General features: G+C 35.5%; 1 non-coding gene and 1 pseudogene across 1 annotated transcript; one reads left to right on the forward strand and one right to left on the reverse strand.

Annotated features, from left to right (window-relative positions):
- Positions 1 to 16,695: 16,695 nt before the first annotated feature.
- On the reverse strand, positions 16,696 to 39,569 carry LOC131181348 (uncharacterized; annotated as a pseudogene).
- Positions 21,402 to 21,509, forward strand: LOC131181855 (small nucleolar RNA R71). Its single transcript, XR_009150330.1, has one exon. It is a non-coding gene; the product is annotated as a small nucleolar RNA R71 (small nucleolar RNA).
- Positions 39,570 to 72,089: the final 32,520 nt, after the last annotated feature.

Below are 72,089 nucleotides of genomic sequence, written 5' to 3' on the forward strand. Positions count from 1 at the left end.
AGCCCAAGTTATGGCAGTGCAAAGGGACTGAATTTTCAGTCCCTATGCTGTTGTCATAGGGCAGTTTATACCTTGACTTTGCCCCACCATTTTTCAGTCCCATTTATGGTCAACATATCCAAAATGGTCACTTATTGACCATTATAGTGTTCTTTAATAGGTTGGTCAGCCAAGTCACTTTTTCATGCTTCAAAACCCTAGTATCCAAGGCAATTTACCCATAACCCTCCATTAGCACCCTAGTTCAACATCTATGTAAATATATAACTTAAATACAATCTCCAACTCATGCTAAGTCCATTAAAAAAACATTTAAAACACTCCCTTATTGTTTCTTCTTAGGGCTGCCAAAACTGAAGTGTTCATACCCATAGGTTTTTTGTTCATTTAAACTACAAATCTTACTAAGTTCAAGTCCAAAATCATGGAAATAAAGTGTTTAATGGGTATAAATGCACTAACCTTGTTTGGGCAGAATTTCCAAAGCCCTAAACCTCACTTTTCTTCCTTTCCTTGGCTGCCAAAAGCTTCTCCAAGTGATATGGTCAAGGTTTAATGAAAGGGGTTAGGGTTTAGTGGTGGAAACTCATGGGAAATGGAGGTAATGAAAGAAAATTTTCATGGAGGGAGGAAGAAGAGAGGATCATGTTTTTAAGGAAGAAGAAGAAGAAAAAAGTAGTTGGTTTTTTAATTGTTTAGGTCTTCTTTTATCTCTTTATTAGTTAGTCAAATAATGGCTAAATTTTGATTGGTCATAGTTTTTCTTAATGACATCATAATTCCCATTTACTTACTTTTCTTCTTACTTTTGTTTTCTTATTTTCATTTCTCATTTTTAATAAATTTTTCATCAACATTAATTCATATTTTATGTCATATTAATTATTTACTCAACTGGACAAGTCGGCCAAAAATCACCTCTGAAGGCGAAATGACCAAAATGCCCTCCGTTTGGCTTAACGGGTCAAAATTGTCTGTACCGATTGAAAAATTTTTTTAGGTATTTTCTTGGCATTCTAATGCCATGGGAACCTCAATTACCCTTCTCTGGAGTCCCAAAAATTATTTTATAATTTTTCCCCCGGGTCTAGGGCTCCTCGTTGCGAGAACCGCAACTTCCCTCCGGTTACCCATCGCTAGAGCACCGACTCGTTTAACTTGATTGTATTTTATTTCTAAAATTTTTACTAAATTTTTCTTGTTAATATTTGAGTTAATTATGGTTCCTGACTTTAGTTTGAATATTTTTCCGGACGTTCTAGCTGTCCGGACCGACACCGGTCACCGGAACAGTAGGATGTACGGAGTGGTTACCGGGAGGGTGTTACAACTCTTCCCCTCTAATTTAAATTTCGTCCTCGAAATTTACCTGATGCAAACAGTTGAGGGAACTGTTGCCTTATCGACTCTTCACTTTCCCAAGTTGCCTCCTCAGTGTTGTGGTGCCTCCAAAGCACTTTCACCATTGGAATTTGCTTGTTTCTCAACTCTTTCACTTCCCGAGCCAAGATCTGTAGAGGTTCTTCTTCGTATGTCAAATCCGGCTGTATTTCAATTTCTTCTCTGGAGATGACATGTGAAGAATCTGAGCGGTATCTTCTGGGCATGGATACATGGAACACATTGTGGATCTTGTCCAGCTCTGGTGGTAAAGCTAGCCTATAGGCCACTGGACCCACACGTTCAATAACTTCATATGGGCCAATGAACCTAGGGCTTAACTTACCTTTCCTTCCAAACCTCAATACCTTCTTCCATGGTGACACCTTGAGGAACACTTTGTCACCAGCCACATATTCTATTTCTTTCCTCTTCAGGTCGGCATAAGATTTCTGTTTGTCTGAGGCAACCTTTAAGTTGGCTTTGATTGATTTCACCTTCTCCTCGGCTGTTTCACAGTGCAGCCCTACTGATTTGTCTTCGCCCAATTCAGTCCAGCACACCGGAGTTCTACATTTTCTCCCATACAGTGCTTCATATGGGGCCATTTGAATGCTAGCTTGGTAGCTATTGTTGTATGCAAACTCTGCCAGTGGGAGGTATTTATCCCAACTTCCCTCAAACTCAATGACACAACTCCTCATCATATCCTCAAGGACCTGAAAAATATTTCATGTTATTATTATCATTTCAGTTCTATATTTGTATCAATTTCATGGGTTTCAATTGTTTACCTGGATTACTCTTTCTGATTGCCCATCCGTCTGAGGATGGAAAGCTGTGTTGAAATGGAGTTGTGTACCCAAGGACTCATGTAACTTCTTCCAAAATCTCGATGTAAACCTTGGGTCTCGATCAGATATGATGGAAAGTGGAATTCCATGCAGTCTAACTATCTCACTAATATACAATTCTGCTAACCTCTCTAGTGAGTAGTCAGTCCTAACTGGCAGAAAGTGTGCTGACTTTGTCCATCTATCAACTATCACCCATGCTGCATCATGTTTCTTCCGGGTGAGAGGTAGACCACTTACAAAATCCATGGTGACCGGATCCCATTTCCATTCAGGTATGCGTATAGGCTGTAGCAAACCTGATGGAACTTGATGTTCTGCCTTGACTTGCTGACATGTCAAGCATTTAGTCACATAGTCAGCTATATCCCTCTTCATACCAGGCCACTAATACTGAAGCTTCAGATCATGATACATCTTTGTACTTCCTGGGTGCATAGCATATACACTGGTGTGTGCCTCTTTTAGAATACTGGTCTTCAATTCCCCATCATCTGGTACACACAGTCTTCCTTTGTAATACAGACACCCATCTGCTTTCACCTCATAGTCAGTTGCTTTTCCCTCTGGGATTTTGCTCATAATAGCCATTAGCTTCTCATCTGCCTTTTGCCCATCTAAAATCTGCTGTAGTAGGTTTGGCCTCACTTGTAACTCAGCCAAAATAGCTCCATCTCGAATCAAAGTTAGACGGGCATTCAATGATCTCAAGGCTGTCATGGATTTTCTGCTCAAAGCATCAACAGCTACATTTGCCTTCCCAGGATGGTAGTCAATTACACAATCATAGTCCTTCAAGAACTCAATCCATCGCCTCTGTCGAAGGTTGAGCTCCTTCTGGGTTGGCAAGTATTTCAGGCTTTTGTGGTCTGTGTAAATGTAGCACTTTTCCCCATACAAGTAATGCCTCCATATCTTCAGTGCGAAGATAATTGCTGCAAGCTCTAGATCATGGGTAGGGTAGTTTTGTTCATGTGGCCTTAGCTGTCTGGAAGCATAGGCGATCACTTTCCCCTCTTGCATCAATACACACCTAACCCATTATGTGAGGCATCACTATAGACCACAAAGTCCTTTCGACATCTGTGTGTTAACACCGTGCCTCTGTCAACATAGCCTTCAACTTCTCAAAGCTGTGCGAAACTTGTCATTCGGTCAAATCTGACATTCTTGTGTAATAACTTGGTCATTGGAGCAGCTATTAGGGAAAATCCCTTCACAAATCTTCTGTAATACCCAGCTAGCCCCAAGAAGCTTCTGACCTCAGTTGTGTTTCTGGGAGGCTTCCATTCCATCACTGCTTCTATTTTCTTGGGATCTACCCTAATCCCATCAGCTGACACTATGTGTCCAAGGAATGCAATCTCATTCAGCAAAACGTCACATTTGGACAACTTAGCATACAGCTTCTTTTCTCTCAGGGTTTGCAGAATAATCCTCAAATGCTCATCATGTTCTTCACTGGTCTTGGAATACACCAAAATATCATCAATAAAGACCACTACGAACCGATCTAAGTGTGGATGGAAGATACAGTTCATAAGGTCCATGAATGCCGCTAGTGCATTTGTTAGGCCAAAGGGCATCACCAGGAACTCATAATGCCCATACCGGGTCCTGAATGCAGTCTTGGGCACATCTACATCTTTCACCCTCAGCTGATGATACCCTGATCTGAGATCAATCTTAGAAAATACTCCTGCTCCCTTCAACTGATCAAACAGATCATCAATCCTGGGCAACGGATATTTGTTCTTCACAGTCACTTTATTCAACTGCCGGTAATCAATACAAAGCCTCAAAGTCCCATCCTTCTTTTTCACAAACAACCTTTGGAGCTCCCCATGGGGACACACTGGGGCGTATGAACCCCTTATCAAGCAACTCTTGCAACTGAGTTTTCAACTCCCTCAATTCAGTAGGTGCCATCCTATAAGGAGCAATGGAAATGGGTGTTGTACCCGGCAGTGTCTCAATAGCAAATTCGACTTCCCTTTCTGGTGGCAAACCAGGGCAACTCTTCAGAAATACTTAGGAAGTCTCTCACGTGGGTATGTCACTCAAGTTTGGCTTAGCACGCTAGTATCCACCACATGTGCTAGGTAGGCTTCACGACTTTTCTCATCATTCTTCTTGCAAGCGTGGTGAGATGACATTAGACAAGAAATCGTCCTTTCCCCACAATCGTGATCTCATTACCCTCGGGGTTTTCAAAGAAATTCTCTTCAATTTGCAATCAACTATTGCACGATGGCGTGACAACCAGTCCATTCCCAAAATCACGTCAAACTCATGGAAAGGCAACTCAATTAGGTGCGCCAAGAATTCATACCCTGAATCCTTAACGGCAACCCTTGTATACCTTGTTCACCACTACTGTGGCCCAATGGATTAGTGACGAGAATGTCTTGGTCACTCTCCCTACTAGTATCCCCCTTTCTACGGGTAGGTTGATGCAAATGTAGGAATGAGTGGATCTGGATCCACCAATGCATGCACAGGAGTATTGTAGAGGAGAACGTGCCTCGATGACGTCCGGGCATCTTGCTCCTCCCGAGCTCTCAAGGCATAATTTACGGCGGGTGGTGCATTATCGGCCTCTCTGGCTCGGATGCGGGCCTCGAGATGGTCCCACGGCCAGATTTACGGACCTTCTACCTCTACGTAGTGCGGGCGGTGCATGCGCTTGTGTCGGAGCGGTGTAGTAGTTCTGCGTGGGTAGTTCCTCGATTGATGTTACGCCGACCAACATCTCAAGCAAGCACCAGTCACTCTCAACACTCCCCCTTATGCCATTTCGGCGGTGTGGACACGCGAGAAGATCTTTGGCTGGTCCTCTGAACCCCATCCTGGAGAGCTGCCACCGATGGTGTGGGTGACCTCTCCTAGGGGTGAGCGTGGTCCAGGCCCCGAGACTGACCACGACCACGTGGTGAGCTGAACTTTTTGCAGGAGGACCCTTGAACTTCTTCCCTGATGCAGGAGCTGAACTCGACTGACCCGGTCCCCTCTTCTGCTGTCTCTCTCTTCTAGTCTACTCACTAATTCTTACTTTTTTAACCTTTATTACCGCTTCCACTAACTTGGTAAATTCTGTGATTCCCAAGGCAGTGAGCTAGATCTTGATGTTATCATTTAGTCCCTCTTCAAATCTCTTGCACCTTTCTGCTTCATTAGGGACTATCTCCCTTCCATAACGGCTTAATCTTATGAATTCCTTCTCATATTCAGCCACTGACAACTGTCTCTGCCTCAGGTTAATGAATTCCCTTCTTCTCTCTTCCAAATATACAGTACCCACATACTTCTTCTTGAATTCAGAGAGAAAGAAATCCCAAGTTACAGCTTCTGGCTGCACTTCACTGGACACAGTGTCCCACCACTCATATGCATCATCTTGCAGCAAAGAGATGTCAGCTTCTAGGTTTTGCTCTGGAGTGCAGTGGAGTTGTTTTAGGACTCTGCCTGTTCTGTTCAACCAATTCTCGGCTGCAACAAAGTCATCTTCTCTCTTGCCATAGAAGTCCACAGCTCCAAACTTTCTTAGCCTCTCCAAGTGTGATTTCTGCTGTGGAGCTGGTGGTGGTGGTGGTGCTGGCATTACCCCAGCCATCTGTCTAAAGAAGTCGGCCATTTGTTGGAACATGGCCTGTGGAGGCTGAGCAGGCTCTGCTTGAGCTGGCGGAGCAGATTCTCTCATGCCCTCAGTCTCAGCTACTGCAGGTGGAGCATGACTCTCCACTTCCTCCTCAACAGCTCTCTGAGTTGAAGGATCCATATCCTATTCAAAATAAGAAAGATAAACAGATCTGCGTTAGTGTCACCTCGACTCTTATAAATGCAATGCATGGTATGGACTCAATCTAGGACCAGAAACGCCTAAATCGTGCTCTGATACCACTAAATGTGACACCCCTTACCCGTGTACAGTATACTCGAGTAAGTAATGCCACACGGTGTACTGGCACACTCTAATATACCTTACTTAATTTGTGTCATGCTTTTGAAGTTAATTTATGAAATTTGATTTATTTTAACCATTTATCAAAAGTATTATTCATTTGAGGTTCCGAAGATTTTAAAGAAAATCCGGCGGAGTACCGGCTAAAAATGGAGAAAACAGTTCTTGAACTGTTAAAAACACTTCAATATACAATTTCATTCATTCTCAACTCCAATATCATCAATAAAACTCAATATCAATATCTCAATAATTTGTCAATTTCAGGTCTCAACAACCTTTTCATTTCTCAAAACATCCCTTTCTCAGGGTTCTCATATATAAACAACCAATAAATACTCAAATTAATACCATCCATGACCATAAATCTTTATTATTTACATGAACCTCAAAATACATTACATAAATCCCAAATACATATGAGAAAATAAAAAGTTAATTACAAAATGACAAAATGACATCTAGTGTCCTACCAATGCACTGCAGGTGACGAGGTGACACGGACAGCGTGAAGCTGCGGATGGACTCACCCGATCTGTGGTCTCACGGGCTCGCGATCGGGATCTCCGGTACCTCTGGCGTGGCAAAAGCAACGCGCTAAGCAATAATGCTTAGTGGTGCAATAATATAATAAAAGAAAATAGCAAGAAAATAAATGTGTATGGAATGTGTATGCTTTCTTTGTTTGGTATTGATATATTCATTGTTTCATTAACGTTGTTCACTTTTATTCATTTGGTTGCCCCAAGTAACCTACACTAGACGACTGGACTAGATAACGGGTAAGCGCCTTTGGGTACCTAGTACCTCGGGCGTCACACCATCGGTCACATATGCATCTCCGTGTGCAGCAAGCGGCTAACAAGTGTAAATAATATCGAGCACAAGGCCAAGTCTCAATGCAAAGTCGAATGGCTAAAAGCCATGAAATCACGAGAATGGCATTTTTTCCATGTGCGATCGCTATCTGAACCCTATTGTCATGCAAAACTATCCAAACAAAACTTGTTAGGTATACTAGGGCATTTGAAACTCTTAAATTTGTCAATTTGTGAATTTCAACTTTTTTGGTGTCACTATTCATCATTGGTCAACAAAAATGTTGACTTTTGGAATAAAAATGTGTACATTGCCTTTGGCACTCCCAACATACCACATTTGGTGTTTAAAACTTGTTGGCATTAAGTGTTAATACCATTTCAAAGTGTAACCCACATAAGCAGAAAATTTCAGTTTTGGTGAGTCAACTTTACTGTTCCATTGGACACTGTTACTGTTGGAATTTGAAGAAATGTAAAACATGAAAGTTGTTCCTTATTTTGTCTAGTTGAATTTCCTTTTTTGAATCACTCCATTTGTAGTTTTGTAGCTCCAGATATGGCTCAAAAACCCAAGCTGTCCGGATATGCATTCTACAGAAATTTACCATATCTACAGTGCATGAACAGTAACTTGAGTCACTTGGTTGAATGGGTTCTGGCCATAATTTGGGGTAGGTTCCTTCATTAAAGTTGTTTGTCTATGTCTTAACTTGTCGCTGTAAAAATTTTAGGCCAATTGACCAAATCTACAGTGAGTTATGGCCAAATGAGTTCATTTGGTCAATTCTGCAGAGGCAGTTTCAGGGTTCCGGATTGGGGCCAAGTTTTGATCCTCTTGCTTTGGTCTTTTGGGCATGGTTTCTTCAGCAAAAATGTGCCATTATAAGCCTAGTTTCATGTCCAATTGGCCAAACATCAATTGGACTAACACAGCCCAAGTTATGGCAGTGCAAAGGGACTGAATTTTCAGTCCCTATGCTGCTGTCATAAGGCAGTTTATACCTTGACTTTGCCCCACCATTTTTCAGTCCCATTTATGGTCAACATATCCAAAATGGTCACTTATTGACCATTAGAGTGTTCTTTAATAGGTTGGTCAGCCAAGTCACTTTTTCATGCTTCAAAACCCTAGTATCCAAGGCAATTTACCCATAACCCTCCATTAGCACCCTAGTTCAACATCTATGTAAATATATAACTTAAATACAATCTCCAACTCATGCTAAGTCCATTAAAAAAACATTTAAAACACTCCCTTATTGTTTCTTCTTAGGGCTGCCAAAACTGAAGTGTTCATACCCATAGGTTTTTTGTTCATTTAAACTACAAATCTTACTAAGTTCAAGTCCAAAATCATGGAAATAAAGTGTTTAATGGGTATAAATGCACTAACCTTGTTTGGGCAGAATTTCCAAAGCCCTAAACCTCACTTTTCTTCCTTTCCTTGGCTGCCAAAAGCTTCTCCAAGTGATATGGTCAAGGTTTAATGAAAGGGGTTAGGGTTTAGTGGTGGAAACTCATGGGAAATGGAGGTAATGAAAGAAAATTTTCATGGAGGGAGGAAGAAGAGAGGATCACGTTTTTAAGGAAGAAGAAGAAGAAGAAGAAAGCAGCTGGTTTTTTAATTGTTTAGGTCTTCTTTTATCTCTTTATTAGTTAGTCAAATAATGGCTAAATTTTGATTGGTCATAGTTTTTCTTAATGACATCATAATTCCCATTTACTTACTTTTCTTCTTACTTTTGTTTTCTTATTTTCATTTCTCATTTTTAATAAATTTTTCATCAACATTAATTCATATTTTATGTCATATTAATTATTTACTCAACTGGACAAGTCGGCCAAAAATCACCTCTGAAGGCGAAATGACCAAAATGCCCTCCGTTTGGCTTAACGGGTCAAAATTGTCTGTACCGATTGAAAAATTTTTTTAGGTATTTTCTTGGCATTCTAATGCCATGGGAACCTCAATTACCCTTCTCTGGAGTCCCAAAAATTATTTTATAATTTTTCCCCCGGGTCTAGGGCTCCTCGTTGCGAGAACCGCAACTTCCCTCCGGTTACCCATCGCTAGGGCACCGGCTCGTTTAACTTGATTGTATTTTATTTCTAAAATTTTTACTAAATTTTTCTTGTTAATATTTGAGTTAATTATGGTTCCTGACTTTAGTTTGAATATTTTTCCAGATATTCTAGCTGTCCGGACCGACACCGGTCACCGGAACAGTAGGATGTACGGAGTGGTTACCGGGAGGGTGTTACATGATGCGTCCCTACCGCAAGTGCACGGGTCGTACAAGTAGTATAGAAAAGATATCGATCCCACGAGGAGTCGTGTTAATGATTGAATTTTTGATATAAAAGTTGACTAAATCGAAGTATTTATGAAATTAAAGTAATGAATTGATGGGTAATGGAGTGTGAAATCTATATGTGCAAAATCAATATTCTATTCAACAATGTATTAATTAAACTAAAATTGCATCAAATTGAAATAAGCAAGTTCAAATATGGCAATATTCAAAATGGCAAGTGATTAAATTCGATTAGAAATTAACAATGGTAAAAAGGCGATTCCGGAGTTCGGGATTTCATATTTGAGCTATTTTGGGATTTTAAATTGGTTATCCAATCTTATGAAACTTATGGGTTTTAAGGAGATTAATTCTTAAATCCTTTGAGTTCCCTTTCGAGTGAGACAAAGAGTGCCTTAATCAAACTAATCCTACTTTCGTGGAGTTAGAATTAATTAAGACCCGTTAAGTTCTTTAATTAATCTGTGATTCCTCTTAATCCTTAGCCTATTTCTAGGTTTAAGTTAATTAAGTCCAATTTCTTGATTATCTATCACAAGGCCTTCTCCTTTCGGTGCTTCAACCATGGATTATGAACATCACTTAATGGGATCCTACACTAAGCATGTCATTAAGCATACAAGAAATGAATAAAACTCACTAAGACCTCAAAATATGGATTACCCAATCAAAATCCACAAAATATCTCAAATATTGCAATCCTTACTCCAGAATCAAAAGTAAACTACTCACTATCCATAATGCTTACAAGATATGATGAGTTTAAATGGAAATAAAGCTTTAATCTAAGCTAAGAAGTAAGAAATTAAACACTAGAAATGTAAAAAAATGTAAGGAAAGAAAGAAATCTGCAAATCTTGGTTGAAAATGGTGTGGAAGGTGAAGGTGACTCTTCAAATTCTGCTCAGCCCCTCCTTTCCTTTTCTGCTCCTTGTCCCCTTTTAAAATGGGATAATGAGACTATTTATAGCATTTTTCTGACATGGAGCTCTAAAATGGTATGTTCTATGAGGAATTATTTGAAGGAATCTTCTGCCAGCTCATTAATGAACTCTTTATGAGACTGCATAAGTGGACTGCATAAGTTATCTGATCCCTTAGGCGATTTTACTGATTACGAATCACTTATGCGAAACTGCATGACTTGGTGCATAGGTTATGCACAATTTCGTGAAGGTGCATAAGGGAGGAGAGAATGTGCATAAGTTATGCAGTCTCCTTATGCACATTTCGGCTGGTTCTGAAACAGTGATCTTTCTCCTTATGCAGATCTGCATAGCTTATGCGGCAAGTTATGCACAGTTTGGTCAATGCATATTTCAGCTTAAAAACTTGTTTTTGACATCTTTGGCTGTAGAAGACACTCCTCAATGGCAAAATTCTCTTCAGTCCTTCAAAAACACCATTTTTCCTACAAAACAAAGTAAAAATCAAAAATTGATCCAAAATCGACAATTGTGAAAAACTAACTAATTAACTAATGAAATTAGCTAAAAATGACTAATAATCAAATAAAATAGTTATGAAATTAGACCTAAATGACTATGCAAAATATGTGCATCAAATACCCCCAAACTCAAGTTTTGCTTGTCCTCAAGCAAACTTCAAAATGTAATGCAAAATTTTTAGGGGTGCCTTATCCAAAGAGCTCTGAAAATTACCTATTAAAGTAACTAAACACACCTTTAGCCATACCAACAATCCATATACCCATCCTTCAAAATGCAAAGAATCTAATGCTTATCCAAGCTTTCATCGCTTAGCCATCAAGTCAATTATCATTCAAAATCCCCAAACCAACCAATTAAAAGAGAGAGAGTCATGCTCAAAAGGAATTCTAGAACAATCAATTATCAAAGTGTCTCTATATAGAATGATGGAATTAAATGAATGAATGGATAATTTTCCAATCCCATAGGCAAATTCCCTATTCCTATCTCCACTAATGTAGCAAATACTATCAAGAGATGAAAGGTCTTTTTAGGGATGTAATGGGGCTATGGGGTTCAAAAAAAATGAGGCTAAGAAGAAAGATGGGTAAAAAGTATTCAAAGCATGAGAATATTTTCAATTTTGAAACATAAGGTACACTTTATTATATCTTTTCTCTCTTTTTTATACATAGGAGAAAGAAATACACAATGAGGATTGTCAAGTGCTAGCATATCTTACAAGACACGTAAAATGGAGGGACATTTTGATACTTTAGACTTGTATTTTGCATTTTCTTTTGATGCTTGTCCCTAGAATTTGCCACCCCCAAACTCATTTCTTTTAATACTTTGGGTGGATTTCTTTCATTTTGAATGACAATGGTGAAAAGCACATATACTAGCACTTTTACAAGATGACAAGCACTTCTTCTCCCTTTTATTGTATATTTTTTTCTTTTTCTCTTTTTTCTATTTTTTTAGAAAGTGTACCTAATATTCAATATTATTCTCATGAAAAGGGTTGGAGTGTTTGGTTCATTGGCTAGGTAGTAAATAGGATTTCAAGAAAAATTAGGGATAAAAAAAAAAGGCTCAAAGGGGTTTGCAAGGGTCAATTTTAATTAATAAAAAGGGCCAAAGGTTTAAAATGAGAAGGTTTGAATCAAAGAATGCCTAATCATTTCTCTTTTCAAGTATAAGCTGGTATTTCGCCTTGAAAGGTTTAGAAAATTTGTTCTAGGATTGGTGAGACATCATTTGACTACCTTATATCCAATAACTCCCTCTAAACACTTCCATCTCCAAATGACTAGTTGGGTGGCTTTGTGGCTAAGAAGATATAGGCAAGGGATAACACTTCAAAACTTTGCACCTCTTAGGAAACTTTCAATCCACAAACCCAACTAAAGGTAAGTCAAATCACTCTCATAGGCAACTTTTCAATACTCAAGGGATTTGGCAAAAGAATTTAATGCATGATGCATGATTCCTAAAAATGAGTAATGCATTAACTAAATGGAGGAAGTCTATTTGTATGCAATGTGTACAATTTCTAAGTGATGTATAATGTGTGTGTAAATGTGTTATGTATATGTATGTATGGATGTATATGTAAAATATTTACAATATATGTAAATGAAATGGGATGAGATGTTCCTATACTCAAAATGTGAAAAATGAAGCAAAAATAAAGCAAAAATCAGAATGTGCACCCCCAAACTCAAAATTGGACATTGTCCTCAATGTCTCATGCAATGTGTTATCAAAAGTCAAAGCAAATGGTAATTACCAGGAATTGTAAAGATTAAGAGTAAAAAGAAAGAGTTACCTGGTATGTAGCAGATGAGAATTCAAGATAAAGGGATGCATAAGAAACTGCACAGGTTATGCAGAGTTAAGTGCTGGCCAGAGCATGTGCATAAGTAAGGTGCATAAGCCGTGCGGTGCTGCATAAGAGGCAATATATGTTGCATAGGCTATGCAGGACAGTTGCATAAGGGGAATACAACTTTGTGCAAAGTCTGCATAAGTAGCGAAAGGGTTGCCTGAGCTATGCAAAACAGTTGCATAAGGGGAATACAACCTGTGCAGTGTATACAAAAGCTGCTGCATGGGAATTGGCAAGGGAAATGTACAACCAGCAGTAGAAGTATTGAAATATATACAGAGTATGGGCAAATATGTACAAAAGGGCAATAAGTGCAATGAAAATCAAAGAAGACTAATGTAATAGCTATCTAATAAAACTTCAAGAAAAACAGAATTTAAAACAAACTAATTCAGAATAAACAAACATAATCCAAAACAAACTATAAATGTTTGAACATATTTACAAAGAAAAGGTCCTACAAGATTGAACAAAAGTAAAACAGAAGCTAATCTATGTCTATTGTTTTGCCTTTGTCCAAGGATGTTGCTAAGAAATTTGGTGGCTTCTTGTTGTCGAAATGATGGTGCTGGAGGTGGGGGTGGCATGCCCAAAAAGATCATGAGTTGCTTCACCATTTCCTTCAATTCTTTCTGCTTGTCCCTGGTTTCCATGACAAGGTCAAATAGGTGATCATGACGATCTTTGAGTGTATCAAGACCAGTTTCAAGCTTCCTATCCACAAAGTAGATATCATCACTAAGCCTGTCAAGGTAGGTGAATAAGGCTTTAGTGTTGAATGCAGGAGGGGCTGTGGATGAGGAAGGTTCAGCTGTAGGAGGTATGGGCTGAGCAGAGGCAGCTGGGATGTCCTGAGCAGGCTGAGGGGGTGGGGTAGGTGTAGTAGGGTGCTGTGGGACTGATGGGAAAGGTTGGGTTTCTGGTTGTGCAATAGGCTCAGTTTCTGCTGCAGGGTGGGCAGTATCAAAATATGACAAATTGAACCCTGTTTTGGTTAAGTGTGCAGTATCAAAATATAAAGTGTCCACAAGTGCTGGTATTGAGTGCTCTGCAGGATTAAAACCAAAATGCTTGGCTATGACAGTGATGAGGCCACCCAAAACAATGTCACCTATGGATTTGGTGGCAATATGCAGCACATGCTCACAAAAGAAATAACCAGGAGAAACCTTAACTTTGTGAAATGCACACCATAACATAAAGAGTTCAGATTTTCCTACAGCACCAGAACTAGTCCCTCTGCCCAATATTGTGCTAGCAATCAGCCTATGAATAAACCTAAGTGCAGGGTCAAGTATTTGGGATGTTTTTGATCTTCCAGCAGAGAAAGTTTGAGGTTGGTTTGTGATGATTCTCCAAAATTGGGCAGCATTCCAAATGCCCTTGTTGGCTACCTCTACTCCAGTATGTGGTACTCTAAATAACCCATCAATTGCAAAACCAAAAATGCTATGAAATTGGTCCAATGACAGCTCTCTATTTTGCCCCAAGCATCTAAATTTCATAATTGGTTTATGGTCTACATCATGCAATTTAAGGGTAGCAGAGAATGAAGAAATAAACTCCAAAACTAGAGTTGGATAAACTATCTCCTGTTTATGCACAAATTCCATCCAACCCATACCATCAAGATATGCAACTACATTGTCAAATAAACCAAGGGATTGTAGAGAATCAGCAGATATATACCTAGTGGGTTGTAACCTTCTATCCTTGAGTCGCTTAAAAGCTGCCTTTTGAATTGTATCAGGAAGAGGCCAAGGTAGCTTTGATACCTGTGAAGCTACTGAAATTGGCTTTTTGCTGGAAGAGGGTGTGGAGGTTGGAGCTTTTGGCTTTTTGGGTGGCGGTTCCGACAATGGGGTGGGTGGGTCTTTGCGTTTGGACAGAGGAGGGGCAGACGACATGGGTCACACAGATTTGGAACGGATTTTACGTTTGTATGTGGTTGGGGGAGGTGGTGGGGGTGTCGGTTGTGGAGGGGAATTAGGGTTAGGGGGTATTGTTGACAATGGTGAAATCTGGAGAGGGGAAGCTGGACGGGAATGGGGAGGGGACTCCATTGCCGATGGAGAGGATGGAGAGATAAGGGCGGAAATGAAAATGTAGGGGGAAATTTAGGGTTTACGTGATGAAAGTGCTAGTGGAGAAGACGGGAGAGAGACGGTGAGAATGCCGGAAGGAATGGAGGTTGAAGGACGGTCGTGGGGAGAAGAGTCGGGAAGTGGAGGTGGGAATTTTGTTTGCCGAAAATGAATTTGAATCGGGTTTGTAAGAGACTGCATAAGTGAAAAAATGATTTATGCATAACCTGTGCACTCTTTTATACATGTTTCAGAATGATTTGAACTTCAGAGAAATAGCTTGTGCACAAGTGCATAGGTCATGCACTGTCCTTATGCATGTTTCGGTGACCTTTGAAATTTTGAGGAGTGAAGTCATGCGGGAGTGCATAAGTTATGCACTCCCCTTATGCACCTCTCGGCAGAATTGGTTTTTCAGAAAATCGGGTCATGCAGAAGTGCATAGGTTATGCATTCTGCTCATGCACTCTTCGGCAATTTTTGGAATTTGGGTTAGTGGTCATACATATGTGCATAAGCTATTCACTCTGCTTATGCACTCTTCGGTGGGTTTTGAGATTCAAAACTTTTGGTCATGCAGAAGTGCATAAGCTATGCACTCTGCTTATGCATGTCTCGGTAGCTTTTGAAATTCAGAGTCTTTGGTCATGCAGAAGTGCATAAGCTATGCACTCTGCTTATGCACCCCTCGGCAGGTTTGGTTTTTCTGGGTTTCTGGTCATGCAGAAGTGCATAAGCTATGCACTCTGCTTATGCACCCCTCGGCAGGTTTGGAGATTCAGAGTTTTTGGTCATGCAGAAGTGCATAAGTTATGCACTCCCCTTATGCAAACTTCGGCAGAGAGAGAAAATGAAGAATTTGAGGTTATGCAAATGTGCATAGGTCATGCACTCTGCTTATGCAAGTTTCTAAAGATGTGAAATTTGACAAAATTAGGCTATGCAGAGTTGCATAAGCTATGCACTCTCCTTATGCACTTGCAATAAAGGTGAAAAATGGCAAGAATTGTGGTTATGCAGGATTGCATAAGCTATGCAGTTACTTATGCACAATTTAACAAGATCAAGAATGCAATAGAACATGAATTGCAAGTGTGAAAAATACCCTAGAATGAGGAAATATAATTCTATGAAGCATAAACCATGAGAATTTTCACCAAAAACACATCAATATATACAAAGTGTATCAAAAAGGCATCACACAAGCATGTAGACATTGATCCTACATAAAAGACCTTTGAGAACTATGCCATTTTGACTCAAATTCTGCAAATCAATATTTAGCACATTAAAACTCAAATAAATCTGCATAAAGTTGCATCTAACCACAAATGAGAAATGAACTCTCCAAGTTTTGCCAAGAAAATGCAGCATTTCTACCTTGAATTCTACAACCCAAAGAAGCTCAAAACTGCAAAAATGACTCACTTACCACTATATTAACATTATAAGCACAAGTATTAAAAAGTTACACACCCAACCTCACCAAAAACACAAGCCATTTGCTGCAGACACCCTTTTTGCTGCAGATTCCATTTTTTTTTTTTGCTCTGCATAAACCAGATAGCAGCTCCTGCACAGGTTATGCAGCAAAAACCAATCAGTTCTTTTGAAGGACAAAATTTTCAAGTTAAGAGTCACTTCCCCAACAGTTCACCAGCCTTTCTTCATTGAATTACATCTACAAGGGACAAGATTTAACAATGTCAAAAATTGAATTTGGGGAGATTTAAGATAAAATAAAATCAATGAAAATGAAAGTAAATTAGCAAAAGCAAAATAAAAGGACTTGGGATGCCTCCCAAGAGGGCTACTTTATAGTCCTTAGCTGGACTTTTCATGAATTTCACTGAAAAGAGGTGAGGGATTGGAGAGCTTGTAACAGCTTGCTCCTATTATTGGGTCTCCAGTTATGTAATGTTTCAATCTATGCCCATTGACCTTAAAATTCCCAGATTTTTCACTCCAAATTTCAATTGCTCCATAAGGGAAAACCTTAGAAACTTTATACGGACCAGTCCACCTTGACTTAAGTTTTCCAGGGAACAATTTCAATCTTGAGTTGAACAACAAAACTGAATCACCTTCTTTGAATTCCTTTTTCCTCAGATGCTTATCATGCCAAACTTTAGTTCTTTCTTTGTAAATACGGGCACTTTCATAAGCATCCATCCTCAATTCCTCAAGCTCATTAAGTTGTAACAACCTTTTCTCACTAGCTTGCTTAAGATCAAAATTCAAGGTCTGAATGGCCCAATATGCTCTATGTTCTAGCTCAACAGGTAAATGACAAGACTTACCATACACCAACCTAAAGGGAGTAGTTCCTATAGGGGTTTTGTAGGCAGTCCTATATGCCCATAAAGCATCATCTAGTTTGATACACCAATCTTTCCGAGAATTGTTCACTATTTTCTCCAAAATATGCTTGAGCTCTCTGTTAGAAATTTCAACTTGTCCTGAAGTTTGAGGGTGGTATGGGGCAGCTATCTTGTGCACTACACCATACATCCTCATTAGGCTCTCAAATTACTTATTGCAAAAATGGGAACCCCCATCACTAATTATAGCCCTAGGAGCTCCAAATCTGCTCAAGACAAATTTCTTCAAGAATTTCACTACCACTCTAGCATCATTAGTTGGAGTTGCAATAGCTTCCACCCACTTTGACACATAGTCAACCCCAACTAAGATGTATCTATTACCATATGAAGGAGGGAATGGCCCCATAAAGTCTATTCCCCAAACATCAAATAATTCCACTTCAAGAATATTATTTAGGGGCATTTGATCTCTTTTTGACAAATTTTCACTCCTTTGACATTTATCACAATCCAACACAAATTTCCTCACATCCTTAAAAAGATTTGGCCAAAAGAAACCAGCTTGCAAAATTTTACTAGCTGTCTTAGAGATTCCAAAATGTCCTCCATAATATGAAGCATGGCAATGATGCATAATACTCTGTACCTCCTCTTCAGGAATACATCTCCTTATTAAACCATCACAGCATCTCCTAAAGAGTAAAGGGTCATCCCATCTATAAAACTTCACCTCATGCAAAAACTTTTTCTTTTGTTGCCATGTCATTCCTAGAGGTAAAACTCCACAAGATAGATAATTCACAAAGTCTGCATACCAAGGTAGTTTAGCAACAAGAGAGAAAAGTTGTTCATCTAAGAAAAACTCATCAATAGGGATTTCATCCAATTCTTCACCATCCAATTTCAACCTACTAAGATTATCAGCAACTACATTTTCAGCTCCTTTCTTATCTCTAATCTCCAAATCAAATTCTTGTAACATCAGAATCCACCTAATGAGCCTAGGCTTAGCTTCCTTTTTACGGAGCAAATACCTGATGGCTGCATGATCTGAAAATATAACCACCTTTGAGTCAATAATGTAAGGTCTGAATTTTTCCAATGCAAAGACAATTGCTAAAAATTCCTTTTCAGTTGTTGCATAATTTGTTTGAGCCTCATCCAGTGTTCTACTAGCATAATAAATAGCATAAGCCTTTTTGTCCTTTCTTTGACCAAGAACAGCCTCAATTGCATAGTTGCTAGCATCACACATAATTTCAAAAGGTAGGCTCCAATCAGGTGGTTGCATGATTGGTGCAGTGATAAGAGCTTGCTTCAACCTGCAAAAGGCATCCAAACACTCTTGGTCAAATATAAATGGTGTATCATTACTTAACAAATTAGACAAAGGTTTGGCTATTTTAGAAAAATCCTTGATAAAGCGTCTGTAAAACCCGGCGTGTCCTAGGAAACTTCGAATTCCTTTGACATTGGTAGGAGGAGCCATCTTCTCTATCACTTCAACTTTGGCCTTATCAACCTCTATTCCTCTGTTAGACACCAAATGTCCAAGCACTATCCCTTCCTGAACCATGAAATGACACTTTTCCCAGTTTAACACAAGGTCAGTATCTGCACATCGCTGCAAAACTTTAGAAAGGTTAGCCAAGCATATATCAAATGAAGATCCATAAATAGAAAAATCGTCCATAAAAACCTCCATTATGTCTTCAATGAAATCTGAGAAGATTGCCATCATGCACCTTTGAAAAGTGGCTGGTGCATTACATAACCCAAATGGCATCCTCCTATAAAAAAAGGTTCCATATGGACAAGTAAAAGTGGTTTTCTCTTGATCATTTGGATGGATAGGGATTTGAAAAAAACCTGAATATCCATCTAAATAGCAAAAGTAAGAATGCCTAGCTAGTCTTTCCAACATCTGATCAATGAAGGGAAGTGGAAAATGATCTTTTCTAGTGGCAACATTTAATTTTCTGTAATCTATGCACATTCGCCAACTAGTCACTGTTCTGGTGGGAATTAATTCATTATTTTCATTTTTGACCACTGTCATTCCACCCTTTTTTGGAACAACATGTACTGGGCTCACCCAAGTACTGTCTGAGATGGGATATATGATCCCTACATCAAGCAACTTCAAAATTTCCTTTTCAACAACTTCTTTCATATTTGGGTGCAACCTCCTCTGATGTTCAATAGATGGCTTACAATTTTCTTCTAAAATGATTCTATGCATGCAAAAATGTGGGCTTATTCCCTTAATGTCATCTATGGTGTATCCTAAGACTTTCCTAAATTGCCTCAACACTCTTAACAACTTATCAGCCTCTAAAGTACTCAAGTTTGCATTTACAATTACTGGATAAGTGTTATTAGTGCCAAGAAATTCATACCTGAGCTGAGAAGGAAGTTGCTTAAGTTCTACCTTAGGTGCATCTTCTTCCTTGAATGATGGTTGCTTAAATTCAACTTTTTCCTTTTGTGTGAGTTGAAAAACTGGAGCAGAAATGAATGGTGGACTACCCTCTAAGTGTTGAGCATATGCAGCTACATGAGGGTTGTCATAATCTATGCCTCCTCCATGAACCAAACAATTTTCAAGTGGATCTTCTGGATATTTCTTTCTGAAGTGTTCTTCAACCAGCTCATCAATGATATCAACTCTCAAGCAAGTATCAGCTTCAGAATGATGCTTTTTCATAGTGTTATTAATATTGAAAACCAATTGCTCTTCACCAACCCTAAGAGTCAGCTTTTCTCCTTTCACATCAATCAATGCTCCCGCCAGAGCTGTGAAAGGCCTTCCCAAGATAATTGGAATATTAAAATCTTCCTCCATGTCCAAGATGACAAAGTCAACAGGTATATAGAACTTCCCAACCTTCAGAGGCACATTCTCCAAAATCCCTTTAGGATACTTAATTGACCTGTCAGCTAACTGAAGAGAAATGTGGGTTGGTTTAAGATCTCCCATGTTGAGCTTCTCATAAATGGAAAGGGGCATAAGGCTAACACTAGCCCCTAAATCACATAAGGCTTTTTTAGAACAAGACTCTCCAATGTGGCATGGAATTGAAAACTCCTGGATCCTTAAGCTTTGGAGGAAGTTTCCTTTGGAGGATAGCACTACATTCTTCTCACAAAGCTACAGCTTCATCATCTTCAAGTTTCCTCTTGTTTGAGAGAATTTCTTTCAAGAATTTTGCATAAGAGGGCATTTGTGAAAGAGCATCAACAAAAGGCACATTTATGTAAAGTTTCTTCAAAACCTCTAAGAACTTCCCAAATTGCCTATCAAGCTTGGCTTTGTGAAATCTTCGTGGAAAGGGAAGTTGTGGCTTATAGGGCTCAGGAGGTATATATTTCTCTTCCTTCTCTTCAATTTTCTCTTTACATTTTTCTGCACTCTCTTGTTTTTCACTCTCATCAGTTTCTTTCTCATTTTCTCTCTTCTCACTGTTTTCACTCTTCTCATCATTTATAACTTTCCCACTTCTTAAAGTAATAGCTTGACACTGCTCTCTTGGGTTTTCTGGTTGACTTGGAAGTTTTCCAAAAGATTTAGCACTTGAGGAAGATGTTTGTTGTGCAATCTGGTTTTCCAGCATTCTGTTATGTGTTTGCATATGTTCCAGCCTTTCTTTCATCTCTCTCATCTCCTCATCATGCTTATTTTGGTTAGCAAGAATCTGTTGCAATAAAGCTTCAGTGGTGGAATTTCGTTCTTGCTGTTTTGGTGGAGGGTTCATATTTTTCTGCTGAAAATTAGGCAATGGTTGCCTATTTTGCTGATATGGAACTTGACTTTGCTGTTGTGGTTGAAAATTCTGATTTGGAACTTGACTTTGCTGATTTCCCCATGAAAAGTTGGGATGATTCCTCCAATTTGAATTGTAAGTTTGAGAGTAAGGATTTCCCATTTGCTTGTTTCCATAATTACCAACATATGCTGCTTGTTCTCCATAATCTACTCCACAACTGGTAGTTTCCTCTGCATAAGCCACTTGTTGTGAACTTCCAGCTGATGATGATGAACTAACCAACATACTCAAATCTTCCATCTTCTTAGCAAGGACATTTGTAAGTGCATCAAACTTTGCATTAATCATGTTGAATGGATCAAGATCATACATTCCAGCAGCTTGCCTCTTTTGAGTTGGAGCTGGTCCTCTTGGACTACTCCAAAGATGAGTATTCTTTGCAATTTTCTCCAATAGCTCATAAGCTTCATCTTCATGCTTAATAATAAATTCTCCTCCTGTTTGAGCATCAATAATCCCTCTAATTGCAGGAGTGACATTTGTGTAAAAATTCTGATTTATCATCCATTTTGGAATGGCATGATGTGGGCATAATCTCTCTAATTCCTTCCATCTCATCCATGACTCATATAGAGTTTCATCTTCTCTTGGTCTGAAAGCTGTCATTTGATTCCTCAACTCTTGAGTTTTTCCAGGTGGAAAATATTGTGCAAGAAATGCATCAATGAGTTGCTCCCAATTTGTGATGGAGTTGTGAGGTAAAGAATCAAGCCAATCCAATGCTCTATCTTTCAAAGAGAATGGGAATAGCTTCAATCTTGCTGCATCATCAGACACTCCAGGTTGTTTTTACATGTCACAAATCATAGCAAACTTCTTCAGGTGTGTGTGTGGATTTTCATAAGGATGTCCTCCAAATTGAGAATTCTGAATCATTTGAAGAACTCCAAAATCCATCTTGTAGCTATTTGCATCAATCCTTGGTCTTGCTATGCTCTCTCTCAAGTAATCAAAACGTGGAAAAGCATGATCCATCATACTTCCCCTAGGCACGTTTGCATTAACAACTTCTTCCCCTTGGGCTTCATTTTCATTGTTTTGACCATTTCCAGCATTCCCAACACCAATTTTAACTCTTTCATTAGCCATGTCTGCTTCAATTTCGGTTTCTCTCAAAGCTTCCTTTCTTTTTCTGGTTTCTTTCTTATTGGCCTTACAAAATTTCTCAATTTCTAGATTGAACAATAAGGTTGTGTCACTTGAGCTTCTAGCTCTTCTCATAAAAGATTAAAAGTACCTGAAAAAAAACAAACAAACACAAAATGAAAATATAACAAAAATAAAACTAAAAATAACTAAAATAATCAAGAATTCTATCTTAAACAAACAAATCCCCGGCAACAGCGCCAAAAACTTGATGCGTCCCTACCGTAAGTGCACGGGTCATACAAGTAGTATAGAAAAGATATCGATCCCACGAGGAGTCGTGTTAATGATTGAATTTTGATATAAAAGTTGACTAAATCGAAGTATTTATGAAATTAAAGTAATGAATTGATGGGTAATGGAGTGTGAAATCTATATGTGCAAAATCAATATTCTATTCAACAATGTATTAATTAAACTAAAATTGCATCAAATTGAAATAAGCAAGTTCAAATATGGCAATATTCAAAATGGCAAGTGATTAAATTCGATGAGAAATTAACAATGGTAAAAAGGCGATTCCGGAGTTCGGGATTTCATATTTGAGCTATTTTGGGATTTTAAATTGGTTATCCAATCTTATGAAACTTATGGGTTTTAAGGAGATTAATTCTTAAATCCTTTGAGTTCCCTTTCGAGTGAGACAAAGAGTGCCTTAATCAAACTAATCCTACTTTCGTGGAGTTAGAATTAATTAAGACCCGTTAAGTTCTTTAATTAATCTATGATTCCTCTTAATCCTTAGCCTATTTCTAGGTTTAAGTTAATTAAGTCCAATTTCTTGATTATCTATCACAAGGCCTTCTCCTTTCGGTGCTTCAACCATGGATTATGAACATCACTTAATGGGATCCTACACTAAGCATGTCATTAAGCATACAAGAAATAAATAAAACTCACTAAGACCTCAAAATATGGATTACCCAATCAAAATCCACAAAATATCTCAAATATTACAATCCTTACTCCAGAATCAAAAGTAAACTACTCACTATCCATAATGCTTACAAGATATGATGAGTTTAAATGGAAATAAAGCTTTAATCTAAGCTAAGAAGTAAGAAATTAAACACTAGAAATGTAGAAAAATGTAAGGAAAGAAAGAAATCTGCAAATCTTGGTTGAAAATGATGTGGAAGGTGAAGGTGACTCTTCAAATTCTTCAAATTTCTCCTTTCCTTTTCTGCTCCTTGTCCCCTTCTAAAATGGGATAATGAGACTATTTATAGCATTTTTCTGACATGGAGCCCTAAAATGGTATGTTCTAGGAGGAATTATTTGAAGGAATCTTCTGCCAGCTCATTAATGAACTCTTTATGAGACTGCATAAGTGGACTGCATAAGTTATGCGATCCTTATGCGCTACTGGTTCTGAATTACTTATGCGAAACTGCATGACTTGGTGCATAGGTTATGCACAATTCCGTGAAGGCGCATAAGGGAGGCGAGAATGTGCATAAGTTATGCAGTCTCCTTATGCACATTTCGGCTGGTTCTGGAACAGTGATCTTTCTCCTTATGCAGATCTGCATAGCTTATGCGGCAAGTTATGCACAGTTTGGTCAATGCATATTTCAGCTTGAAAACTTGTTTTTGACATCTTTGGCTGTAGAAGACACTCCTCAATGGCAAAATTCTCTTCAGTCCTTCAAAAACACCATTTTTCCTACAAAACAAAGTAAAAATCAAAAATTGATCCAAAATCGACAATTATGAAAAACTAACTAATTAACTAATGAAATTAGCTAAAAATGACTAATAATCAAATAAAATAGTTATGAAATTAGACCTAAATGACTATGCAAAATATGTGCATCAGCATCCCCTTGCACCTCAGCCTCTATAGATTGATCGACTGAACGATCACCCTCTTCCATAGTCAATGCGAGGATCTTAGACCTCCTGAACAAATAACACAAGGAGATTTCCTCCCGTTAGTGCATTTTTATAATGTAATGTACTGTATGTATCAAACAATGATATTGAGCAGTTGTACTATGAAGAAAGAATATTCAAGTAATAGGTGAAAATAAAATTTAAAAACTTGCTCTGATACCACTAAAACATGTCACACCCTACCCCTCTGTAAGGCATAACATGATCCCCTAGTATACCTAATGAATTACCAACTCCGTCTACTGATAACCCATTAAATACACTATAAGGGCTTTTAAAAACTTTTCTTACTTCTTTTACAGTGGTGAGCACTATTTACAGGTGTTAAAAACCTTTTTTGAACTGAAGTGATAGAACTAACACATTTGAATTATTTGGAATTTCTGTAAAAATTTTGGCAGAGTGCCATCTGTATTTTGGATAAAACAGTTCTTCAGAAAACCTGTAAAAAGCACTTCAATATATTTCCAAATCTCAACTCCAACATATTTCTCAACACAACATATTTCTCAACTCAAATCTACAGTGATTTTTCAAAGACTGAGATACAAGAAATATAATACAATTTTTACAAGCCAAAATAACTCATAATTATTTTACAACTTCAATGTACAATTTGAATTTACAACTGCTCAAAACCAAGAACACTATGTACATACAGTGGTCATACATTACAGTACAAAATGCAAAATGTGGTATACTCATTATACCCGATAATCTCTCGCTGGATGTACTAGCAGCCTAGTCTGCTGCCCTGTCTGTCTGTCTACCTGCGACAGCAATGAAAAGCTATCGCTGAGACAATGTCTCAGTGGTGCACAACATTAACCAAATACAACTTTAAATCACAGTTCATAAATCATATAAATGATGGATACGTAAAACCATAGTTAAATTCAAGACAATGAATGTCATAAGGAATTTAACACAATATCACAATAAATCTCAGTAATCAAAACGTAGTTAAATTCAAAAGACAGTGAATGTCAATAAGAATTTAAACTCCATTTCACAAATTATCAAAGCTCATAATAACACAATTTAGTCAAATAATTTACGAACACAGTGTTGCCAATTCATACACAACTTAAGCCATGACACAAAATTTCCGATCAATGCCGCGTTGTACACCACGACAAAGCAATCACAACCCCACTAATCGAAATCAATGAGGAAGGGAGCCAGCTATATAATGAGTACTCATCCGATCACCTCAACTGGTAAACCAGAGAGGGAGAAAAATAAATAATCACGACTCCATAAATGGAGAAGGAAAATAAATGATCACAACCCCATAGATGGAGAAGGAATAATATGATACTGTCATGCTAAGTATGAACAAAAATCAATTCCAAACATTTTATTCAAATGATTCGTGAGAATCCAATAAATTTCTAAAGTCATAAATTCATTCAGAAAATGGCAACACAATTCATAATTAACTTCAAATTTTCACAAATCACACTAAATCAATTTTTCCACAGTTTCAAACCATTTACAATGCTTTTCAAGCAATAAGTATCCATTCAAACACATTTCCATAATTGAAAACAATAATATACAAATAGTCATAATTTATTTCAATTGAAAAGTTCAAAAGAAATAATTGTTGTGCACAAACCTCTGATAACTATCTCCTGGCCTTGACTCAGTGTTTCCTTTCCTTTCCCTGAGTCTTTGCTAACTGAGAAACACAATTTGAAGTATTTCAGTACTCATTTAAACAGCTTCTAATGATAATGCTTGATAATTAATTCACTAAATTCTATTATTTCCTTAGTCAACCTAAGATGTCGACCCTCGATGCATTCTAGGTAAATTAGGTTTTAATGTTACTAACATGTCACATTTGATAGTCTTTTAGGGTTGGTACATGTTACCAAGTTCATTTCCGTGTATACTGCATTTTCTTGCAATTTGCTGGATTCCGGGATACTAGTTTGACCTAGCCGGACGACCTAGTTCCCTCGGTTTTCAGGTTTTGGTCAAAACTACAAACTTATAGATCTATGTCTTATGGAACGCAGGGCAAAATTTCAGATCATTCTGAGTTATGTAGACCAAGTTATGGTCATTTTACTATTTCTGGTCAAATTGCATCCAAATTGGTCACTTTAGGTCATTTTGGGTCATTTTAGATTCGGCTAGTTTTTGGACCCGAACTTGTGCAAGCTCTTTGAGTTGCTTATGGTCATTTCTGGGATTTGGTGTCTTCATAAGACTTGTAGATATGGGTCTTAACTATTCATGGTTAAAATTTCAGGTCTATTGGACCTGTTTTGAGTGAGTTATGGCCTAAACACTAACTGCTGCCCAAATGGTCAATTTTCAGGCCTCAATTGCACTTAATCCGGATTTGGTCATTTTTCAAGCTAACTTGCAAGTAGAATTTTGGCAAGCTTTCTTCATGAAAGTTGGCACATTTTGTGCCTAGTTTCACCTCCAATTGGTCTCATACCAATTGGAGCCACACACTTAAAGTTATAGGCCTAAAACGCAAACTGCCTTATTGCATTTCTTTCATACACATCAAGGATCACTCCTGACACTTACCAAACTCAATATTCAAGTCAATTCTGGTTGTATCATGACCTCAACATAATTCACAACACATTATAGGTCATTTTGGCAGCTTACAATTACATTCAACATGCACCATAAAGTGCAGAATTTTTCAACTCAATTTACAACAATTCAATCACCTAACCATAACATTTTTTTCATGTCCAACTTCACACCATCATATATACACTCAAACTGCCCTAACATCCAACACAATCCAACATTAATATACCATAAACCAAGCATGAATTCCAGCATTGTTCAAGAGTTAACAACCTGCCGCAATGGTGCCTTTACATTCCATAAATTTCCAAGCTTCAAATTTCAATTCACATTTACATATACTAAGTATACATCACCCAAACAATTTCCTACACAATATACATTTAATCAATCATTTAATTCACCATTTACAAGCAAAAATAAACTGCCTTCAAAGTGTTTCCATGGCTGCCAAAAGTACACATCCCCATTCAACATCAAACCTCAAAAATTTCTCCATAAATCAAACACCCATAACATCCTTACAAACTTTAATTAAACAAAAATCAAAAACACAAACTTACCACTTTCGAAATTCATCAAAACTCCACAAAAACTTTCCTTTCTTGCTGCCTATCTACTGCCCATGGTGTGAGGATCAAAATTAATGAAGACAAGTAAACAAAAATCTAGCTTGAAAATGGGTATAATGAGCCATGCATTTGGGAGGCCATGGGAGGGGTTTGAGCTTTCATGCGGCAATGGGACTTCTCAATTGAAGAAGATGAATTGCAGATTGGTTAGTGGATATACACCTGCCCATTTAGTGTTTAATTTAATCCATAGTGGTCCACTCACCTTAATTAAACTATATTATATGTTTTAATTGATAATTACTCCATTTACCCTCCATTTTTGCTATTTACATTAGGTACCCCTAAATTAATTTTTCATTATATTTTTCAAGTGTACTATTATTTATTTTTAATGGACATTTAGGTCAAAAGACAACTCGGGATGTCAAATGACCACAATGCCCCTGTTTGGGTTGCATTCCCGATTTTTCGGTAATACCAAGTTTTGTCCGTTTTTCGATTTCTCACTTTTCTTTGTACTAATTATTTAATTTTTCTTTGATATTTCTAATGATATTTATACTTCAATTGATGTCTCTTTAAGTCCTAAAAATATATTTTTTTTCACGGTTCCCCGCGGTCCAGGGCCAGTCAACGGTCCACGCCGTGACTTCCTGGTGCGGTTACCCATCGCTAGGGTTCTCGGCTCGCTTAACTTGGTTACATTTCTTTGCTATTATTTTTCCTTTATTTTTCTTGTATTTTCTTTTCTTGTATTTCATTATTTTATGTCTCCTCACTCATATTGAAGTGTAGTTCTAGGCATCCTAGCTGTCCAAACAACACTGGTCACTAGAACAGTAGAACGCACTACCGAACATAGGGGTGTTACAAATCACACCAGAAAAGACTGAGAAAATTTGGAGCAATGGATTTCTTTGGCAAGAGAGAAGATGATTCTGTTGCAGTCAAAAATTGGTTGAACAAAATAGGAAGGGTTTCAAAACAACTCCACTACACTCCAGAACAAAATCTAGAAGCTGTTGTACCTCTGTTGCAAGATGATGCATATGAATGGTAAGATACGGTGTCCAGTGAAGTACAGCCAGAAGTAATAACTTGGGACTTCTTTCTCTCAGAATTCAAGAAAAAGTATGTGGGTAGTGTATACCTGGAAGAGAGAAGAAGAGAATTCATTAACCTGAGGTAGAGACAGCTGATAGTGGCCGAGTATGAAAAGGAATTTGTCAGAATGAGCCGCTACAGAAGGGAGATAATCCCTAATAAAGTCAAAAGGTGTAAGAGATTTGAAGAGGGATTAAATGACAACATAAAGATCATGATCACTGCCTTGGGAATCACAGACTTCACTAAGTTAGTGGAAGCTGCTATAAAAGTTGAAAAGGTTAGAATAAGTGAGTAGACCAGAAGAGAGATACAGCAGAAGAGGGGCCCAAGTCAGTCTAGTTCATCTCCTGCACCTGGAAAGAAGTTTAAGTGTCCACCTGCACAGAGTTCAGGTGAACCACAAAGTCAGGGTCAGACCCAAGGGCCCAGGCCACAGTTCACCCCTAGGAGAGGTTAGTCCACACCATTAGTGGGTAGATCTCCAGGGACGGGGTTCAGGGGACCAGCCCCAGCATCTTTTGCATGTCCACATTGCCTGAAGTGGCATAAGGGGGAATGTTGGAGAATGACTAGTGCCTGCTTAAGGTGTGGGTCGACAGAGCATCAGCTGAGGAACTGTCCACGTAGAACTACTACAACTGCTCAAACACAAGCAGATAGACCAGCTCCTGCACCACAAAGGGGTAGGAAATCTGGCAAATCTGAGGCAGTGGGACCATCACAGAGGCCTGCATCTGAGCCAATAGAGAGGCCTGAGGGCAAACCACCTGCCAGAGCCTATGCCATGAGAGCTCAGGAGGAGCAAGATGCCCCAGACGTCATCAGGGGTACGTTCTCCCTCTACAATACATCTGTGCATACATTGGTGGATCCAGGATCCACTCATTCATACATCTGCATCAACCTACCCGTAGAAAGGGGGATACTAGTAAGGGAGAGTGACCAAGACATCCTGGTCACTAATCCATTGGGCCATAGTGTAGTGGTGAACAAAGTGTACAAGGATTGCCCGTTAAGGATTCAGGGGTATGAATTCTTGGTAGACCTGATTGAGTTACCTTTCCATGAGTTTGATGTGATTTTGGGAATGGACTGGTTATCACGTCATCAGGCAATGGTTGATTGTAAACTGAAGAGGATTTCTTTGAAAACTCCTGAGGGTAATGAGATCACAGTTGTAGGGAAAAGGATAGATCTCTTGTCCAATGTTATCTCAGCCACAGTTGTAAGAAAACTGATGAGAAAAGGTTGTGAGGCCTACCTAGCACATATGGTGGATACTAGGCAGGCTAAGCCAGATCTGTGTAACATACCCATAGTAAAAGACTTCTCAGATGTGTTCCCTGAAGAGTTGCCTGGCTTGCCACCAGAAAGGGAAGTTGAATTTGCTATTGAGATACTGCCGGGTACAGCACCAATCTCTATTGCTCCTTATAGGATGGCACCCACAGAATTGAAGGAACTGAAAATCCAATTACAGGAGTTACTGGATAAGGGGTTCATACACCCCAATGTGTCACCATGGGGAGCTCCAGTGCTATTTGTAAGGAAGAAGGATGGGACTTTGAGATTATGCATTGATTACCAGCAGTTGAATAAAGTGACTGTGAAGAACAAATATCTGTTGCCTAGAATTGGTGATCTGTTTGATCAGTTGAAGGGAGCAGGAGTATTTTCCAAAATTGATCTTAGATCAGGGTATCATCAGCTGAGGGTGAAGGATTCAGATGTGCCAAAGACTGCATTCAGGACCCGGTATGGGCATTATGAGTTCCTGGTGATGCCCTTTGGCCTAACAAATGCACTAGCAGCATTCATGGACCTTATGAACCGTATCTTCCATCCATGCCTAGATCAGTTCATAGTGGTCTTTATTGATGATATTTTAGTGTATTCCAAGACCAGTGAAGAACATGATGAGCATTTGAGGATTGTTCTACAAACCTTGAGAGAAAAGAAGTTATATGCTAAGTTGTCCAAGTGTGACTTTTGGTTGAATGAGATTGCATTCCTTGGACACATAGTGTCAGCTAATGGGATTAGAGTGGATCCCAAGAAAACAGAAGCAGTGATGGAATGGAAGCCTCCCAGGAATACAACTGAGGTCAAAAGTTTCTTAGGGCTAGCTGGGTATTACAGAAGATTTGTGAAGGGATTTTCATTAATAGCTGCTCCAATGACCAAGTAGTTACATAAGAATGTCAGATTTAACTGGAATGACAAGTGTCAGGCCAGTTTTGAGAAGTTGAAGGCTATGTTGACAGAGGCACCAGTGTTAACACAACCAGTGTCAGGAAAGGACTTTGTGGTCTATAGTGATGCCTCGCATAATGGGTTAGGGTGTGTATTGATGCAAGAGGGGAAGGTGGTCGCTTATGCTTCAAGGTAGCTAAGGCCACATGAACAGAATTACCCTACTCATGATGTAGAACTTGCAGCAATTATCTTCGCATTGAAGATATGGAGGCATTACTTGTATGATGAAAAGTGCTACATTTACATAGATCACAAAAGTCTGAAATACTTGCCAACCCAGAAAGAGCTTAACCTTAGACAGAGGTGATGGATTGAGTTCTTAAGGGACTATGATTGTGTGATTCACTACAATCCTGGGAAGGCAAATATAGTTGCTGATGCTACCAGTAAAAAATCCATCACAGCTTTGAGATCATTGAATGCCTGTCTATCTTTGGCTTGAGATGGAGCTATTTTGGCTAAGTTGCAAGTCAGGCCAAACCTGCTAAAACAGATTTTAGATGGGCAGAAGGTAGATGAGAAGCTAAAGGCTATTATGAGAAAAATCCTAGAAGGGAAAGAAACTGATTATGAAGTGAAAATAGATGGGTATCTATATTACAAAGGAAGAGCATCTGTATCAGATGATGAGGAATTGAAAGCCAGTATTTTGAAAGAGGCACACACCAGTGTTTATGCTATGCACCCAGGAAGTACAAAAATGTATTATGATCTGAAACCTCAGTATTGGTGGCCTGGTATGAAGAAGGGCATAGCTGACTATGTGACTAAATGCTTGACATGTCAGTAAGTCAAGGCAGAACATCAAGTTCCATTGGGTTTGCTACAGCCTATACTCATACCTGAATGGAAATGGGATCTTGTCACCATGGATTGTAAGTGGTCTACCTCTCACCCAGAAGAAGAATGATGTAGTATGGGTGATAGTAGATAGATTGATGAAGTCAGCACATTTTTTGCTAGTTAGGACTGACTACTCACTGGAGAAGTTAGCAGAATTGTATATCAGTGAGATAGTTAGACTGTATGGAATTCAACTTTCCATCATATCTGATCGAGACCTAAGATTTACATCGAGATTCTAGAAGAAGTTGCATGAATCCTTGGGTAAACAACTCCACTTTAGCACAGCTTTCTATCCTCAGACGGATGGGCAATCAGAAAGAGTAATCCAGGTAAATAATTGAAACCAATTGAACTAATACAAATATTGAACTGAAATGATAATAATAACATGAAATATATGTCAGGTCCTTGAGGATATGCTGAGGAGTTATGTCATTGAGTTTGATGGAAGTTGGGATAGATACCTTCCACTGGCAGAATTTGCATACAACAATAGCTACCAAGCTAGTATCCAAATGGCCCCGTATGAAGCACTGTATGGGAGGAAATGTAGAACTCCAATGTGCTGGACTAAATTGGGCGAAGATAAACTGGTAGGGCCAGACCTGGTGAAATAGACTGAGAAGAAGGTAAAGATAATCAAAGCCAATCTAAAGGTTGCCTCAGACAGACAAAAATCCTATGCTGATCTGAAGAGAAAAGAAATAGAATACATAGTTGGCGATAAAGTATTCCTCAAAGTGTCACCGTGGAAGAAGGCACTAAGTTTTGGAAGAAGAGGTAAGTTAAGCCCTAGGTTCATTAGCCCATATGAAGTCATCGAATACGTGGGTCCAGTGGCTACCACCAGAGCTGGACAAGATCCACAATATGTTCCACGTATCTATGTTAAGAAGATACTGCTCAGATCCTTCACATTTCATCTCCATGGAAGAAATTGAAGTACAAATAGATTTGACATATGAAGAAAAACCCATACGGATCCTGGCTCGGGAAGTGAAAGAGTTGAGAAATAACCAGATTCCACTGGTGAAAGTGCTTTGGAGGCACCACAACACCGAGGAGGCAACTTGGGAAGGTGAAGAGAAGATGAGGCAACAGTTCCCTCAACTGTTTGCATCAGGTAAATTTCAAGGATGAAAATTAAAATAGAGGGGAAGAGTTGTAACACCTTCCCTGTAGTAACTCCGTACATTCTACTGTTCCGGTGACCAGTGTCGATTCGGACAGCTAGAACGTGCTGAAAAATATTTAAACTAAAGAGAGGAGCCATAATTAACTCAAATATTAATAAGAAAAATTTAGAAAAAATTTTAGAAATAAAATACAACCAAGTTAAATGAGCCGGTGCCCAAACGATGGGTAACCTAGTAGGAAGTTATGGTTTTCGAAACTAGGAACCCTAGACCTAGGGGAAAATTCATAAAATAATTTTTGGGACTCCAGAGAAGGGTCATTGAGGTTCCTATGGTATTAGAATGCCAAGAAAATGCTTAGAAAAAAAAATTTCAATCGGTACAGATAATTTTAGTCTGTTAAGCCAAACGGAGGGCATTTTGGTCATTTCGCCTTCAGAGGTGATTTTTGGCCGACTTGTCCAGTTAAGTAAATAATTATTATGACATAAAATGTGAATAAATATTGCTAAAAATTAAATTGAAAATGAGTAAAGAAGAAAAGGAAAGAAAATGAGATTAAATGACAATTTTGACATCACATGATGTCATCAACCCTTTCCCCACCAATCACAATTAAGCTAACCTATTAAAAAGGGATAATTGAGACAAAAATAATCAAAAGCAATCAGATTCATCTCCTTCATCCAAACCAGTCATTTCCTCTCCTCCATACCCAACCACCATTGAAAGCTTATCAAAGCTTCAATTCCCACCTCAAATCACCTCAAAACCCTAACTTGCCTTCATTAAAAATTATCCCTACCACTAGAGCAAGCTTTGGGCAGCAATTTGAAAGGAAGAAAGTGAAGTTTTTAAGCTTTGGAAAGTGCCTAAGTCAAGGTTAGTGCCAATTTATTCTAAAAATTTTGTGTATGGCTGCCATTGAACATGATGTTGGTGTTGTAAACTATGGATTGTATGTGTATGAAAATTTTAGTTGTTGGAGTTAGGGTTTGAGGCATAAAACTTAAATTTTATTCATATGTTGGTGAATGAAAGTTTAAATGGTCAATTAGTGACCATTTGGCTGTGTATGATGAGGAAATGAAGAGAGTTGTGGCTTGGTATTTGAGATTGGTAAGCTGCCTTGGCTGACCTGCAGGACTAACCATGAGTCCAGCAGTTTTGGGCACCATAAATGGAGTTGTATAGGTTCAATTGGTACAAGGCCAATTGGGCATGAAACTAGACACATAATGGCACAACTTTGGTGAAGAAACCCTGCCCAGAAAACCAAACCAAGTTGGCCTAAAAATTGCCCTAATCTGGGTGACTTGCATTCTGCCTGGGCAAAATGACCAAATGAACAGTGTTTATTCATTTGGTCATAACTCAGTGTAAAAAGGTCCAATTGACCTAAAATTTTACCAGAAGAAAGCTGAGACATATACCTACAACTTTCATGAAGAACACAAATCCAAATTCTGACCATAACCTAGTCATATTGCCAACCAAACTTAGGTTACCAAATCTGGCAGAGCCAGTTTTGCCCAGAATTTTGGATTCTATCCAATCCTGCCAGTTATGGTGTTTAGGCTATAACTTGAGCTAAAAAACTCCAAATGGAGTAATTCAAAAAAGGAACTGTAACTAGACAAAAATAAGGAACAACTTTCATGAAGACAATTTTGCCAAATTCCTACTGTATAAATGACCAATGGAATAGTAAATATGAGGCTTGAAATCTAAAAATTTTGAATAACTAACACTAAACTTAGAAATGGTATTGGCAACCAATACCAATAATTTTAGAATGCAAAATGTGGTATGTTGGGAGTATTAGAACTAATGTACCTATTGTCTATGCAAAAGTCAATATTTTAGTTGACTAATGAAATGAATAGTAATACCTAAACTTAAATTTCAAGAATTGTATAATTTAAAAGTGTAACATGCCCTAGTACACCAAGCAAGATTGGTTTGGATAGGTTGGCATGCCAATTGGGTTCAATTAGCAGTACTGCACATGGCATTATGCCATTATGTGGTTTTATGGCTTTTAGCCATTCTGACATTGTGTTGAGACTTGGCCTTGTGCCTAATGTTATTACAGCTTATTAGCTGTTCTGTTGCATACCGGGAGACACATATGTGACCGATGCTGTGATGGCCCGAGGTACTTGATACCCAGTGCCAGTTTACCCGTTTATCCAGTCCAGTCGTCTAATGTAGGTTACTTAGGCAACTAAAAATGAAAGTGGATAAATTTAATGAAATAATGAATATAACAAGTACAAAATAAGTAAGATTACAAATACTCATCGAAAATTTGTTTGCAATGAGACATCAATACATTCACTGCATATTTATTTTTTGTTATTTCTTTTTATTTTATTATTGGCACCACTAAGCATTATTGCTTAGCATGTTGCTTTTGCCACGCGTAGGTTCTGGAGAGACCGACCGAGAGCCCAGTAAGCCATAGACTGGGTGACACCTTCTGCAGCTCTGCATAGTATCCGTGTCACCTCACTGACATCAGTGCATTGGTAGGACACTAGGTTTTATTTTGGGCATTTTGTAATTAACTTTTATTTTCTCATATGTAATTGAAACTTATGTAATGTATTTTGGTATTAATGTAAATAGTGGAAATTGTGTTTATGAATGAAAAAGTGAATATTTATTTATGACTTTTATATGATTATCATATGAGATGAATGATTGAGAAATGGAAATGTTGTTGAAAAAAAATATTGAGATTTTGTTTATGAAATGGAGTTTGGGATTGATTGAAAATATTGGAAGTATTTTTCACAGGTTCTGAAGAACTGTTTTCTCCATTTTTAGCCAGTACTCTGCTGGATTTTCTATAAAATTTGCGAAACCTCAAATAAATTTATGATTTCAATAAATGACTGAAATGAATTATATTTCACAAATTGTAGTCCATAACTATGAAAAAAAAAATAAATTAGGAAGAATAAAAATGATTGAATTAAAATAGGGTGTTTCGGTATATTGTGTGGCATATCTTGTTCGACTATACTGTAGACGGGTAAGGAGTGTCACAATTAAGTCACAATTTAATATTACAATTCATTCAAAATAATTTGTAGAAGAAAATTTACAGAAATTTCTATGTTGTGCACAAACCTTATACGAGTCGCCTCTTGGCATTGACTCGATGCTTAAGGTTCTTTCCTGGTATTCTTTTCAACTGAAACACACAATTTTACAGTGTTTTAGTATCAGAATTTATCATAAATCCAAAACTAAATTCAAATCTATTTATATCTAGCTTGACTTGACGTTCTTTAAAATTTGCACTTCGGGGTTACTATTCACGACACTATTTAAGTCAATTTGTTGACTTTATAATGCTTAATAGGTATGGGAATTTTAATTTCACCCACATACCACATTTTGGTTACCTAATTTGTTGGTTTTGGTTGTTTTCTCAAATTTTAAGTTTCTTAGGTGAAACTTCCAAAATTTCAGATTTAGTGCCTTATTTTGCACTGTTCCATTGGTCAAGTTGCTGTGGTAATTTAGCTAAGTTTTCTTCATAGAAGTTATACTTTATTGTCTTAACTTTATTTTTATTTTTGAATCACTACATTTAGAGTTTTGTAGCCCTAGTTATGGCCATTTGAACATGGCTGGCCAGATTTGGTGTTACCCAGAATTCTAGGCATTTACTGGATAATGGTAGTTTTTGTGGGTTGACTGCAGGTGACTTTTTGGACAGCTTATGGTTAAAATTTGGGTTTGTTTTCTTCATGACAGTTGTAGAGCTATGTCTCATCTTTCTATCGGTATAAAATTAAGGCCATTTAGACCTTCCTAGGCCAATTTATGGTCATTTACATAACTACTGTTCATTTAGTAATTTTTGTATAGGTCAGTGCGCCCAATTCCAGATTTGGCCTAATTGTTCACTAAGTTATGGTCACTTTTTGGGTATGATTCCTAATGAAAAATGTTCCATTTTGTGTCTAGTTTCATGCCCAATTAGCTTCACACTAATTAGGTTGGTAAATTTTTAGTTTTGGTCTCTGAAAGGGACCTAGGTCAAGCTGCCTATAGATTGACCTTAACCTATCCGAATTGGAACTTGTTTCCAACAATTCATACACACCACAAATGGTCACAATTGACCATTTCTCAACTCAAATAAGTTCAACTGCATCATTTGACCAATTCTCAACTTTTTTTCCAATTTCTTTAAAATGCTCAAACCCTAATTACCTAAATTTCAACTCTAATGCAATTTAAAGTGTATATTCATGATCTATACACCTAATTCACTTCAAATAACCATTCAAAACCATCAAATTTATTCATTTCAAACCCTAACCCTAGCTGGCTGAAATTCATGTTTAGTCCCTAAATAATTATTTTTGTTTGATTTTACACAATTTCTAAGTTAAGTGAGCTACATACACAACAAATAAACTAAGATTTTCAAATTCAATCACTTACCTTAATTAGAGTTTTTCCCTCTTCCCAAACCTTTGATTCCTTTCTTCTTTTTGCTCCTAGGTTGCTTAGCAAGGTCCAAATATAAGATTTAATGGAGGAGTTTATGGATTTAGGTGTGGATTTAGGCTTTCTCAAGCTCAAAGTGGGCCTTAATGGAGTTTTTGAGAGAGAGAAGTGAGAAAGAGATGGGCGGCTGGTTTAGAAAGAAGAAGAGAGTGATTTCTTTTTTTTTTTTAATATTATTTTTATCTTTAATTAGCTATTTGACTTAGTCTAAATCTGTAGGAAAAAATTAAATAAATTTTGACATCATCGATGATGTCATCTAAGTGATGTAATAACACTTTTTCACTCTTTTTTTTTATTTTTCTATTAGTTCTTTAATTTAATTCCCGATTCTGAAATTTTCTTGTCTCCAATTTTATTGGACAGTTACGTTAAGAGTCAGCTCTAGGGGTGAATTGACCAAATTTCCCCTCGCCGGTTCGATCCGGTTTGCAAGTAATTCAATATTTCTTCCAGATCCCTAACCTAATTATTTGACCTGCTTAACAATTCTTTTCTGTGATTTTCTCTTTTCCACTGTGTTCGCAATAGTCTTAAGGACTGCAGTGTCACATCTTTCGATTTGAAATTTGAGTTTAGACTGACCCCGCAGTCATTCCCGAGAAGGTCACCCATAGCTGTGACTCCTGGCTCATTTAACTTTTTGTGTTCTGCTTTTCTTATTTATACTTAACTATTTGGCAATTACCAATTATTTATGTTCAAGGCTTAACTAGGTGTCTTAGACGTGATTCTACTTCTCTTACTTGTCCGGACCGACACCGGTCATCGGAATAGTAAAATGTACTAGGCTATGTAAATAGGGGTGTTATAATAGTCATGGTGGCAAAAAACTAGCTATGCTATTTACTATCTATAAAGCTCAGTTCTCATATAGAGAAGCAGAGGTCTCTACATCTTTCTGCTCTCTCCACCCTGATTACAGTAGGCACAATACACTTGGATGCACAGACACAAGTTGCTGAATCTTGCTAGCTTATGTTAAGAAGATTCAATCTTTTGTATCACTCTCTGCTTCCATTATAGACTTCTCCACCAGGCACCGTGAGCTAAATGAGCTTGTTCAAAAGGTTCATTCTTATTTGAGCTAGGCCAGGGAGAGGGAGGATAGAGTCAAAGCCATTAGAGCTAAAGTGACTGACCTGGAGGAGCAGATATCTCATTTGAAGGTAGAGATCATTGAATTGAAGGTCGAGGAGGCCTTTCTCATGAATTAGAGGACAATCTGCTCGATAAACACATGATAGATAGGGATGTGATCTTATCTGAAGGGGATGCATTGAGGGAGCTAGTTGCACCTACAGATGCTAAGATTCAGGAGCACCAGTCTTGTTCAGATTTCCTAGCTTCTTACCAAAGTCATTAGGCTATCCTTTATGATTCTATTCTTTCTCATTTATAGATTCTTGTCATTTGATTCTTGGTTTTATGAATTGATGTTCTGACTATAGTTGTAGGACATTCATCCTATTTTATGATATGATTGATTTTGGTAACTATTGAATGATAAGCCATGTGTTAGCCTTTTATTTATATGTGCTACAAGTGGCCCAAGAGCCAACCTTAATTATAAAGCTTATCTTATCTGATTACATTAAATGTCTAGCAGTTTATGTCAGCTTTAATAACATTTTTTACATAAGAATCCTATGCTAGTCATAGGGTCAGCTTTTAATGGGTAGGCCTTAACTATTCTCTTTTATTTGTTTGTCTTACATTTCCCACATAGTAGGAAAATATTTTTTAGGTACCTGCCATTGATTGACTTATTGTGTGGCTCTCTTGCAAGGCTTGCCACCCAATAAGCATTACCTCTAAGTATCCAATGCACCTGGAAAAGAACTTCCTAGTTTGGAGACTATTTGCCAAACTATTTGTCTTTGGCACCAATAGGTAACACAGTCTTTTAGACTAGGTCTCCTTGTTAAAAAGTCTGCCTCTTTATCCTTCATTATAAATCATTAATACTTTCTTCTTACATGCGACCATGTGATTGAATGCCTACATCTGAACTTCATCCAAGTTTTCCAGCTCCATGGCCATTGCCTATGTGTATTCATATAGAATAAGGCCATTTTATAGAGAGACTCTGAAAGAAGGAACAATTACCTCTGTTGGGAGTACTACATCATGCCCATAAGTCAAGGTAAAAGGGCTAATCTGTGTTGCATCCCACTTGGAGGTCTTGTACTCCCACAAGGTCTCTGACAAAATCAAGTGCCACTCTCTTGGGTTTCCATCAGTCATCTTCTTTAGGATACCAATCAAGACCTTGTTGGATGCTTCTGCTTGCCCATTGGCCTGGGCATAGTATGAAGTTAAGGTAAACAATTTTATGCCATAATCCTCTAAAAAGTCCTTCATATATTGACTAGTGAACATTATTCCTTGGTCAGTTATGATAGTCTGAGGGATTCTAAATTTATGGATGACATGTTCTGTGATGAACTGAATCATGTCTCCTTGTTCCACTTTCTTTATAGGTACTGCTTCCACCCACTTAATGAAGATGTCTATAGCAATAATAATACAAGTATGGTCCATTGAAGATGATGGATGAATTTTACCTATGAGGTCGATAACCGAACCTCTAAATGGCCATGGTTTTAGGATGGTGTGCATCTCTTTAGCTAGTCTCCTCTTCACTACACCATATCTTTGACATTGTTGGCAACCATTCGCATATGTTATGCAGTCTTCGAGGATCTTTGGCCAATAATAGTTATATCTCCTAATGAGCCTGTAACACCCCTCACTCGACTACAGTGTAGCCGAGCAAAGTGTGCTACATTTGGTGCCGGAGCACCCAAACTTATCTTACTTTATTTTTTTTTATTAATTTTAAATTCATTTAATTTAATATCAATTATTTTTCGACGGAGAAACCAGCGGAGTTTCCCCTATTCTATTATCGTTTGGCGTATTTCAATATTCACCTGTTTGAAATTCAACAATATTTCCAAAATAAAATCTTATCCATGCTAATAATAATTATCTCATCAATTATTCTCATAATTTTCCCATATTTCAAATCTCATCCATACATTTCAATTTCATAGTCATTTCCATACATTTTCATTCATACTCAATTCATATGTAAACATTCTCAAATTACATAAGCAAAATTTTCAAATTTCCTTAATTTACATAATTTACAAAATAATTACAAAATTTCATAATTTACATGATATATAAATTAATTACATATGAAAAAGCTAATTAATTAATTTACATCGCATTTCTATTAATTACCTTTTCATAATATACATTACAATACAATATCTAAGCATTTTATACAAAATATAAAATATAATCTATATGGGCCCTATCTACATGCATTGCTGAGGAGGTGACAACCTTGAATACTTCAGACACTTCGGATCGAACTCCCAAAATTTCCAGTCAAACATCCATTGGGTTCTAGCTTCAGTACCTGCGCGAAGGAAACAATTCCATCGCGCTAAGCATTGTTGCTTAGTGGTGCAATAATATAACAAAAAAAATAATATACAAATAAAGAAAGAATGAAACATAATTTGAATATTTAAGAATCAATTTAATTTAATACAATGTGTCTAATATTAATTATCTTTTGTTCTAATTTATTCCGCTTTGGAAGTGTTTAATTCCTAAATTCACAGTGATAATGTACAATATACGGAATTAATAAAAGTACTCAGTTTATATTCATATGGCAATAGAAGGTATATCTAAAATATTTAGTTAAGTTATACCTATTTTTGCAACTCTTTTATCATTTTACTTAACAATTTTTATGTGGTTTGGATCATTTCATAATTCTAACTAATTCTTTTGAAGTCTTATTAACTCATTTATTTGATTTCTAATATTTTTAATTACTAATAGTCTTAATTTATTTCAATAAATTACACTGCCCAAGTAACCTACGACAGGCTGACTAAACTGGATAACGGGTCGTTGGCACTGGACACCGCAGTGCCTCGGGCCATCATACCATGGGACGCGGAACGTCAACCATGTATGCAGTCAGTATGGCTAAAAAGCCATGATAACATAGTCGGGCATAAAAGTCATGAATGTTGGCATAAAGCCATGAATATGGGCATAAAGCCTTGAATACAGGCATAAAGCCATGAATACAGGCATAAAGCCTTTCGCAGTACTGCTAAAACAATACCCTATTGGCATGCCAAACTATCCAATCTGACACACATGTCTAGGCAATACAAGGGCACATAATATCATTAAATATTAATATATTATGTTTTATAACTTTATTATTTCATAATAAATTTCATAATTTATACGTTCATCATACTATTCATACATTTCTTACATCATTCATATTGATCACAATTCACAACAATGGTGTTCATATACCATTGTACTCAAAACATTCTTCCTTTCTCTTATAAATAGAACTAATGTTTCATTTATATTTTCATGTGATTCATTTATTCATTACAATATTTATATGAATTCATAACTCATACAAGGTGTTATTATCTTATTTGTAATGGAAACATAAATCCTAATGTAAACCTCATCCTATTTATTCTCAACAATCCATCTAGTTTAATTTCATTTCATATTCAAGTGGTATTACTTATGTTTTATTAGACCTACTAGTAAGGAGAATACAAATCTTAATCATATACTCACATAACTTAAATGTTTATTAAGTTATTTAGGTAAATTACTATTTCTATTCCAAGTAATCCATGAATGTTTCATGGATTCCAAATTTCATACCTTAATTTCCTCTATCAATTTAGTTATTATACTTTGTGTCTTTGTATTACTATTTACAATACTATTCACTCAAATTGTTGACTTTTTAATACATAATAAATTTATTGAACCTAAGTTCTCCAAGATACCACATTTTGCATTTAAAATTTATCGGTATTGATTGCCAATACCATTTTCAAGCTTAATATTAATTGGGCAGAATTTTCAGTTTTTTATGCCTTATCTTTACTGTTCCATTAGTCACTTTTGCAGTGGGAATTTGGAAAAATGTTCAACATGAAAATTGTTCCTTATTTTGTCTAATTGAATTTCCTTGTTTGAATTACTCCATTTGGAGTTTTGTAACTCAAGTTATGGCCTAAAAACCATGACTGGCCGGATTGGGCAGAACCCAAAATTCTGGGTAAAATTGTTTCTGCCAGATTTGGTAACTCAAGTTTGGTTGGCAATTTGACTAGGTTATGGTCATAATTTGGATCAGGTTTCTTCATGAAAGTTGTTGGTCTATATCTAAAATTATTGCTGGTAAAATTTCAGGTCAATTGGACCTTGCTACATTGAGTTATGGCCAAATGACCAAACACTGTTCATTTGGTCATTTTGCCCAGGCAGATTGCAGGTCACCCGGATTAGGGAAAACTTTTGGTCCACTTGGTTTGGTTTTCTGGGCATGGTTTCTTCACCAAAGTTGTGCCATTATGTGTCTATTTTCATGTCCAATTGGCTTTGAACCAATTGGAGCAACATAGCTCAAGTTATGACCCTAGGAATACACTAGACTCAAGTCCAGTATTCTGGCACAATGGGGGCAGCATACCACTTTCAATTTCAATACCACAATGGTCTCCAATTTAAGGTCAAAATTCATCAAATTGTCACTAATTGACCACTAGAATTTAATTTAAACATCTAAGCATTAAACCCTCAATTAAATCTCAAAACCCTAACCCTAACAATCCATCACTTTATCTAATATACACAAATCAACTTCTAACTCTAATATAATTATCAAACATCATTCCCAAGCAATTTAATTCAATCAATTCAACAATTCTCAACCTTCCCCCATGGCTGCCAAAAATTAAAATGTTCATAACATGCATATTTTCTTCAAATTTTCTCCATTTTCTAACTTAACTCAAGGTTCAAATAAAAAATATAAAGGGAGAAGTAAGAGATTTAGCATTAACCTTGAATGGAGTCACTTCTAAGACTTCAAAACTTCACTTTCTTCCTTTTTTTTTCTGTCCAAAGCTTGCTCTAGGTGTGAGGACCAAGTTTTATGAAGGCATATAGGGGTTTTATGGTGTAATTGGCTAGGTTTTGGAGCTTGGGTGAGTGCATCAATGGAGGTCTCTCTTTCTTTCTCTCTCTCTTTCTTTTGGTGCGGCTATTATGGAAGAAGAGGCTGCTGATTTCTTTTGTTTTTATCTCATCTTTATTTCCTTTTTATCTCTTTAGTTAATTTGTTAAATTGTGATTCGGTGGGAGTGCTTTAATGACATCATGTGATGTCATAATTAGGTATTTTCCTTTATTTCCTTTTCTTTTCTTCTCTACTCATTTTTAATTTAATTTTTAGCAATATTTATTCACATTTTATATCATAGTAATTATTTAGTTAACTAGACAAGTCGGCCAAAAATCACCTCTGAAGGCGAAATGACCAAAATGCCTTCCGTTTGGCTTAATAGACTAAAATTGTCTGTACCGATTGAAAATTTTTTCTAAACCTTTTCTTGGCATTCTAATGCCATAGAACCCTCAATGACTCTTCTCTGGAGTCTCAAAAATTATTTTATGAATTTTTTCTCGGGTCTAGGGCTCCTAGTTGCGAGAACCGCATCTTCCCACTGGGTTACCCATCGCTAGGGCACCGGCTCATTTAACTTGGTTGTATTTTATTTCTAAAATTTTTCCTAAATTTTTCTTATACTTATTTGAGTTATTTATGACTCCTCACTCTAGTCTAATTATTTTTTCCAGACGTTCTAGCTGTCCGGACCGACACCGGTCATCAGAACAGTAGAATGTACAGAATTGCTACAGTGAGGGTGTTACAATTCTTCCCCTCTAACAAAAATTTCGTCCTCGAAATTTACTAGGTGTTTTGGATTCTGAGATAATTCTTTTACCTTTCTATTGCTCCCTCTGTCTACTTCTTTTATATATATGGTACTATTTAGTTTTTTCGAATATATCATTATACACTTAGGCATATCATAAAGGAAATACTTTACCTCAAATTCACATATGGGGCTTCTTGCTCCTCTCCAGCTTGGGCGACATTTGGAAGTGGTGTTACTATTGTACTTGGTCCTTCCACGACCTGCATGCGGATTCGTGGTAAATTCCTCTTAGGACAATCTTTTAGACGATGGTCTATGGCTCCACATCTATAACAGGCTCCAGTCAATCCCCTACATTCACCTTTATGCCACTTGTTACAATGACCACATTTTCTTGCTAATCCTAGCGCACTCACTACTAATGTTTCTTGTTGATCTCTTCTGGGTATAGGCCTAGGTCTGGATCTCCTACTTTGATCAGATGTCTGACTTAACTATTCTCTCGGCCTCTTATTACTAGACTGTCTAAATTTCCTCTTTTGCTGATCACCACTCCTCTTCTGCTCCTCTTCATGAACACAGCGAATATATTTCTTTCTGAACTCTATCAAAAAGAATTCCCAAGTTACGTTAGTTGGTGGCGCTACCTTGGTTACAACATCCCACCACCGATATGCAGCTTCTTGTAACAATGAAACTGCACACTCCAAACTCTGTTTTGGTGTGCAATGGAGCTGCTGCAGGACTCTTTCAGTCCTTTCTAACCAATACTCAGCCGCTAAAGAATCATCTTCCTTTCTACCATTGAAATCTACAGCTCCATATTTCCTAATTTTTCCTAGAGGTGATTTTCGCTGAGGCGATAGTGGAATAACCCCAGTCATCTGTCGAAAGAATTCAGTCATCTGCCCAAACAAGGCCTGTTGGGGTTGCACAGGCACCTCTTGCACTAGTGGAGCAGGATCTCTCCAATTTCCAATATCACTCCCAGTCGGAATACGGCTTACTACTTCTTCTTCTACTGCCCTCTGTGATTCTGAGTCCATACCTTAACCTAAAATAACCAAGAAAATAGATCTGCATTAGTGTCACCTCAACTCATATGAATGCAATGTATGTTATGCACACTATCTCATTCTATCTATCTATGCCTAGGAACGCCTAAACCGTGCTCTGATACCAATAAATGTAACACCCCTCACTCGACTACAGTGTAGCCGAGCAAAGTGTGCTACATTCGGTACCGGAGCACCCTAACTTATCTTAATTTATTTTTTTTAATAATTTTAAATTTATTTAATTTAATATCAATTATTTTTCGACGGAGAAACCAGCGGAGTTTCCCCTATTCTATTATCGTTTGGTGTATTTCAATATTCACCTGTTTGAAATTCAATAATATTTCCAAAGTAAAATCTTATCCATGCTAATCATAATTATCTCATCAATTATTCTCATAATTTTCCCATATTTCAAATCTCATCCATACATTTCAATTTCATAGTCATTTCCATACATTTCCATTCATACTCAATTCATATGTAAACATTCTCAAATTACATAAGCAAAATTTTGAAATTTCCTTAATTTACATAATTTACAAAATAATTACAAAATTTCATAATTTACATGATATATAAATTAATTACATATGAAAAAGCTAATTAATTAATTTACATCGCATTTCTATTAATTACCTTTTCATAATATACATTACAATACAATATCTAAGCATTTTATACAAAATATAAAATATAATCTATATGGGCCCTATCTACATGCATTGCTGAGGAGGTGACAACCTTGAATACTTCAGACACTTCTGCAGATTAGAACTCCCAAAATTTCCAGTCAAACATCCATTGGGTTCTAGCTTCAGTACCTACGCGAAGGAAACAATTCCATCGCGCTAAGCATTGCTGCTTAGTGGTGCAATAATATAACAAAAAAAATAATATACAAATAAAGAAAGAATGAAACATAATTTGAATATTTAGGAATTAATTTAATTTAATACAATGTGTCTAATATTAATTATCTTTTGTTCTAATTTATTCCGCTTTGGAAGTGTTTAATTCCTAAATTCACAGTGATAATGTACAATATACAGAATTAATAAAAGTACTCAGTTTAAATTCATATGGCAATAGAAGGTATATCTAAAATATTTAGTTAAGTTATACCTATTTTTGCAACTCTTTTATCATTTTACTTAACAATTTTTATGTGGTTTGGATCATTTCATAATTCTAACTAATTCTTTTGAAGTCTTATTAACTCATTTATTTGATTTCTAATATTTTTAATTACTAATAGTCTTAATTTATTTCAATAAATTACACTGCCCAAGTAACCTACGACAGGTTGACTAAACTGGATAACGGGTCGTTGTACTTTGGACACGCATGCCTCGGGCGATCATACCATGGGACGCAGGCGCCAACCACGTATCACGATCGGTATGGCTAAAAAGCCATGATAACACAATCGGGCATAAAAGCTATGAATGTTGGCATAAAGCCATGAATATGGGCATAAAGCCTTGAATAAAGGCATAAAGCCATGAATACAGGCATAAAGCCTTTCGCAGTACTGCTAAAACAATACCCTATTGGCATGCCAAACTATCCAATCTGACACACATGTCTAGGCAATACAAGGGCACATAATATCATTAAATATTAATATATTGTGTTTTATGACTTTATTATTTCATAATAAATTTCATAATTTATACATTCATCATACTATTCATACATTTCTTACATCATTCATATTGATCACAATTCACAACAATGGTGTTCATATACCATTGTACTCAAAACATTCTTCCTTTCTCTTATAAATAGAACTAATGTTTCATTTATATTTTCATGTGATTCATTTATTCATTACAATATTTATATGAATTCATAACTCATACAAGGTGTTATTATCTTATTTGTAATGGAAACATAAATCCTAATGTAAACCTCATCCTATTTATTCTCAACAATCCATCTAGTTTAATTTCATTTCATATTCAAGTGGTATTACTTATGTTTTATTAGACCTACTAGTAAGGAGAATACAAATCTTAATCATATACTCACATAACTTAAATTTTTATTAAGTTATTTAGGTAAATTACTATTTCTATTCCAAGTAATCCATGAATGTTTCATGGATTCCAAATTTCATACCTTAATTTCCTCTACCAATTTAGTTATTATACTTTGTGTCTTTGTATTACTATTCACAATACTATTCACTCAAATTGTTGACTTTTTAATACATAATAAATTTATTGAACCTAAGTTCTCCAAGATACCACATTTTGCATTTAAAATTTGTCGGTATTGGTTGCCATTACCATTTTCAAGCTTAATATTAATTGGGCAGAATTTTCAGTTTTTTATGCCTTATCTTTACTGTTCCATTAGTCACTTTTGCAGTGGGAATTTGGAAAAATGTTCAACATGAAAGTTGTTCCTTATTTTGTCTTGTTGAATTTCCTTTTTTGAATCACTCCATTTGGAGTTTTGTAGCTCAAGTTATGGCCTAAAAACCATGATTGGCCGGATTGGGCAAAACCCAAAATTCTGGGTAAAATTGTTTCTGCCAGATTTGGTAAATCAAGTTTGGTTGGCAATTTGACTAGGTTATGGTCATAATTTTGGTCAGGTTTCTTCATGAAAGTTGTTGGCCTATATCTCAAATTGTTTCTGGTAAAATTTCAGGTCAATTGGACCTTGCTACATTGAGTTATGGCCAAATGACCAAACACTGTTCATTTGGTCATTTTGCCCAGGCAGATTGCAGGTCACCCGGATTAGGGAAAACTTTTGGTCCACTTGGTTTGGTTTTCTGGGCATGGTTTCTTCACCAAAGTTGTGAAATTATGTGTCTAGTTTCATGTCCAATTTGCCTTGAAATAATTGGAGCAACATAGCTCAAGTTATGACCCTAGGAATACACTGGACTCAAGTCCAGTATTCTGGCTCAATGGGGGCAGCATACCACTTTTAATTTCAATACCACAATGGTCTCCAATTTAAGGTCAAAATTCATCAAATGGTCACTAATTGACCATTAGAATTTAATTTAAACATCTAAGCATTAAACCCTCAATTAAATCTCAAAACCCTAACCCTAACAATCCATCACTTTATCTAATATACACAAATCAACTTCTAACTCTAATATAATTATCAAACATCATTCCCAAGCAATTTAATTCAATCAATTCAACAATTCTCAACCTTCCCCCATGGCTGCCAAAAATTAGTATGTTCATAACATGTATATTTTCTTCAAATTTTTTGTAACACCCCTCACCCGACTACAGTGTAGCCGAGCGAAGTGTGTCACACTCGGTGCCGGAGCACCCTATCTTGTCTTCCTTTATTATTTTAATAATTTGATCTTGTTATGTTTTTAATATCAATTATTTTTTGATGGAGAAACCAGTAGAGTTTCCCCTATTTTATTATCGTTTGGCGTATTTCAAAATTCAACTGTTTGAAATTTAACAATATTTTCAGAATAAAATCTTATCCATACATTTCAATTTCATAATCATTTCTATACATTTCTATTCATACTCAATTCATATGTAAACATTCTCAAATTACATAAGCAAAATTTTTCAAATTTCCTTAATTTACAAAATTTACAAAATTATTGTAAAATTTCATAATTTACATGATATATAAATTAATTACATATGAAAAAGCTAATTAATTAATTTACATCACATTCCTATTAATTACTTGTTCATAATATACATCACAATACAATTTCTAAGCATTTTATACAAAATATAAAATATGATCTATATGGGCCCTATCTACATGCATTGCTGAGGAGGTGACAACCTTGAATACTTCAGACACTTCTGCAGATCTGGACTCCAAAATCTGCATTTAGTATTATTTGGCTTTAACTTCAGTACCTGCGCGAGGAAACAATTCCATCGCGCTAAGTATTGCTGCTTAGTGGTGCAATAATAGAACAAGAAAATAAAATATACAAATAAAGAAAGAACGGAGCATAATTTGAATATTTAAGAATCAATTTAATTTAATACAATGTGTCTAATATTAATTATCTTTTGTTCTAATTTGTTCCTCTTTGGAAGCGTTTAATTCCGAAATTCATAGTGATAATGTACAGTATACAGAATTAATAAAAATACTCAGTTTATATTCATATGGTAATAGAAGGTACATTTAAAATATTTGTTAAGTTATACCTATTTTTGCAACTCTTTTATCATTTTACTTAACAATTTTTATGTGGTTTGGATCATTTCATAATTCTAACTAATTCTTTTGAAGTCTTATTAACTCATTTATTTGATTTCTAATATTTTCAATTACTAATAGTCTTAATTTATTTCAAAAAATTACACTGCCCAAGTAACCTACGACAGGCTGACTAAACCGGATAACAGGTCATTGGCACTGGACACCACGGTGTCTCGGGCCGTCACACCATGGGACGTAGAACATCAACCATGTATGCAATCAGTATGGCTAAAAAGTCATGATATCACATAAACGGGCATAAAAAGCCATGAATACGGGCATAAAAGCCATGAATACAGGCATAAAGCCTTTCGCAGTACTGCTAAAACAATACCCTATTGGCATGCCAATCTATCCAATCTGACACACGTGTCTAGGCAATACAATGGCACATAATATCATTAAATATTAATATATTGTGTTTTATGAATTCATTATTTCATGATAAATTTCAATTATAATTCATATATTCATTTGATCATTTATATGATCACAATTCACATCAATTATCCTTTTATACCATTGTACTCAAAATACTTCTCCTTTCTATAATAATGAGAACTAATGTCTCATTCATACATTAATATGGTTCATTTATTCATTCATTATGTTATTCATATTGATGACAATTCTAAACAATGGTTCACATGTACCATTGTATTCAAACATTTTTTCCTTTCTCATTTATACATTCAAAAATCTACTTATGTAATTACAAATTTTATATTTCAAGTTGAGTTACTAATATTTTGTGAATTCCATTTGTAATGGGCATATAAGCCCTAACTATCTATTTACATCAATTAGGTAACTTATTTTTCATGTTTCAAGTAATCCATGAAAATTTCATGGATTTCAAATTTATGCTCTTAATTTCCTTTTTACAATTTTGACTAAGATTCATAGTCCACATTTGTCATACAATTCTAAGCATTTAAGCTTAGAATTGGTTCTAGGTCTTCATCTTAATTTACTAATCATTTTGATTACTATTCACCTTAATAGTCAACCAAAATGTTGACTTTTTTATACTTAATGGATATATTAATTCTAATTACACCAAGATCCCACATTTTGAGTTTTACATTTGCTAGTATTAATTGCCAATTGCAATTTAAAGTTCCCTAGATGCATTTCTAAATTTTTAGTTTTTACTACCTAAGTTTACTATTCCATTGGACAATTTTACAGTGGAAACTGGGCTAACCTTTCTCTCTTGATGGGAACCTAAATCATAAATGACACTTTTATCACATTTATTCATTCAACAATTTATTCATGTAAGTACATTTCATATTTCAAGTTTTGGTATCACTATTCACTTTATTAGTCAACAAAATGTTGACTTTTGGATAGAAAATAGGTGCATTGGTTTTAACACTCCCCATGTACCACATTTTACATTTAAAACTTGTTGGAATTGAGCACCCATACCATTTCTAAACTTAAAACCAAGAGGGCAAAATTTTCAGTTTTTGAAGCTTAACTTTACTGTTCCATTAAGCACTGTTGCAGTGGGAATTTGAGGAAATGATAAACATGAAAGTTGTTCCTTATTTTATCTAGTTGAATTTCATTTTTTAAATCACTCCATTTGGAGTTTTGTAACTCCAGATATGGTCCAAAAACCACAGCTGGCCGGATTAGAAAAACTACAGAATTACCAAATCTACAGTACCATGAACAGTGACTGTGACTGCCATTTGAGTTAGGTTCTGGTCATAATTTGGGGTAGGTTTCTTCATAAAAGTTTTTTTTCTAGGTCTTAACTTGTTGCTGTAAAAATTTCAGGTCAATTGACCATTTCTACAGTGAGTTATGGCCAAATGAACAGTTACTGTCATTTGGTCATTTTGCAGAATTGGCTTGAAGGGTACCCGGATTGGGGCCAACTTTTGGTCCACTTGCTTTGGTCTTTTGGGCATGGTTTCTTCAGCAAAAATGTGCCATTATAAGTCTAGTTTCATGTCCAATTGGCCAAACACCAATTGGACCTACACAGCCAAAGTTATGGCTGTCTACGTGGGCTGGAATCACAGCCTCATTGCTGCTGTCATTAGGCAGCCTACTAACTTGGTTTGTGACACTTTGGTTCACTTCAAATTATGATTAACTTGCCTCAAATGGTCACTAATTGACCATTAGAATGTCCATTAATCACTTCATAAGCCAAGTCCTATTCTTCACTCCCAAAACCCTAATTTCCATCTCAATTCACCCATACACCTAGTTAAACACTTTCATTCATTATATATGTGTATATACACCTTAAACATAATCTCTAATTCATTCTAAGTCCATTAAAACCATCAAAAACACTCCATCATTGTTCCTTCCTTAGGGCTGCCGAAATTCATGGTGGACATACACATATATTTGGTTCATTTAATTCACAAATTTTTACCTATTTCAAGTCTCTAACATGGAAAATAAAGAGTTTAAGTTATATATGTGCACTAACCTTTAAGTGGCACTTCTTGGACTTGTGTTTTCCTTAGAATTTCTTCTTCTTATGGCTTCCTAGAGTTGCCTTGTGATGTGGGGATTAGTTTTAGTGAAGATGACTTAGGGTTTTGGGGAGAGGTTTAAGAGATTTTTAAGCTTGATTTAAGGAGAAAAATGGAGGGTTATGGAGGAAAGGGAGAGAATTTCGGCTGGCTGAAGAAGAAGGATGAAAACCAGAAAATTTTTGTCCATTTTCTCTCTTTTAATTTTTTTAAAAAGGTTTGTTAAATGGTGATTGGTGGGAGGTTTTAAATGACATCATTATGATGTCATAATTAGGCATTTTCTTCCATTTTCTTTTCTTCTTTTCTCTACTCATTTCTAATTTAATTTTTAGTAATGTTTATTCACATTTTATGTCATAATAATTATTTACTCAACTGGACAAGTCGGCCAAAAATCATCTCTGAAGGCGAAATGACCAAAATGCCCTCCGTTTGGCTTAACGGGTCAAAATTGTCTGTACCGATTGAAAAATTTTTCTAAATATTTTCTTGGCATTCTAATGCCATAGGAACATCAATGAACCTTCTCTGGAGTCCCAAAAATTATTTTATGAATTTTCCCCCGGGTCTAGGGCTCCTAGTTGCGAGAACCGCAACTTACCTCTGGTTACCCATCGCTTGGGCACCGGCTCATTTGACTTAAAAAATATAAAGGGAGAAGTAAGAGATTTAGCACTAACCTTGAATGGAGTCACTTCTAAGACTTCAAAACTTCACTTTCTTCCTTTCTTTTTGCTGTCCAAAGCTTGCTTTAGGTGTGAGGACCAAGTTTTATGAAGGCATATAGGGGTTTTATGGTGTAATTGGCTAGGTTTTGGAGCTTGGGTGAGTGCATCAATGGTGGTCTCTCTTTCTCTCTCTCTCTCTTTCTTTTGGTGCGGTTGTTGTGGAAGAAGAGGCTGCTGATTTCTTTTGTTTTTATCTCATCTTTATTTCCTTTTTATCTCTTTAGTTAATTTGTTAAATTGTGATTGGATGGGAGTGCTTTAATGACATCATGTGATGTCATAATTAGGTATTTTCCTTTATTTTCTTTTCTTTTCTTCTCTACTCATTTTTAATTTAATTTTTAGCAATATTTATTCACATTTTATATCATAGTAATTATTTAGTTAACTGGACAAGTCGGCCAAAAATCACCTCTGAAGGCGAAATGACCAAAATGCCTTCTGTTTGGCTTAATAGACTAAAATTGTCTATACCGATTGAAAATTTTTTTCTAAACCTTTTCTTGGCATTCTAATGCCATAGAACCCTCAATGACTCTTCTCTGGAGTCTCAAAAATTATTTTATGAATTTTTTCCTGGGTCTAGGGCTCCTAGTTGCGAGAACCGCATCTTCCCACTGGGTTACGCATCGCTAGGGCACCGGCTCATTTAACTTGGTTGTATTTTATTTCTAAAATTTTTCCTAAATTTTTCTTATACTTATTTGAGTTATTTATGACTCCTCACTCTAGTCTAATTATTTTTCCAGACGTTCTAGCTGTCCGGACCGACACCGGTCATCAGAACAGTAGAATGTACTGAATTGCTACAGTGAGGGTGTTACAGAGCTATCTCATCTTGATACTTGGTTGGTGTGCACCATAGATCCCTTCATGCTCCTACTACATCACTCTCATAGCTCAGGAAAACTAAGGCACCTAAGCAACAAGCCATCAAAGCCCTTTGAAAAGAGTTCACCTTCAAGTAATAAATAGTTCATTGCTTGGACTTTGATGCAATGGGGTACTTTAGCTGATGGAGACTCTAGGTACCTTTTCAACTAGGATCTCCAATCATCTATATCATCTAGGTCAGTATTAAATAAATAAATAGTTATACCTCCTTCTTCTATGGAAGGATGTTTCCTCTTTTTAACTAGAATCATTCTGTATGTCAGTTCTTGAGACATTCTCAGGTTAGAAGCTAACTGAGCCAACTCATCAGCTTTCCAGTTGACTTCCCTAGCACATGTGTGAAAGAAACATCCTTAAAGCAGCCCAGAATCCATACAACAGTAGTAAAATAAAGGGTAGAGAAAAAGTTGCCGCACTTGTATTCTCTAATAATCTGATTAATGACCTGCTGTGAGTTTCCTATAATGTGTACCTTCTCTTCTTCTAATTCTTTAAGGATCTCAAAGCCAATGATTAATGCCTCATACTCAGCTTGTTTATTGGCACATTGGAATTCCAAACTAAAGGAAAGAGTTATCTTGATACTAATAGGTGATACAATGATAATCCTTGCACCTACTGAAGTCTTTGTACTGGAGCTGTTAAACCATAGGGACTAGGGTACCTTTTCTATACTGTAGACATTTAACCCTTGCTCCATTGAGTCTGTACTCTCTAGACATGGGTGGTCAGCTAGTAAGTCTACAAGTACCTATCCCTTCATACCTTTCTGAGGGAAATAAATCAAGGTAAATTCTGATAAAGCTAATAACCATTTCTCAATTCTTCCAGTAATTAGTAGTCTGGACAATATGTATTTCATTAAATCTATTTGTGAAACTACATATACCCTGGAACCTATTAAATAGTATCTCAATTACGTATAGAAAAATTAAAGGCCAAGTAGAGCTTCTCAATTGAGAAATACCTAGTCTCTATATCTATCAAGTTCTGACTCAAGTAGTACATTGCCTGCTCATGTCCCATTTGGCTATCTTGCCCCAACAAACATTCGATAACATCAAAAGCGGTAGACAGATAAAGCTTCAATGGATTACCATACCTTGGAGTAACAAGTATCGATGGCCTAATGAGATACTCCTTAATTTTGTCAAAGGCCTACTAGTGCTTATCTTCCCATCTAAACTCACTCTCCTATTTAATCCTCAATAGGTTAGAGAATTCTTTTGCTTTACCTACAAGATTAGATATGAATCTTCTTAAGTAATTTACCTACCCCAAAAATCTCTGTAACTATTTTTTAGTCTGGGGTGGTTTTGCTTCCTAGATATCTTTGGTTTTATTTTAACATACTTCTATTCCCCTTTGATTTACCAAGAAACCTAAGAAGTTTCTAACTTTGACACCAAAGGCACACTTGAGAGGATTTATCTTCAGTTGGTGCTACCTCATTCTCTGGAAGCTTTTCCTCAAATGATCTACATGTTCATCAGACTTCTTGGACTTTACCACTATGTCATCAATATAGAGTTCCAAGAAATGGCCTAAAATGTTGTTGAATATTGCATTCATGGCACTCTAGTATGTTGCACCTATGTTCTTTAGTCCAAAAGGCATGACCAGTCACTAAAATGTCCCAATGGAACCTATACAACTAAAGACAATCTTTGACTCTGGAGCAATGAAGATTTGATTGTAGCCTGAGAAGCCATTAAGAAAGGACAACAGTTTAATCTTGGTTGTAGCATCAATGAGCATATCTGTAATTGGCATCACATACATTTACTTTGGTGTTGCAACATTCAAGTCCTGGAAATCAATATAGACCCATAATTTTCCATTCTTCTTAACTATAGGTACGATGTTAGATAACCATTGGCTAGACCTAGATGGTCTAATAAATCCTAACTTTTAAGAGTTTTTCTATCTCTTCTTTCACCTTCAGGATTACTTCCCTTGGCATTCTCCTAGGTGCCAAGCAGTAAGGTCTGTACTCAGGCTTTATTGGTAACCTGTGCTCCACTAAGCTTCTTTGGAGACCTAGCATCTCATGGTAATCCCAAGCAAAACAGTCTTTGTATTCATGAAGTAATGAAATTATTTTTTATTTTAAGTCTTTCCTTAATAGAGAGCTAATATAAGTTACCTGTAGTTCTTTAAGTGAGCTAAGATTTACCTCCTCCAAAGGATCTTATACACCAGTCAATATGTCATATAGCTTTACAGGTGATGGATCTAGGTCCTGAAGCTGCAGTTCTTCATGTTCCTCATCCTTTGGTTCTTCTTCATATATGACCTCAGCTCCTTCAACTTCCAAGATCTCTTCCATCTCCATTCTGTTAAGGAGCTGTTGCATCTGAACTTTGAATGGAAGCTGTATCTACTGCCAACTCCTCTTGAGTGTGTTTACTTGTCACACCTTACCCCCTGTAAGGCATAACATGATCCTATGGTATACCTAATGAATTATCGAACTTCGCCTACCGATAACCAATTAAATATACTACAAGGGATTTTAAACTAATTTCTATTCATTTTAAATATAAGTAAATATTAAATACTTATTAAAAAGCCTTTAATTAAAGTTTATGTTATAAGTCAAATTTTTTATTAATTCGATATTATGAAAAATTTTCAAAAATTTCGGTAGAATGCCGGTTAGAAATTGAGAAAATAGTTCTTCAAAACCTGTTAAAAACACTCCCAATATATATAAAATCCACAACACCATTCAATCTCAGCCAACACAACTTGAACAATTCTCAATATCATTAAATTTAAAGCATTTCACATATAAAAGTCTCAATTCAAGAAAAAGAGAATAAAATAATATTATTACAAAGTTTGTTATACAACTGCTTAACTGGTTCTTTAGATACATATGAATAATTAGTCTACATAAAAAAGAAATGTACAAGGGTATAAAATATTATACCCATAAAAGATCCCGAAATATGTTTCCCTGCAGCTATAACAGCTCATTCTGTTGCTTTATCCTTCTCCCTATCTGTGACAGCAAGAAAAAGCCATCGCTGAGTAATTTACTCAATGGTGCACAACTAGGGGTGAGCATTTAGTTCAAATCGAACTGAATCGAATCGAACCGACTTAAATTATAAAAATCGAATTATATATTTTAGAAACCGAATCGAACCAAACCAAATAAAAAATCGAGTCAAACCAAACTACTTTATTTCAGTTTGGTCCGATTCAAACAGATTGGTTTTTATTTTTAATTAATTTTTTAATTTAGATTTAATTTTCAAGTTATTTGGTTTAATTTTGACTTTGGTTTGAACCTAATAACCGTTAATCAACGAAATTAAACAATATATATATATATATATATATATATATATATATATATATATATAATTAAATATAATTCATAAATTCTCCATAAAAATAAATCAATTCAAAAAATGATTCGGTTTGATTTGGTTCGATTTAAATATATAAAATTACTATTTGATTTGGTTTGGTTTAACTGATTTTTTCTTCAAAATTGAACCGAACCGAAATAACTGAAATTTTTATAATATAAAACCGAATTGAAGCGATTGAATTTTAAAACTGAACCGATTGAATCGAATTGATTTGGTTCGATTCAGTTTTTGAGTTTGAACCGAAATCTGCTCACTCCTATGCACAACAATAATTTTTTTAAAGTCACTAAAAATATAATCATTCATTTGGAACAAAATTTAAAAATTTGCACAATCATAATTCACAAAGCCAATGCCAATATTTTTAAACAACCATTTACCAAAATAAATTATAAATAATGGTGTTGCCAATAGTTACACAACTTAGGTTATGACACAAAATTTCACGACTAATGCCGTGTTGTACACCACGACAAAGTAATCTACAACCTCACTAATTGAAATTAATGAGGGAGGTGGCTAGCTAACTATGTGAGTACTCATCCGATCTCAACCTCAAACTGACAAGCTAGAGAGGGAGGAATATAATTAATCTCAACTCCATAATGGAGGAGTAACACAATAGATTTGCCATGCCAAGTGTAAATTCAAAATCCAATGCAAACAATTTCATTTAAACAATTTAATTTCAACACTAGTCATGTATCATTTAAAAATTTTCACTTATAATTTAGGCAACACAATATTTATAAAATAAATTTCTCAAAGCTATAAAAATCATAAATTATTCACAACACACTTATCCAAAAAAATTTTCTAGTAGAGACAAAGAATACAAAAATTATTGTGCATAAACCTCTTTTGCTTGCCTTGACTCAATCTACTCCACCTCCTTCTTTAGAAGGCTCCTTTCCCACTTAAACTCATAATTAAAGTATTTCAATACCCATTCAACTTATTTCTAAATAATTAAGCCAACAATTGAATTTTTCATACTCAATTTACTTATAAAGTCTTATAAGGTTGGGTTCTTTGAATTTTATGTTAGTGTGGTTACTATTTATATTACTATTCATGCAAATTTTTTAATTTTTCATAGTTAATAAGTATACAATTTCTAAACACATGGTCCTACCACATTTTGGACCACAATTTTGTTGGCATTGATTGTTAATTACAATTCAAGGCTTATTAAGAGAAATTTCAAAATTTCAGATTTCATTGCCTATGTTTACTGTTCCATTGGACCAATCTACAGTGGAAATTTAACTAAACTTTCTTCATCAAAGTTGTTTCTTAATGTCTCTAATTTAATTCTCATTTTTAATCACTCCATTTGGAGTTTTATAGCTCAAGTTATGGTATTTTTACCATAATTGGCCGGATTGGTCATTATCCAGAATTTCTGGACAAATTTGATTCTGGCTATTTTGATGACCTAAATTTAGTTAGTAATTTGATTAGGTTATGGTCAGAATTTTGGTTTCTTTTCTTCATGAAAGTTGTTCTTGTGACACCCCTTACCCGAATACAGTGTAGCCGAGCAAGTTATGCCACTCAGTGTGCCGAGCACTCTATTTTATCTTAATTAATTATATCATGCTTTTGAATATAATTTGTGAAATATAATTTATTTAAGCCATTTATCGAAATTATAATTTATTTGAGGTTCCGAGAATTTTATAGAAAATCCGGCAGAGTACCGGTTAAAAATAGAGAAAACAGTTCTTCGGAACCTGTGAAAAACACTTCCTATGATCATATTCAATCATCTCATCACTCTCAAACTTCAATATCAAAATCTCAACATTTTTCACCATTCATTTCTCAATCATTCATCTCATGTGATAATCATGTACAAGTCACAATTATGTATTCACTTTTCCTTTCACAAACACAATTTTCTTAACAATTCCTCTATTTGTCATTCATTCATTTCACATCATCATTAGACTCAAATCATAAATAAATTCTCACATGTGATTTATAATCACAATTTACAAGTACTTGCATTAATACAAAATTATATTACATTTGTTTCAAATACACATGATAAAATAAGAGTTTAATTACAAAATTTACAAAAACCTCAAAATACAAAATGGGACCTAGTGTCCTACCAATGCACTGTGGATGGTGAGGTGACACGGACACTATGCAGAACTGTGAACTGCCTTACCGAATCTGTGGTCTACTGGGCCCTCTGTCCAAATCTTCAGTACCTATGCGTTGCAAAAGCGACGCGCTAAGCATAAATCTTAGTGGTGCCAATAATACAAGAAAATATAATATGCAAATAAAAATAATAATTTCCTTGCTATTGTGTTCATAAGAGATGAATAATTACTAACTTATTGTTTAGTCGAGGGCTAATCATGTTTTATAATATTAACTTCTTCATGCATTTCGTTAATTATTTTCTTCATGATCTTGAGCTTCTTTGTATTTTTGTAATCGTTCCTGATACTTAATTTTCGTATTTTCTTTAATAATCAGTTCAATCACAGTTATACTTTTCCATGCCCAAGTAACCTATCTTCGACGATCGGATCGATAACGGGTCGTTGGCACCGACACCGCGGTGCCTCGGGCCGTCATACCATGGGACGCAGAACGTCAACCATGTATGCAGTCAGTATGGCTAAAAAGCCATAATATCATATAATCGGGCATAAAAGCCATGAATACGGGCATAAAAGCCATAAATACGGGCATAAAGCCATGAACACAGGCATAAAGCCTTTCGCAGTACTGCTAAAACAATACCCTATTGGCATGCCAAACTATCCAAACCAATCACATTAGGCCTACTAGGGCATTTTGCATTTTTAAGTTTCACATTTTTGAATTTCAAGTTTTGGTGTCACTATTCACTTCATTAGTCAAACAAAAAGTTGACTTTTGCATAGAAAGTAGGTACATTGGCTTTGGCACTTCAAACATACCACATTTTTCATTTAAAACTTGTTGGAAGTGATCACCATTACCATTTCTAGGCTTAAACCAAGGGAAACAAAATTTTCAGTTTTTGAAGCTTAACTTTACTATTCCATTAAGCACTGTTATAGTGGGAATTTGAGGAAATGGTAAGCATGAAAGTTGTTCCTTATTTTGTCTAGTTGAATTTCCTTTTTTGAATCACTCCATTTGGAGTTTTGTAGCTCAAGTTATGGCCAAAATAAATTTACTGTTCACGTGCACTGTTCATGCTGAGATTTTGGGTCTGGCAGATTTTTGGTCCAACTTTGTTCAGTAATTTGGTCAAGTTAAGTTCATAATTTGGTTTAACTTTCTTCATATGAAATGTTCTACCATACCTTAGGTTTCCATCGGTTCAAGAATCGCCTAAATCCGAGTTTTCTAGAGAGAGTTATAGCCCTCCAAACATTACTGCTCAAATGAAAATCTGCAGAGTTGTAGGTTTGATAACTCAACTTTGCCCAATAATTTGAATGGGTTAGTGGCATAATTTGGGGTGATGTTCTTCATGAAAGTTGTTTTTCTATATCCTATCTTGTTGCTGTAAAAATTTCAGGTCAATTGACCATATCTACAGTGAGTTATGGCCAAATGAACAGTTATTCATTTGGTCATTTCTGCAGGTGCTGGTTGCAGGGTATCCGGAATGGGACCAACTTTTGGTCCTCTTGCTTTGGTCTTTTGGGAATGGTTTCTTCAGAAAAAATGTGCCATTACAAGCCTAGTTTCATGTCCAATTGGCCAAACACCAATTGGACCAACACAGCTCAAGATATGGCAGTCCAAGTGGACTGAAATTTCACCCTCTTTGCACTCATGGGGCAGCCTGCCCATTCCACTTTGCCATGCAATAATTCAGTCCTAATTATGGTCAACTTACCTCAAATGGTCACTAATTGACTATTAGAATGTTCTTTAACAATTTCATAAGCAAAGTCAAATTTTCACTCCTAAACCCTAGCTCAAAGTCATAGTTTTCACAATTTCTTTAGTTAACTCTTTCATTCTTGTATATATATATGTATACACTTTAAACATAATCTCCAATTCACTCTAAGTCCATTAATACAATCAAACTCATTCCTTCCTAGGGCTGCCAAAAATTCATAGGGTCCATATACATAGATTCCATTCATTTAATTCACAAAACCTTACTCACTTTAAGTCTTTAACATGAATTAAAAGAGATTTAAGTGTAAATAGGCACTAACCTTGAATAGGGTAGAATTTCAAACTACCCAAACTCCTTCTTTCTTCTTCTTTTGGCTGCCTAGAGGTTACTCAAGTTGCTAGGTTAATTTTTTGTGAAGCTAGGTTATGATTTTGTTGGGTAGAAATGGGTGAATCAAGCTTTGAAAAGCTTGAATATACTTAGCTATGGAAGAAGAGGTTCATGTCCAAATGAAGAAGAACCAGAAAATTTGTCTCTTCATTTGTCATTTTTCTCTTTTTTAATTTGGCTTGTTGGGTTGTGATTGGTGGAAGCCTTCCAAATGACATCATGTGATGTCATATTTAGGTTTTTCTTTCATTTTCTTTTCTTCTTTTCTCTACTCATTTTCACTTTAATTTTTAGTAATATTTATTCATATTTTATGTCATATTAATTATTCACTTAACTGGATAAGTCGGCCAAAAATCACCTCTGAAGGCGAAATGACCAAAATGCCCTCCGTTTGGCTTAACGGGTCAAAATTGGCTGTACCGATTGAAAAATTTTTCTAAATATTTTCTTGGCATTCTAATGCCATGGGAACCTCAATAACCCTTCTCTGGAGTCCCAAAAATTATTTTATGAATTTTTTTCCGAGTATAGGGCTCCTCGTTGCGAGAACCGCAACTTACCTCTGGTTACCCATCGCTTGGGCACCGGCTCATTTGACTTGGTTGTATTTTATTTCTAAAATTTTTCCTAAATTTTTCTTATTAATATTTGAGTTAATTATGGTTCCTGACTTTAGTTTAAATATTTTTCCGGACGTTCTAACTGTCCAGACCGACACCGGTCACCAGAACAGTAGAATGTACGGAGTTGCTACAGTGAGGGTGTTACAGTTCTAATATGTCTAAGATTTCCAATGGCTCAAAAATCAGGTCATTTGGACCTATCTACACAAAGTTATGACCATTTGAACATATACTATTCATTTGGTCAATTCTGCCCAGAATTAGGACACCAATTTCGGATTCAACCCAATTTTAGATCAACTTGTGGTCAGTTTTTGGGCAAGATTTCTTCATAAAAAATGTAGCATTATGACCCTAATTTAATCTCCAATTGACCTCATACCAATTAGAGCTGCCTAGCTCTACTTATAACCTTAAATTCATACTGGACTCAGAGGTCCAGAAATCAGCAACACCACAACCCTTAACTTTCTCAATTCCATTCATAAATTCCCAATTCAAAACACACTAAATGACCAAAATTGAGCATTATAAACACCACTTATTCAACATTTCTCAAACCTTAATTTATTCACCAAAACCATAATTCTCCATAACCCTAATTTCTCCCAATTTCCTTATTCATGCAAATTTACTTCACTAATCATACATAATTCCTCATAAAACATCACAAAACATGTTCAATGTAAATAAAACTCATCAAATCCATATCCCTACAAGCTGGTCGAATTTTATAATCTTCCTTTCATGAATATTTCTTTCAATTTCTCCTAAAATCCACTCTTATTCACCTTTAATCTAATGAATACATATTCAATTTAACTAGAAAGGAGACTTACCTTTGTTGAGCAGAATTTGTGTCTCCCAATCTTCAAGCTTTCTTGATTTATTTTACTCCTAATCTTCTTATCAAGCTTAATTATCAAAATTTTGTTGAAGGAGCTATGGATTTTATGGTGTAAACTAGGTTTTCTTTGGAGTTCAAGTGTGTAACAATGGAGGTTTTTGAGAGAAAATGGAGAGAGAGAGAGAGAGAGAGAGAGGGATGGTAAATTTGGAGAAGAAGAAGACAATACTTTTTTTTTCTTTTTAATTTTCATTTTATCCTATTTACACTTATCCATAATTGATTAAATTAAATTATAAATTTTTTTATTGTGTCATGCTTACCTCATAGTGACATCATAATGGAATTAAAATAAAATTTTCATTTCTTTTTCTTTTCCTTAACCATACTTCTTCACTTTTAATTTATTTTTCATAATTTTAATTTCCTATAATTTAATGAATATTTAGGCCAAGAGTCATCTCTAAGGGTGAATTGATCAAATTACCCCTTATCAGTCTGAGCAATTTTTCCAATAGCACTAGGTTACTTCCTGAACTCTGATTCAATTATTTAAACTTATTCTCTATTCTTTTATGTGGTTTTCACATTACCATTAGTTTTGCAATTGTCTCTTGGTCTGGGGTGTCATAGAGTCTCACATGAAATTAGGGTAGCAACTGAACTCGCAGTTACTTCCCGGTTCGGTCACCCATCGTTGGGACCTCGGCTCATTTAACCGATTATGCTTTGTTTTTCTTATTTCCGTTTCACCTTCATATAATTTCTTGTAATTTTTATTTATGGCTTTTCTAAATGACACAGATATAGTTCTAGACATCCTGACTGTCTAGATAGACACTAGTCACCGAAACAGTAGAATATATAGACTACTTAGTATAGGAGTGTTACATTACTACTCATCCTAGAGCTCCTCTATTATAAGCTTCTTCATCAGCCAATGGTAAGGCACAATTGCAAGTGATTTTTCATCTTTTTCTATTATCTCCTCTTATTCCTCCTCCTACTTCTCTTTTACAGGTGAGGAGGCTGTTGTGGTCTTAGCATACACCACATGACTTTCTCCAAGGGCTTATGAGCTGGTGCCCCCTGAGCTTTCTTTTTAAGGAACTGAATGGGACTGATACCTGTATCATGGTATTGGGCCTCAATTGCCTTTGAGTTAGTCATAAAAGGCTTAGCATCTGCCCATACCACCTCTACATTGTTCCCTTTCCAAAATAGTAAAAATTGGTGAAGGGAGGAGGGAATGCACCAGTTTGTGTGTATCCATTCCCTCCCTAATAAAGCTTGATAAGTTGCAGTGGAATGTATAATAAAAAATGTAGTATTAAAAGACTTACTTCCTACAGTTACCTCCACTGGTAGGACACTAAGAGTCTTAGATACAACTCCAGTGAAGGCTGATAATGAGACATCAGTTGTGATCAAGTCCTCTTCTGTCTTTCCTAAGGTTAACAGCATCCTAAGTGGCATAATGTTGACTATTGACCCATTATCAATCAGCACCTTGGAAGTGGGAACGATTGTTGAGATGTGCCATTATGTACAAAGGATGCTAGTGCCTGGTCTTCCTTTCAGATGGTTTGTCAATTACAACTTTCTTTGGTTCCCCTAGGTTGGTGCATTATATGGTAACTCCACTGCACACTTCAGCATCCAAGGGATCTGCTGGTTTTTCGGGAACCTCATCAGGTTCTTCTACCATCACCTTCTAGAAAGCAGTAGGTAACAACAAGCAAGTAACATGTAGCGAGATTAACTCGAGCCGAACTTTCTCTTAATAATCCAAATGCGAGGGTCAGTGAGATCAACTCAAAGCCGTACTCACCATGATTTATCACAAAAAGGACCAGGCCCTTAGTGAGACCAGCTCAAGCCAATCTGCCCATCCTACCTATATCCAGTACCACACCTCACGCACGCCGACACATACACACAGCTCCAAATTACCCTAAGGCGATACCCACATCAATTTCATCAAATAATAATGCAACACAAAGCGTGTCTATAATAGCTATATAAATATAATTATAAGTGAATGCATGAGTTTGCCTTGTATGTACAATAATATTGAAATTATAAATAAAATCAATATCTACTCATAGTACATCGAGAATCACTGTTGCGGCTAAGCGAAAGAAGAATGTTAATTCTGATAATTTAAACAATTATATTAATAAATTCATCAGTATCAACACAAAATAATTATTTTAAAATTTGGAGTGATACATAAATGAAATTTAAGAATAAATTAATTTTTTAGAGTATTTAACATATTATTTTTAGAGTATTTCGCATAAATTAAATTAAAGCATATTCCTTCACATGATGAATTCCGCATTATTATTTTTAGAGTATTTCTCATAAATTAAAATTTTAATTAATAAAAAAAGACCGGACTAAAATTAAATTAAATTAAAGTTCATCTTTGATTTAATGAGATGTGTGGCTATGCCTCCAATCGCTTGTCTTGTATGGAATTGGATGCATGAAAGAAGCCAACGGACGGCCCACAGTTTTACATTCCATGCTAAGTTTGCCGAGCACGTTCACTACATGATTCATCAAATGAGGCGAAAAAAAGTCCTTTATTTTTTTTAGTCATTTACTCTTTCAACCCCAAAATAACGTTTTTATTTGTTATTTTTAATGTATATAAAAAAAAACGTTTTTCTTGTAAAAGAAAGGATTAACATTTATTTTATTTATTGTCAAATTGACCATTAGTACAAGAAAAAGAAAAATTATTTATATTTTTCTATATAATTAACTTCCGGTAAGATTCTAAAAGTGATTCTAATACTTTTCAGTTAGAGACCTAATTTTTTAATCCACCCGATGATGAGTAAGACCATCATTTTTTAACTTAAGAAAATTTTTATTTAAAAAAAAATATATATAATTCATACATAATTGTATGAAAATTCTTGTGAATATTTTCTTGCAAATAATTTATTTCAAATGAACTTAATATATTATAAGATAGATATAGGGACACTACTAAAATGTTAAATTTAAATGGATTAAAATTAAATATTAAAAAGAAAATAAATGAAATTTAAATAAAAATATTTAGAAAATAAGGGATTAAAATTAAAGTGTAAGAGGGGTAATAATGAAATTTAAACAAAAGTATTGAGGGAAAAAATTTATAAAAATATTTAGGGACGCCAATGATACTATTTTAAATAATAAGTTAAAATTTATAAATAAAATTTTAGTTTTAAAAAATAGAAAGTAATGTCCCTCATGTCATTAGTATAGTTATGCCTTTAAATAAAAATTAACATAAGACTTAACATTTGTTATGTCTGTATATTAGCATTTAAAAGTTAAACTTGAACAATAAAGATTGTGCAATTCATTACGTAGATAAGGAACCGTGGAAATTTAAACCAAAGTTTGTGTACTATTTTATATATATTATAAGTTAAAGGAATGTGCACATTCAGATTTATTATTATTATTATATAGATTAATTGGACAAGAAACAGCAAATTTTTGCGTCATTTTACAATTTTATCCTAGGTTTCAATTTTGAATTAGCTATCCTAACGTTTTACATTGAGTGTAATTATACTCAAAATTTAAAAACTCCTAAAATTTAAAATTTCATAAATATAGTCTTATAAGTAGAGTACACAACTTTTCAAAATAATGACTTGATCTCTCGTTTGTTATGCAACTTCTTTCAATTTTGGTATGAAAACATTTGAATAACTAATCCAAAATTAAAACCTTAAGATAAAATTGCAAAATACGCAAAGTTTGGTGTTTTTTATTCAATGGACCTATTATTTATAAAGATAAAAATGTATTAATTAAATTTATCTTAATATTTTTATTTTAATTTTTTTAATAATTATAGTTTAAAGAGTATTTCAAAATTATTTATTATGAATGTACCAAGTCAATGAGAGAATTATTTTTAAAATTGCAAAAAAAAAAAAAAAAGAAATCTCAATGCATAAACTGAAACTCAAAAATATCTCTAATTATAAGAAAAAAAAAAAAAGCCGATCTTTCCACCTGCCATGTTCATTTGCATCCAAAAGGTTACGTTAAATTAAGCAATAGACATTATCCATGAATCTTTATTTGCTTTATTTGCTTTATACATCAAAGTAGTTATCTTTTGATTATATTATGCTCATTCAATATGTGCTTAACTTTGACCATTTAAATAATTTTTGTCATTTCTCTTCCTAGTTGAAAGTGAAATCAACTTTCTGGTTTTGTTTTTTAACAATTTTTTTTTCTAATTTTAATATGACATTTTTTTAAGGAATGAGTTGCACTTCATTCAAATTATTAACTTGATAGTGGAAATAATTAACTGGTAATTGAAATTTTATTTTTAAGAGAAAGTTAATATATATATATATATATATATATATATATATATAATAATAATAATAATAATAATAATAATAATAATAATAACTATTTTAATAAAAATAAAACTGCATTTTGCAATTTCCAAACATTTGATAATTTATTAGCATTAATTTTTCATTTAATTTATGTAATAATTTTTATCCGCCCTTGTTAAAGATGCATTAATTTGCATTCAAGAAGCTAGTCAGTGTTCATTTGTCTGTCACATAACTTTTGGATATATCTATTAGTGGTATGCCCTAAAACAATAACATAATGTTGTGTATTGTAAACTTAATTTCCATTAAAATGGCATTAATGTTTAATTTAAGTTAAAAAGTTTATGTTTAGTTGAACAAGCTCTTAGTTCTTGTTGTAAGTTTCATTCTCAAAGAGTTGAGAATATGAGTGATGCAACTGTCTGGTACAAGTGCTATAAATAATAGCTTACTATTGAGAATATTTTATTGGACATAATCTGTCCGGCTAAATTGTCACATCTATTTGTTTTCACAAGTTAGTATGAGATACTAATAAAACTAGAATGGTGAATCTCATACCATTTGACATTGTGATGTCGGGACAAATAGAGTTGACACTTAAAAGATAACTAGGCCTAAGTAGTGGTGCATAGATGACATATCTATGGAATTAACTTTTGTCAATATATTATCATCTAGATCATAATAGTGCATATTGTCTCTTAACTTGACATGACACTGTTATGTGTTATATAGGTGGTTTGAGTTTGATACTGTTTACATAATTGCACAATGTATGGGTATACTAGCATGTGTCCGACTAGTTGTATATGGAGATAGATGTTTAATCAAGATGGGATCTATTATCCTAGGTAAATAGGGATAAAGTCCTATGCTATCTAAATTGTTCTTGATAAATAAAGTTTCTGGCCAAGATAGATAAATTTTGTTAGAAAAGAGTTTCTGATGGAAAGTCCCATTAATCAAGAATTATAATTTAAATGAGGACATATGATCCAAAGTAGTTAGGGTTTGACATTTATTGTAACCCCAGCTAGGATAGAGACTTTATAATTGAGAGATTTTAGTGCATGGTATGTGTGACTAAGGTTTTAAGAAATGGAAGGAATTTCATTCATCATTACTAGGTGTCAATCATGATTTATGAAAACTAATAGTGAAAAGGGAATTTCAATCTAGGCATACAAAGAGTTCCAATGATGTTAAAGATTTAAAATTATTCTCATTGCCAATTAGTTATGAACCTAAGAAGTCCCTCACAATAGAACTTAATTGATCAAGATAATATTAATTTAATTGATTGATTAAGTGGTTTAATTAATTAATTAAATTAATGAATTTAGTTTGTAATAGTTGCAAAGTCCCTAATATGACTTGTCAATTAGAAAAAACTTAACTGATATTTAAAATGTTTAAATATGAGCTTAATTAATTAAATGAGTTTAATTAAAGAATAATTTTTATGTGTGATATAAATTATTAAGGAAGAAGAAATAAATATGGCATACCAAAAAATGAATACCTTGTGGCATGCATGGGGCATACATGGTAACATAGAGCGTGCTGCACCTACGCGAATGTTGCATGGGGCATGCAAATATTGGTATGGCATGGAGTGTATCATATCCTATGACTTGTGAATTCATGAGAGAAAGAAGATAGCTTAGTGGGTTTTATAGTCTTATGGCATGTGAAACCATGTGTCGTCATGAAATAAGACACATCACCTAAAGTGACTTAATGAGTGAGAGACAAAGTTAGAAGCTTTTTGACAAGTTTCAAGCTTGTCTCTAAAGTGGAGAATATTCTCTATCCACTTAACAAATTTAGGGAATGTAAATATCTAAAATTGAGAGATTTCTTTCTACTTTAGGGATATGGAAATCCCTAAAGTATAAGAATAGAAACCCATATACAATCATAGTGATAATAGATAGAGATTTCTTTATCTTCGTCTTCCTTTTCTCTCAAAAGGTAGCCATTATTGAACCTTCCATTTTCTTCTAAGCTTAATTCAAGAGACATTATTTGACACCCCTTACCCGTCTACAGTATATCCGGGTAAGATATGTCACACGGTGTACTGGCATACTCTATTTTACCTTAATTAATTTTTTTGTCGTAATTTTGAATATAATTTATGAAATATAATTTACTTAAGCCATTTATCAAAATTATTATTTATTTGAGGTTCCGAAAATTTTGTAGAAAATCCGGCAGAGTACCGGCTAAAAATGGAGAAAACCGTTCTTTGGAACCTGTGAAAAACACTTCCAATATTCATATTCAATCATTCTCAAACTTCAATATCATAATCTCAACAATTTTCAATTTAAGTTCTCAATCATCCATCACATGTGATAATCAAGTATAAATCACAAATAAACATTCTCTTTTCCATTCATAAACACAATTCTAATTATTTACATGATCATCAAAATACATTTCATAAGTTTAACTACATATGAGAATATAAAAATTTAATTACAAAATACCAAAATGACACCTTGTGTCCTACCAATGCACTGTAGAAGTTGAGGTGACACGAACACTGTGCAGAGCTGCAGGATGGACTCACCCAGTCTGCGGTCTACTGGGCTCACGTTCACTATCTCCAGAACCTACGCGTGGTAAAAGCAACGCGCTAAGCAATGATGCTTAGTGGTGCAATAATAAAATAAAAAAAAAATAGCAGAAAATAAATATATCTTTACTGTATATGTCTTATTTGTTTTGTATCTGTTATATTCATTTATTTCTTTAACTTTGTCCATTTTCATTCATTTGGTTGCCCAAGTAACCTATACTAGATGACTGGACTGGATAAACGGGTAAACTGGCACTGGGTATCAAGTACCTCGGGCCGTCACACTATCGGTCACATATGTATCTCCCGATGTGCATGAGCACTAACAAGTCAGAATAATATTAGGCACGAGGCCACATCTCAATACAAGGTCAGAATGGCTAAAAGCCATAAAATCACAGAATGGCATATTGCCATGTGCAGTACTGCTAACTGAACCCTATTGGCATGCCAAACTATCCAAACCAATCTTGTTAGGTATACTAGGGCATTTAATACTTTTGAATTCTTCAAATTTTGAGTTTCAAGTTTTGGTGTCACTATTCACCTCATTGGTCAACAAAAATGTTGACTTTTGGATAGAAAATAGGTGTATTGGTTTTAACACCCTCAATGTACCACATTTTGTATTCAAAACTTGTTGGAATTAATTACCAATACCATTTCTAAGTCTAAAACAAAGAGGGCAGAATTTTCAGTTTTTGAAGCCTAAATTTACTGTTCCATTAAGCACTGTTGCAGTGGGAATTTGAGGAAATGGTAAACATGAAAGTTGTCCCTTATTTTGTCTAGTTGAATTTCCTTTTTTGAATCACTCCATTTGGAGTTTTGTAGCTCCAGATATGGTCTAAAAACCACAGCTGGCCGGATTGGAAAAACTGCAGAATTACCAAATCTACAGTACCATGAACAGTGACTGCCATTGCCTTGTTGGATGGGTTCTGGCCATAAGTTGGAGAGGTTTCTTCATGAAAGTTGTTTGTCTATGTCTTATCTTGTTGCTGTAAAAATTTCAGGTCAATTGACCATTTCTACAGTGAGTTATGGCCAAATGAGCGATCGTTCATTTGGTCATTCTGCAGAATTGGCTTGCAGGGTACCCGGATTGGGGCCAACTTTTGGTCCTCTTGCTTTGGTCTTTTGGGCATGGTTTCTTCAGAAAAAATGTGCCATTATAAGTCTAGTTTCATGTCCAATTGGCCAAACACCAATTGGACCAACACAGCCAAAGATATGGCAGTCCAAGTGGGCTAGAATCACAGCCACCCTGCTGCACTCACTGGGCAGCATACTCATTCACTTTGCCATGCTATATTTCAGTCCAAATTATGGTCAAATTTCCTCAAATGGTCACTAATTGACCATTAGAATTTTCTTTAACAATTTCATAAGCCAAGTCAAATTTTCACCCCCAAACCCTAGCTCAAAGTCATGGTTTTCACAAATTTCCTTAGTTAACTCTTTCATTCCTTATATATATATATATATATATATATATATATATATATATATATACACTTTAAACATAATCTCTAATTCACTCTAAGTCCATTAAAACAATCAAACTCATTCCTTCCTTAGGGCTGCCGAAATTCATGGTATACATACACATGGATTCTTTTCATTTAATTTACAAATTCTTGTTCACTTTAAGTCCTTAACATGGAATGAAAGGGATTTAGGTATAATTATGCACTAACCTCTTGTAGGGCAGAATTTTCCCAAGCTTAACTTCACTTTCTTTCTTCTTCTTGGCTGCCAAAAGGTTATGCAAGGTGCAAGGATGAATTTTTGTGAAAAGAGTAGGAGGATTTATGGTGAAAAGATGAGAGAAATGAAGCTTTGGTTGAAATCAATGGAGGGAGATGGGGAGAAGGGTTTCGGCTGGTTGGTCCAAGGGAAGAAGATGAATTTTTTTTTTCTATTTTCAGCCTCTTTTATTGGTCTTAAGTGTATTGGTTGTATGGTGATTGGTGGACAATTTTAAATGACATCACAATGATGTCATAAATTGCATATATTGTATTTTTCTTTTCTTTTCTTTTCTACTAACTTTAAATTAATTTTTCATCAATATTAATTCATATTTTATGTCATAATAATTATTTACTCAACTGGACAAGTCGGCCAAAAATCACCTCTGAAAGCAAAATGACCAAAATGCCCTCCGTTTGGCTTAACGGGTCAAAATTGTCTGTACCGATTGAAAAATTTTTCTAAATATTTTCTTGGCATTCTAATGCCATAGGAACCTCAATGACCCTTCTCTGGAGTCCCAAAAATTATTTTATGAATTTTCTCTCGGGTCTAGGGCTCCTAGTTGCGAGAACTGCAACTTCCCTCTAGGTTACCCATCGCTTGGGCACCGACTCATTTAACTTAGTTGTATTTTATTTCTAAAATTTTTACTAAATTTTTCTTATTAATATTTGAGTTAATTATGGTTCCTCACTTTAGTTTAAATATTTTTCCGAACGTTCTAGCTGTCCGGACCGACACCGGTCACCGGAACAGTAGAATGTACGGAGTTGCTACCGGGAGGGTGTTACACATTAGTAGTTGTTATTCTTGAATTAGAAGTTAGAGAAATATTTTCTCTAATTACCCAAGTAAAATAAAGAGATTCAAAACTCCTTCTTGTGTGAACTTAGCCAATGTAAGGAAGAGCACACAAATGAGGGATTGTTGGCTCAAAGGTTGGGCATCTTGGTAATAAGGGTTCATGTGTGTCACACCCTACCCCTCTGTAAGGCATAACATGATCCCGTAGTATACCTAATGAATTACCAACTTCTTCTACTGATAACCCATTAAATACACTACAAGTGAT

The sequence above is a fragment of the Hevea brasiliensis genome, chromosome 7 (genome assembly GCF_030052815.1).
Source record: "Hevea brasiliensis isolate MT/VB/25A 57/8 chromosome 7, ASM3005281v1, whole genome shotgun sequence".
Taxonomy (NCBI): domain Eukaryota; kingdom Viridiplantae; phylum Streptophyta; class Magnoliopsida; order Malpighiales; family Euphorbiaceae; genus Hevea; species Hevea brasiliensis.